At 46.0% G+C, this 72,089-nt stretch overlaps 2 protein-coding genes across 5 annotated transcripts in view; both read right to left on the minus strand.

The window, feature by feature from the left end:
* Positions 1 to 14,916: 14,916 nt before the first annotated feature.
* Gmppb (GDP-mannose pyrophosphorylase B) lies at positions 14,917 to 41,612 on the minus strand. Of its 4 annotated transcripts, none has more exons than XM_070540878.1 (8): positions 41,452 to 41,612; positions 40,664 to 40,811; positions 40,509 to 40,589; positions 35,948 to 36,139; positions 30,445 to 30,600; positions 22,354 to 22,563; positions 17,650 to 17,832; positions 14,917 to 15,139 (listed from the first exon to the last, which is right to left on the minus strand). In XM_070540878.1, the coding sequence occupies exons 2-8, from the start codon at positions 40,790 to 40,792 to the stop codon at positions 15,008 to 15,010; spliced, it is 1,083 nt and encodes a 360-aa protein (XP_070396979.1). In that variant the 5' UTR covers positions 40,793 to 40,811; positions 41,452 to 41,612; the 3' UTR covers positions 14,917 to 15,007. The 4 variants fall into 4 exon arrangements, with proteins under 4 accessions (XP_070396979.1, XP_070396980.1, XP_070396978.1 ...); XM_070540879.1 differs by lacking the exon at positions 41,452 to 41,612 and adding an exon at positions 41,171 to 41,427; XM_070540877.1 differs by lacking the exon at positions 41,452 to 41,612 and adding an exon at positions 41,167 to 41,427.
* Positions 41,613 to 53,369: 11,757 nt separating this feature from the next.
* LOC139061215 (minor histocompatibility antigen H13) overlaps positions 53,370 to 72,089 on the minus strand; it is a 20,793-nt gene continuing 2,073 nt past the window's right edge. The window contains exons 3-11 of the mRNA XM_070540881.1: positions 71,664 to 71,746; positions 69,694 to 69,803; positions 66,734 to 66,819; positions 63,924 to 64,049; positions 63,702 to 63,759; positions 61,824 to 61,944; positions 60,975 to 61,077; positions 59,968 to 60,053; positions 53,370 to 54,532 (exon numbers count right to left, since the gene is read on the minus strand). Coding sequence (XP_070396982.1) covers positions 54,394 to 54,532; positions 59,968 to 60,053; positions 60,975 to 61,077; positions 61,824 to 61,944; positions 63,702 to 63,759; positions 63,924 to 64,049; positions 66,734 to 66,819; positions 69,694 to 69,803; positions 71,664 to 71,746 — 912 coding nt within the window. The 3' untranslated portion in view covers positions 53,370 to 54,393. The remainder of the gene's footprint in view (positions 54,533 to 59,967; positions 60,054 to 60,974; positions 61,078 to 61,823; positions 61,945 to 63,701; positions 63,760 to 63,923; positions 64,050 to 66,733; positions 66,820 to 69,693; positions 69,804 to 71,663; positions 71,747 to 72,089) is intronic.

A 72,089-nucleotide genomic window follows, 5' to 3' on the forward strand; every position in this document is an offset into this window, starting at 1 on the left:
AATTCCCCTTTGCCGTCAATGATTGCCAAAGCGAACGTGCTAGAGTTGCCGTACTGAGCCGCGTCGACAAAGACAGTCGAATCCTGATTCTCACTGGCCTTCTGTAAAATCGCCCGTGCTCGGGCTTTTCGTCTCCCTACATTGTATTGCGGGTGCATATTCCGAGGGAATGGGCTGACCACAAAGGTTGACCGTGCCTCCCTGGATAAGGTGATTTTCCCTTCATTGAGTATTCTTGGAGCCATGCCGGCCTCGTCTAGGATGCGTCTCCCTGCCCTGGTTGACGAGAGCCTGACTACCTGAGCGGTGACCTGCGCTTCGATCACTTCATCAATGTCGTTGTGCATACCGAGTTTGTTTAACCTGTCCGAGGAAGTGCTTACAGGTAACCCCAGTACCTTTTTTATGCTCTTGCGCATGAGAATGTTCAGCTTATTCTTTTCGGTTTTGGTCCAGTTAAGGGCTGAGGCTACATAGGTGATGTGGCTCATTAGGAAAGCGTGATGGATCCTGAGGAGGTTGTCTTCACTTAGTCCCTTCTTTCGTCCGGATACTCTAGCAACTAGTCTCAGCATGCTCTCGGTTTTCGCCGTGATGCGCGTGAGCGTTCTGGCGTTACATCCACGCGCGTCAATCAGTAATCCTAGGATTCGGATATATTCGACTTGAGGAATGGGCTGCCCGTTTCTCGCAAAGAGGGATATGGGAAGTTGGTTTAGGGGGGTGAGCCCCCGAACACCTTGCCTGGCTGGCCTGTAAAGTAACAGTTCAGATTTGTTTGGTGATAATTGGAGGCCTGTGTCTTCCAGGTAGGACTCCATTGCGTCTAGGGCTGATTGTAGCGAGTGCTTTACCTCTGCAAGTGATCCTCTGGGGCACCAAATCGTGATGTCGTCTGCGTATAGCGAGTGGCTTATATTAGGAAGGGATTTGAGCCTTTCTGACAAGCCCTTCATGACTATGTTGAACAGTAAGGGGGAGATGACTGCTCCTTGGGGAGTGCCTCTGGCCCCTAGCGCGAACTCATCTGACTTGAGTTGTGCAATCCTGATGGTGGCTGTTCTGTTCATGAGGAATGATCTAACAAAAGCCTGAAACCTTGCTCCCAGACCTAGGCTGGCCGTGGCCTGCAGGACAAATCGATGAGATACAGTGTCAAAGGCCTTGGTCAGGTCAAGGGCTAAGATGCCCCTAACATCCCTAGTGCTGTTATCGAAAATTTGCTTCTTAAGGAGTAGCATTACATCCTGTGTGGAAAGGCCGGGCCTGAAGCCGACCATATTGTGCGGGAACAGTTCGTTGCGTTCTATGTAATCCGATATCCTGTGCAGGATCGCATGCTCCGCTACCTTGCCTACGCAAGAGGTTAGCGATATCGGCCTTAGGTTGTCAAGGTTTAGGGGCTTACCCGGTTTCGGCATAAGCACAACCGAGGCCGCTTTCCACTCGTCCGGGACGCACCCATTCTCCCAAGTTTTGTTGACCTCTTTCGTTAGCAGCTCAATTGATCTATCATCCAAGTTCCTTAGCAGTCTGTTTGAGATGCCGTCCGGACCTGAGGCCGACCTGCTATTTAAGTTGTGAAGTACTGCTCTGATTTCGGACTCCGTGAAAGGGTCATCGAGCTCCTTTACCGTGTCACATTCGATGTTGGGATATTCCTCTGAGTGTGCTGCGCCTAGCGGGAGATATCTATTGGCTACCTCGTCTAAGAGCGTTTGTTCGGTTCCTCCTTCTTGTTTGTACCTGTGAATGAGGCGGCACAATGTCTGTCTTTGATTGCTTTTGGTTTGCGTGTCATCTAGCATGTGCTTGAGGAGATTCCATTTTCCGCCTGTGCGCATGCGCCCATCGACTGCTGAACAGATTTCATCCCATTGTAGCCTAGCTAACTCGGTGCAGTACTGTTCAATCTCCCTGTTAAGTGCGGCAACCCTCTTTCGCAACCTCCGGTTAAGCCTTTGTGTTTTCCATCGCCTCAAAATAGAGGCTTTAGCTTCCAAGAGATGTGCGAGGTGCGGGTCCATCCTGGAAACCTCGAGCTCGGTTTGAATAGTTTTTGTAGCCTTTTCAACGTCTGCTCTGAGTTTCTCGACGAGTTCGCTGAAGCTGGCGTATTCGCCAGTGTCCTCCTTTCTGAGCTGACGGAAAGCATCCCAGTCCGTAACTTTAAATTCCCTGGCCTGTGGGGCTCTGACCTGAAGGGTAACACTAATGATGAAGTGATCGCTGCCCAGGTTTTCTTGCTTGTTATCCCATGTTGTTTGCTCTACATTTCTGATAAGGGCAAGATCGGGGGTTGTGTCTCTAGCCACCGACGTGCCCAGTCTCGTGGGGAAACGGGGATCGGTGATGACTGTTAGCGCTAGGTCATCGATGGCCCGCGCTAGATTTGTGCCCTTAGCTGTCTGCCTGATGTACCCCCATGCGTTGTGTGGGGCGTTGAAGTCTCCCGCGATTACTAACGGTGCCTCTCTAGCGAGCGAAGCCGCCTTCATAAACAGGGAGTGGAAAGACTGTCTCTGATCGGATGGTGGGCTGTAAACATTGAGGATGAACACGCTTTGTTTAAGCCAGCTGTTGGGGATAACCTCAACCAGAAGCGCCTCCATTCTGCCGCGACCTGGCTGAATATCATGTTCAACGTATGCGAGCTTTTTGCTCACTAGCGTAGCTACACCTCTCTTGGACTCCCCCCTTGCCGCCACCGATTTGTAGCCTGCGAGGCTGGGTGTAACACACAGTGTCTCCTGTAGCAAAATTACTTGCGGTCTTTTGGCCTCAGCTGTAATGTACTGTTGCAGCGAAGTCTTGCGCCTTTGAAAGCTAGCACAATTCCACTGCCAAATTACTAGATCCTTTTGAGTGCCCGCCATTTTGCTAGTTTAGATTTTGATGACCCTTCGGGGCTATCCCAGTGCCGTCATTAGCTGCAGCTTGCCTACGAACCTTTGAATTGGCCTTTATAGCCATCTTGTTTTCAACTGCTACTACTTTATTCTCTATAGCTCCTACTTTACTTTCAAGTGCTCCCATGCGCTGCGCGAGCTGGTTAATGCTTGCCTGATTTTCTTTGGAAATCCTAAGTAACTCTTGGAGCATTTTGTTCTGCGAGCTCTCCGCACCGGCCATCTCCGACTCGCTCATCTCCGAGTCGTCCTCAAGTGGAGGGGGGGCCTTACGTTTGGCTTTGCTGACCTCGACTTTGGGTTCCTGCGTGCTTTTCTGCACGGCATTATCCGCCGCTTTCGCACCCTCGACCCCGCTTTGGATGGCCTGCGCAACTTTCTGCTTGCATAGCTCTTCTTTGAGACTAGCAATCTCCTGACGTAGTAGTTGAATTTCCCGCTCTGCACTATGCTCTGGCGATACCGACCGCGTTACCTTTCTGGGCTTGGGGGTCTTCGCCACTCGATCCGCCCAGGTGAGCTCCTCCTGAAATCTCGTTCGAGACGCCGAGCGCCCTCTGGAACGGGAGCGGCTCCGCTTGGCGTCGCGCCACCGCGTAGATGGCGTCCTGGAGCGACCTCTTCCAAGGGTGCTGGCGACGCTGGGACATACGCTGGAGTCGCGTGACTGCATTCCTCGGGCCAGCTGCATCTTCTCGGCACGCCGGTGACGTTGGCGTCTTCTCCTTCTGACGATGTAGGGGACGTGAAACCTGTGTTTGCATACTCTGTCCGCCGTGGGATGTGGGCCTTCGCATAGCGAACACTTTGGAATGCACTCATGATCATCCGCTGGTGATTTCTGTCCGCACGTGCGGCACCACTTGCTGTTTGGGTTAGGGCAAACGTCGGCACGATGTCCTAAACCTCCGCAGCCGTAACAAACCTCCGTGTGTCTCCTGTATAACGTGCAGCGAAACATGCTGGCGCCGCAAGACACATAACTGGGCACCTTCATACCCTTGAACAATACTACCACAGCCGTGGTGTTCTTGATTCTTTTGGCCTCGATGGCTCCTGGGTTGCGGCGATTCACGATCCTTGCTCGGAGTTGAGCCTCGTTGACATCCACGTCGACACCCCGAATTACTCCTTTACACGTGTCGTCAGGGGGAGCCGGGTACACAGAGATCCGGTACGTGCTTTCGCCTAGTCGGACTTGCTGTGCCTTTACGTAGGCGCACGCATTTTTCTCGTAAGGAGTACACACCACATAGATGTTTTGGGTACCGTTGGGGCAAATGGTGTCCTCTTCAATTTCGGCCGGAGCCAGGGCCGCCGCCATGGCTAGGGCTTGCTCGAAACGTATTTGGCTAACCTTGGTCACGTTCAGGCCGTCCCTTGGCCTGACGATGATGCGATACGTGTCCCTTGGCAGTCGAGGGAGCCTTGAAGTGGCGACGATGCGCTGGTACGCGCTCCGTGGGGCGGCAGTGCGGCCTCCGTCCTTTCGCTCACCACGTCTTGGGTTGCCTTCGCGGGTAGTAGTCGCCACTCTCATCCCCTTGCCGTTCTTGCGGCCATATGCCGTCATCCAGCCAGGGCTGCTTGCTTCTTCTGGAGAGATGTCTTCTCCGTCCACGATCTCCATCCTGCGCTCCATCTTGGCCCGTGGTCACAGGGCTAGACCCCGGCCTACCCGCGCTGCCTCGCCGAGTTTAGGCCTAGCTACCGCGCTAGGGTTGGCTGTGCCGCGGCGCAGTCGGGACTTCACACACTCGTAAAACGTCGAAAACGTCACCCACCGTGAAACGTCCGGTACCGGTGAAGTCCTCACAACTTGCTGCGTCGATTAACGCATAATTTACTCGGTTTCGAGGAAGGAAACCAACCGAAATCATTGAAAAAACCAGAAGCCGAAATCATCGCATCCGCACTAGTCGGCTTCTTCGTCTTCTTCCTTTCGACATACCAGGGGCAACTTTTTAGTGGGCTATTGCCTTACCTTTTTTTTTCATTTTTTCACGCAAGCCAATCGATGCGTATCCGTTTCTACTTCGCGTCAGTGGGCATGAATACGCTCGAAGGAAGTTATCTATGCGACGTACTACCAATTTTGAAAAAATCTTTCGACATCCCAGGGGCAACATTTAGGTGAGATATAGGCTTACCTTTTTTTTTCATTTTTTCAGGCAAGCCAATCGATGCGTATCCCTTTCTACTTCGCGTACATGGGCGTGTGTACGCTCATAGAAATGCGTCGATGCCACGTACCATCCCTATTGATAAAAATGTTTGGACATCTCTGCGAGAAAATTTTGTGGCCCATAGCCTTACCTTTTTTTTAGTTTTAGGAACAGCGCCAACTAAGACGATCACGAGAGGGAGAACCACACAGTATAAGCGCCAACTTCATATATCTTTATTCACCGAAGAATAAGCAAATATAAAGAAAATCACGGACATGCGCACAATGACTATAATGCATCATCTGACAAACCGTTTTTTCCTCCCTCATTCAAGTATACACCATCTAGCCCGAATGAATGTTGTCCTACGCTTCTACCTTACCACTTACCGCGTGCTCACTTACAACGCTACCACTTTCTTCATTTTTTCGGACAAGCCAATCTGCGCGTATCCGTTTCTACTTCACGTAAATGTGTGTGAGCACGCTCATAGGAAGTGATTTATGTGCCAAAACATTTCTATTGAGAAAAATGTTTGAACCAAAATTTTAATGCCCTAAAGCTTTACCCTTTCATTTTCTGTCAAGCCAGTTGGCGCGTATCGGTTTCTACTTCGCGTAAATCTGCGTGATGACCCTAATGGGAAGTAATGTGTGTGCCGATCCATCGATGTTGAGAAAAATGTTTCGAGCTGTCTGCGGCAAAATTGTAATGGGCCTTACCTTCTTTTTTTCATTTTTTTCGGACAAGTCAATCAGCGTGTATTCCTTCCTACTTCGCGTAATTCCCTGTGAGGAGGCTCGTATGGTGTCATGTAAGCGTTGTGGCATCGATTTTGAGAAAAATGTTTGACCGTCTCGGTAAAAATTTTTGTGGGCTATAGCCTTGTATTTAGAAGAAGGTAGAAGAACGATGCAATCGATGCGTGTACATCATTTTCCTTTCTTTATTGTGCCCACGCTACTTCCTTCTTCTTCTTCTTTCATATGTGACATTCCTCGGCTGATAAAAAAGCCATCTCTTGCATAGCGCGTAGTGACTTAGTTTTAAGGGCGTTTTCTCAACTCGAACGCTCCTCCGGGGTGATGGGGCGGTCTGTTTTCATGCGGTGAAGAGGGCCCTGGACTTGATTCCCTGTTGTCCGCTTGTGTTATCTCTTGCCGTGATGTAGATGGACAGTCAGCAGGCTGCTCAGCCGGAGGCAAGGCGCTATCTTGAAGAGGCGGGTCGAGCAGAGGTAGAGCCCACTCTAAGAAACCAGGACGGTTCGTTGTGAACTTGACAGCTTCTGTGTGTAATTCTAGAAACCTGGAAGCGTTCCATGCTCGACCACGTTCCAAAAGAAAGAACGCTGGTCCTCGTTGCTGGATAGTCCTCTTGGGGTGCGAAGAAATCTTTCCCCGAACAGAAGGGTTTCTGATTGCTTTTTTAATGCGAGTGTTAATACCTCAGGGTATACACGGGTATGGGATCCGGGTGAATAAGGATGATTACATGAATGAAAAAAAAGATTTGCGGATCTAATGCAGTCCAGGAGGGATCGATAATGTGGTCGATGCGTCCAAGCAGTGTCATCATCATCATCAACATCATCCTGGTTACGCCCACTGCAGGGCAAAGGCCTCTCCTTTACGTCTCCAACTACCCCGGTCATGTACCAATTGTGGCCATGTTGTCCCCGCAAACTTCTTGATCTCATCCGCCCACCAAACTTTCTGCCGCCCCCTGCTACGCTTCCCTTCCCTTGGAATCCAGTCCGTAACCCTTAATGACCATCGGTTATCTTCCCTCCTCATTACATGTCCTGCCCATGCCCATTTCTTTTTCGTGATTTCAACTAAGATATCATTAACTCGCGTTTGTTCCCTCACCCAATCTGCTCTTTTCTTATCCCTTAACGTTACACCTATCATTCTTCTTTTCATAGCTCATTGCGTCGTCCTCAATTTAAGTAGAACCCTTTTCGTAAGCCTCCAGGTTTCTGCCCCGAACGTGAGTACTTGTAAGACACAGCTGTTATATACTTTTCTCTTGAGGAATAATGGCAACCTGCTGTTCATGATCTGAGAATGCCTGCCAAACGCACCCCAGCCCATTCTTATTCTTCTAATTATTTCAGTCTCATGATCTGGATCCGCAGTCACTACCTGTCCTAAGTAGATGTATTCCCCTACCACTTCCAGTGCCTCGCTACCTATCGTAAGCTGCTGTTCTCTTCCGAGACTGTTAAAACATTAGTTTTCTGCAGTATAATTTTTAGACCCAGCCTTCGGCTTTGCCTCTCCAGGTCAGTGGGCATGCATTGCAGTTGGTCCCCTGAGTTACTAAGCAAGGCAATATCATCAGCAGTGTCAATATCATCCAAGCAGTGTATAGTGGCTAGAATTATGCGGCGAAAGTCCCTTGCTCCGAGGTGCCGGAGCCTCGTCGGTTTCAACGCAGGGAGAAAAAAAAGCAGCTGGTGGATGTCAACTTCAGCACTGCTTGACTTGCAGAGTGGACACCCAGGGCGGGGATAAAACTGGCGAAAGTGCGGCCGCTTCCGAGTCGTGGCAGGAGTGAGGGCAACCCCGACCCGGATCCTCCGAAGCGCAACCTCATCTGCACGGGTAAGACCGCGGGGGAGGGTTAAGTACACGGAAGTATGATAGCACGTGTGCGGCGCCGGAGGTACTCATTCTTATTAAAAGGAGGTTAACATCATATAGGTGAAAGAGTTGGGGCAATGACGGTGTAGAGGTCGCTAGAGGAGTCGCCAAATCCGGACGGCTTTTGAAGCTCACAATGTCGCGTGGGATCCACTCGATAGACATTAACTGCGAGATGCGTGCTGCCAGAAGATGGATCTGCTGACAGATTTCAGGGCTGTGACTGACGCGTAGCAGAAGCCACGTCACCTGAAGGGCATCAGTACGCATGACGATGCGGGCCGTGGGGACCATGGGAACGGCGGCCAGAGAACACAGCGCTTCCCGAACAGCAAGGAGCTCAGCACAAAAGGAGGCTCTTGGATTTGAAACCGGCACGTCTGATTCAGGGCGGGTGCGCAAGGGCAATAATCCAGGACTGTGAAACGAGCACTGCACTTTATTGTGCAATGGTCGTTTCACAGTCCTGGATGCTTGCATCAAAGTAAATAACGATGGGGCCAAGCGGTAGGTAGGCGGCTTGAGATACAATTCGGTCACGTAGCAACGCCGCCGCCTGAGTTGATGTCGGGCGATGTGTATCTGTTGGTTTGTTATCGCTCAGCTGTACAAACCTCCAGGGAGGAAGAACTGACGATGGTGGTGGTAGAAGGGAGTACGAGAAAGCGTAAGCCCTGAGAGCACACGTTGCGGCTTAAGGCTGGCCTTAAGGCTGCGAGCACCATGTCGCTGCTGCACCAGCTCATCTAGTGTGTTCAGCTGTGCATTCTCTTGGAGAGCCACGATCACGGTGATGCGGGGAAGGCAAGTGATGACGCTCATTGCCTCGCGATTAACAGCTTCAAGGAGATACCATTGTGCCCTCCTCAAATGCTGCAATTGGGCTTGATAAACAAGGCGTGGTTGCACTACCGCCTTCACCAACTGTCGCGCAACATATGACCGGGCGCCGCCCGTTTTAGGGGCAATGCGTCTAATCAGACCCAAAGTGTGAATCGCCTGCTGTTTAGCGCTGGAGAGCAAAGCCGTTCCACTTCCCGACTCGTGGACCATCAAACCCAGAATTTTTATAGTTGACCATTGTTGAAGTCGGGTTCCGGATAGATGAAGACGAATGGGTGTCGCAGAGAGTTTACGCCGGCCCCAGCGGTTGGCGACTGACATGTGAGCAGGTTTGCTGACGGAAAGCTTAAGGTCGACCGAAGAAGCGTAAGTCGACGAGATACCTAAAGCCGATTGAAGTGCAGCAGCTCGAGTCTGCAGGTCACGATGAGTGCTCCAAACCATGATGTCATCAGCCTACAACAAGAACGTTATGTCAGGCACATCGTGTAAGCGCCATGCGAGCGGGATGAAATCGATATTGAATAATGTGGGTGACAATACCGATCCTTGGGGTACGCTGCGTAGAAGGACAAATGGGCCGATGGCGTCACCACTGAGGCGGTCTGCAAAGTATCGGTCTTCAAGGAAGGATTTCACAAAATTCCGTACTCTAGGGGGAAAATGCACCATGTCAATTGAAGCCAATATGGTAGCATGACGGATGTTATCGTACGTCTTTCGACGTCCACAGCGAGGACAGTGCGGAGAGTGTGGCTGTGAGTTGATAAAACTGAGGATGCCAAGTCAGTCAGTCAGCCCATCTTCAGTACCTATAGCTGGACGGAAGCCAATTTGAGCAGGGTGGTAGAAACCGTGGTGCTCTAGCCCCCACGACAGTCGTGCGGCTAGCATTTGCTGAGCAAGCTTGCACATTGTTGATGTTAGGAAAATGGGTCGGAAGTTGCCAAGGTCGGTCGGTGGCTTGCCCGGTTTCGGAATCGGGATCACCACTGCCGATTTCCAGCCCGGAGGGAGAATGACATCTAGCCCCACCTTGTTAATGGTGTCGAGGAGTTGAGGCAGTACAGCGCAACTCAGGTTCTTGTAAACCTCCTAAGTAATAGAGTCTGGACCGAGTGCTGTCTTGCAACTCGTACCATTTATCGCTGCAAGCAACTCAGGCATGGTGAAAGAGCTTGCAATCCCCTCGGCGTTCGCTGTAGATGGTAACTTCTAGACATGTGCTGGAATGCCGGCCTAGAAAGCAGCATTGGTTGTTTGAGGCAACACGTCGTACTGGGGGGAAAACTTCCGGGCTGCTTCTCTAGCGAAATCATCCCGCAATAAGCCGGCAGCGAACCAGGCTGTGGCCGCCGCGTCCAGATGGCGGAAACCATGTTCCATTGCACGGAACGTTCGCCAGAGTAACGCATTGGATGTCTTCGATGAAAACCGCTGGCACTACGTATGCCATTGCCGCCGTGAGAGGTCGCGTTCATATATGCGGGCCTTAGCAGTAAGGAAATTCAGTCTTGTACGTGCTTGTGCAGAAGTGGGGTCTCGGGATGCTGCCACCTCAGTTTGCCTAGGAACAGCCCACAAGTTGAGCATGCCGACACCCGTTGCCGGTAGATCGACGTCTACCCAGTTGATGGTTGTAGTTTCATTGAGCGCACTTTGTGTGCGGTCAACAAGTAGTGGTGACGAGTCCACAGAGATGTGTTGGACAATGGCGCGAAAGGTTTCCCAGTTAACCAAAGTTCACTTGCGGCGTAATCGGCGGGCCTGCGACGGATGAAGGCCGATGATGAAAGGGTGGTGGTCACTACCCCAGCAGTGAGGTTCCAGGTGCCAAGTGGGAGTGCTGGGACCCGACCACCACGTAAGATCCGGTGCGTATGCTGTACGTCGAGCTTGAGGCACAGCCCGCGTTGCGGAATCGGGGTGGTTCAGTAGAACAAACAACGCATCCGCGAAGGCGTCCCGCACGCGCCTACCTCGTGGGCTAGAAGTGGTGTACCCCTATTCTTGGTGAGGGCAGTGGCGTAGCAACAGGGGGGGCCGGGGAGCTGTGGGCCCCGGGTGCAAGGGGCCAGTGAGGGGGGGGGGGGGGTGTCATATACGTCTGAAGACACCCCTCTTTCCGCCGGCTACACCCGGAGAGGGGGGTGACAGAAGACATATGGGCCCCGGGTGCCAGACGACCTAGCTACGCCACTGGGTGAGGGGCATTGAAGTCAGCACCAACTAAAATAGCACACCCTGAGTATTGACGACGGACATTCAGCCCAGCCACCTGCTGGCCTTACGTAGTACAACACTACCACAACAGTTGCCTTGGGTAACTTCACAGATGGTGCCACTACGTCCTTATATGAGTTACACCAGTTTTCAAGAGAAAGGTGGACCTGAGGATAACGCGTATCCACACACACTGCCGCCTTTCCTGCGGGACTGCCTTGAGCACGCGACGGTCGCTCATCGAAGGATACACGTATCCGCTGAAGCCCGGAATGGCAGGCAAGGCGTTGGTCTCCTGCATTAACAACGTCAACACCTGCAGCTTGTTCATGCGAAGATGGGATTTAAGCTCCCCCACTTTCGTGGTAAGGCCTCTACAGTCCCCCGGCAGCACGCCGCAAATACATGTACCCGCCATTTCTATTACGAGCCCAGGCGTTTTATTTCACAGATGTCAGGTGGATAACTGGCTGACCATTAACCGCAGAAGGGATCTTGTGGAGTTATCCGGCAACGGAGCAGAAGACCTGATAGAATCAGTGAACGATACAGTGCCGCGCAACAGAGACGATGATGCAGCGGAATCTATATTTGTGGCGGCCGTGTGAGATACCACTGCTCGTCTGCGACGCGCAATTTGTTCACGGTGTTGTCGGAGCTTGGAAACCTCCGCTAAAAGGCGGGCAATTTGATTGTAAACTGCTGCCATGTCATCACACGGATGTTCCTGCGTGCTCTCCTACATAACCAGCTGGCGATGGCGGTGTTTGTGAACTTTGTCATTGTAAGTCTGTAAGGCTTTCTTATGCGGACGTAGTCGCCGACGGCAAATTACCGCGCTCGAGCTCCGCGACGTCCATCTTTGTAAAGCTTTGAAGAAGCTAGTTCATGTCTGGCATGCTGACGCAGCAGTTTCGTTGCCTCTGCTGGATTTTCATGAAAAGAGTCATTCGGCAGGCCAACGATGTTTAAGCGCGTTCGTAGTAGTCGTCCAATGCAATAAAACGGTGCGTGCAACTCCCTTTGTGGCCTTAGATGTGCAGCGGTAGTCCCCCAAGTAATCTGTGACGACGACGCGAATATCGCGCCGCTCATATGCTGTCATCTGCACAACAGACTTCAGAACTCTGTTGAAACTTTCGACAAGACCGTTTGCATGGGGGTGGTACACAGGCGAGAAACAATTGCGTATACCTCGTTCCTGAAGGAACTCTTCAAACTCAGCCGAGCCGAACTGCGGTCCACGGTCGAGAACTATCTCACTGGGATAGCCTTTACGAGCAAACGCTTGTACCAGAAAATTTCTTGACCGTCGCTGTAGAAACTTGTCCTGAAAAATTAAATTCCGCCCATTTGCTGTGATAATCAATGTCAATGCGTAAAGACAATCAACAGGAGCTTGTTCAAATGGTCGAATAATATGATTAGTACCAATCTTCTCGCAAGGTTTGTCCAGGAAAGCTACTGGCTGCATGGGCGCTGCAGCTGGCCTCTTGGACTTATCACAGGAATGACAAACAAGACAGGTTTTAGCTGTTCAACATGTTCATCCATTTGAGGCCACCAGTACAACTCCCGCAGCTTACTTTTCGTACGACTGACCCCCCGAATGGGATTCATGTGCAACTCCCATCAAACGACAAGTATGTTTGGAACCACTATCCTTTCACCACGGTAAAGCAAGTCGTGTACAATCCGCAGTTCTGCACGTCTATGAAAATATGGTATTAGCTCCGCTTCCAGATCTTTTTTATTAGGCCATGGAGGATGACAAAGTCCATAACTTTTGCAATAGTACTGTCAGTTGCACCCGCTGCTTGGAGTTCTCTGATCGTTAGCATTGGAGAAAGAACGCCAATTCATCTTCAACAGCAACTCCATCAGGTTATCCTTGCAAAGGAATCGAGAGAGCGCATCAGCCACTGTATTGTCACTTCCCTTGCGGTATTGTATGGTGTAGTTGTAACAAAGTAGGTGCGCTGACCAATGTGAAATACACATAGACCGATGTGCAGTACCTTTTGATGGCAACAAGGTGACAAGAGCACTATGGTCAGTTTGCAAGAGACGGCCCCAAGTATAGACGTGCCAATGTTCAGAGACCCAAAGGCATGCTAAGGCTTCACGTTCGCCTGCAGAATATCTTCGTTCTTGTGGGCTCAACGTGTGGGAGGCAAATAGTTCCCTTGTTATCTTGTTACAGCACCGCACCGAGTCTGTACTTAGAGGCATCGGTCGTAATGATGACAGGAAGGTTCGGATTAAAGAAATGTTGAATTTCGCAAGTTGTCAGTAGTGATTTCAAACATACGAAACTCTGTTCAGCAACTGGCGTCCAAACAAATAGTTCGTTGCCTCGAAGAAATGCCCGTTTAGGTTCCACAACATCTGAAAAATGCGGAACAAACCTCGAGTAAAATCCCCCCAGTCCTAGCAGAGAACGAAGTTCATTTACGCTTCAAGGCGTAGGAGCTTCTTTTTCACTTGAAAAGATGACACTAGTGGAAAAAGCCCTTTGCCGTTCACAACATGCCCCAAAAACACGAGTTCTGTGACGTCAAAAACTCGCTTCTAGGCGAGTTTGAGGCCTGCTTTAGAAAGCCGTTGCAAGACGGTGCGGAGATTCAAGAGATGATCTTCTCAGACAGCCATAGGTAATAATGTCGGCTATGTTGAAAAGTACACCATTGCATCCTCCAAGTATGAAATGCATTATCTTCTGAAATGCTGATGAAGCTGAAGCCAAGCCAAAGCACACTCTCTTAAAACAAAAGAGCCCATCATGCATAATAAAGGTTGTCAGATCACGGCTCTCAGGGTCGAGTTCCACTTGGTGGTAAGCAGACACTAAATCCTGCATCGAAAAGCGGTGGACGCCAGTTAAGCTATGCAGCAGTTCTTCTGTCTGTGGAAGTGAAAAACTATCAACAATTTTAGCTTGATTTGTCTCTTGCAGATAACACACATTCATATTGACCCATCCTTTTTCCTAACCACTACTATTGGAGAAACCCACTGAAAGGCATCAACGTGCTCAATAATGTATTGTGCTCCAAGTTTCTGTAATTCACCAGACACTTGCTCAAAAACAGTAAAGGGTAACCTTCGCAGCTTGCTGGCAATGGGTGAAACGGACTCCCGAACCTTAACTCTCTTTAAATCCATTGGCAAATCCAAACTATTTGTCAAACAGATGTTTGTACTATTAACGTAGCTCAGATGGCAATACAGGAGTAATAGAGGCCAATGCAAAACATTGAAACGATGTACATTCAATCTTCATTTGTAGTGCCGCAATGGCATCTAGGCCTGGAATAGTGGTGCTCTCAGACACAACATACAGAAAAATGCAAGCATTTCTGTCGTGGAACGCAGCTGATGCAATAAAGCATCCTTGAACTCCTATTTTTGACTTGGTGTAGTCGAAAAGCTGTACTGAGGTAGGCTTCAATAGGCAAGTATTTGCGAAATAATGGAGATAGAGTTCTGCTCGGATAGTGACAGACGATCCCGTATTAACCAGAAGCGAGATAGCCTCACATTCCACGCAGACGGATGCGTAAATGCCGTGTTTGTGTCACTTACAGGGACACTAAAGATTACCATGAAGTCAAGTTAAAGCAATGCTCTACAACGTCTAAGGCATCAGTATAATCGCGAACAGAGCTTCAATAACCGAGAAATTGAGGTAAATGCATAACACGATTTGAGACCCCCCCAGCGACATTCCGGTACTAGCCCGATGACGAAGACACTCATCATAATTTATGTCACTAGTACTAGACTACTCATATTAAAAAGATAATTTCATTAGGTTATAAGACGGAAGAAAATACTACTTGTCTACCTCTGTTTGATTCTAAGAAAAAATAACATTTTGACGTTACCCTTCAGTAGTATGGGTGGTCGAAAGGTTTCGTTTTCGCTCGACTCTGTGCGCTCGACTCTGCGCCGCGCACGCTTTGGAGTTTCAGTTGTTTCATTATCACGTTGTGCTGCGCTGGTTCTGCTGGCTCGTGAAACTTGCATTTGGAACAAGCAGCGAGAATGCCACGTCCATGTGATGATGTGGGATGCGCGAACAGTGCTGAACGAATGCTGAGCAACAAAGAATGCCACATGTGATACGTTCTTAGAACATTTAATGCAAAAAAGTTGCGGTAAGAAAGCTTACAGGTAAAAAAATATGGTATAAAAAATGAAAAACTCGTTGCAATCACATGATGATCTGCGGCTCTGTGACAGAGTCAGAGATGGCTTTGTGAGGCAGCACTTTGCCGCCGTTGATGTAGATCTCGTCTTTGACGAACACATCTTCCCCAAGAACGGAGGTGTTCTCCATTCGAACCTGTGGGCAGAAAATGAAAGCAATTACTGTGAGCACGCATTCCCACAGGAACTGTAGCACACGTGACATGTGGCTAGAGCTTAGCATCTACACTCTATTGCTGAACTGATGGCAACCTTATGTGCGAATAAAGGCTACGTAGAGAGCAATGTAAAAAACATACTGTAAGAGCATACTGACAAGTGTCACGTTAACCAGATTATGTGCGTTTTTTTTTCCTGCTATTTCACTTGGGTTATAAAATTCTATTACAGCTGTGAAAAGGAAAGAAAAGCGGCATGCTTTTATTTTTTTTTTGCAACACATCTTTAGAGACAGCTGACATGAGAATGTGTACGAGGAGCGAAATTTAACGCTTGACTTACAAGAATTTCCATTTGACTATAAATGCAGAGAATGCCGATTCCCAATTTTCACAGAACTATAAGTCTTGCCACTCATGTAGTACTAGTGATGAAAGGCGAAAACTTCTTGACAAACTGGCTGATGTAGGTCGGCAGGCTCACTTATGAGTCGACTCATTCAGACAAACTTCTGCTAATCTTCATCTTATCGCCTACCAGAGGCAATTAGATATCACGAGTCTCCCCGAAAAAAAAAAAAGAAAAGGAAACGCATGCACGGCGGCAACCTTCATATGCACACCCCTGTGAGCACTAAACGAGTGAGAAACAGGCGGCCGCCCTTTGAGCCAATAGTAACGAGATAGCCATCAGTTCTGCGAGCGCAAGAAGCCAAAACAGCCCGTGGAACGAAACCAAAACCGTCGCCTGCCCGGTTCACTTTGCACACGAGATCGAATGTACGGGAAGGCAACAAAGTTGCTCACGGTTGCCATCTTTGCAACACATCGTATGGCGGCCTCTTGTTCCTGACGCCATGCTTAGATGCACATCTTTTTGTAGCCTCGAGTCCCCCTCACAAGACTAGCTTTGGATTTAGGCGGCACATAAGTGTGACACGACTAAGGTGCACTGAACATTGGTCAACAAACATTTGCACGGATGACAGATGGACGAGAGGGAGAAGGAAGCTGCCGATTTCAGAATACTTGACATGTGGCTAATCACACTCTGAACACGACAATCAAACGGCACCTGCTCTTTACCGTCGGTGCCAACTACAGTCAACCTGCACAGCGCCAACAACGGTTACACGCGGAGCGGTGGTAGAGCCACATCATGTACAGTGCACGCTTTGGTCTGTTGCGTAGATTGACGTTACGAGATGACCCAGCTGACATAAAGTTGAAATAGCCCTTCTGTATCTTGAAGAAAAATGGAAAGCAAAATTTTCTATGCAATAGACCTTTATATACTAGAACTGAGCTGTAATCAGTTCTGGCATCCTAAGTACACTGTACTGTATACCTTCACTTCAATGTACCTAAATTACTGATCATTTACTACATTCATGTTGTGCAATGCTAGAAGATTCCTGAGCACCTGAAGTGCTTTCTTGGGCAATATCTGTAAGCATTAAATTTCTTGAAACGTTTTTTTATAGTAGATTCGATATGCAGCTTTTTTTTTTATTTAATTCGCAATCAAATTTGAAATCTATTGGGTATTCACTCGCCCCTCGTTAAAGCCAGCAATGTTAACGAGGGTTGCAATGTGGGCTTGTTGGTAATGCATCTTCAAGGGGAGTATGGTAGCGCAATTCAAAGACGGGACAAGAGAAGAAATTCAGTGTGTGTCCCTTTGTGTCTTCTCTTGTCCCGTCTTTGAATCGCGCTACCATACTCCCCTTGAAGAGCAATGTTAAAGCGGGTTCTACTGTGCTTCTTTCTGTCTAAAAATGTCAATGTTTGTCCCCTAGGCTTTATTTTTGTGCAACCCAGTTGTAACAATTATCGGTTAAAAAATGGGATCTTCTTGGCATTTGAATATTGTTATAAGTGGGTTCAACTGCAGCAACTCTTCCTCCAAGAACTTTTGTAGACTGGAACCACCTTCCCAGCACCGTTGCTGCCATTCCGGACACTTCTCTAACTACAAAGCTGCTGTAGATAATGTTCTTTACATTGTCTCTATATGGTTTAGTTTCTGTTGTTTCACCATTTTTCTTGTGCACACTGTCGCACCAATGTTCACCAATGCAATTATGTATAATGCTGCTTCAGTACATAATGTTGCACCATTGTCTACTTGATTATGTTTGTTGTTTCCTGCCTTTACAAGAGTGCCTTACTACTCCTTTTTGTAATGCCTGCAAGGGCCTTGAAAATATTTATAAATAACGAAATAAATAAAATTCTACTGCTTATAGAATTGTCCATTCGTATCACGGATGAGTTTGTTATAGTGAGGGTTTAAAGCATCATGTAATCCTGACCAACTACCTCGGCTTCCCATCATCTTATGTTCTCTGCCCTTAATTAAGGTACCACACTGCAGGATAGCCAGCCCATTGTTCATAGCTTTGAAGCACTTTCAACACATGGTGCAACTGACAACTGTGGTCGCATGGCACTAAGGCGGCGAGAGGAGGACAGAAGCATCACTGACCCATTGTCCAACAGTGCAACGCCAACCAATGATGCAGGAGTCAAGCCACGAGTGGGACTTGATCGTCGCCCCGTTGAGCAAAGTACACCGCTTGATGCATGCCCCGTCTTCAACCACCACGTTGGGTCCTATGGCAACGTTGGGACCAATGCGGCAGTTCTTGCCAATCTTGGCTGTTGGGTCCTGAAGCAGAAAATTGGAAGAGCAATGATATTTGGCTCCGAGCACTAGCTGGTCATGGCATGCAAACTATGCATACACAGGTGAACCTCGATACAACTAAAACAGATATAACAAATTACCAACAACAACGTAAATCCAAATGTTCTCACCAAGATTAGAATGTATGAATATCGGTTTATAACTAATATTGAATAAATTGAAGGTATTTTCATGATGGATGCGACTTTGTTGTAACAATGTGTGACTGTACAAATTCCTGATGAACTGCTCAACTTAAGAAATGTCTCACTCACATAAGGCTCAACACTACTCAAGAAGAGCCCTGCTGGAGTTTTACAGTGCAGTTCTTACATGCCCGTTTCTGCAGCAGGCGCCATTGGCATAACTGACTTAACGAGCACAGTGAAAGATGAAAGCGAATGCAAAGCGCAGCGGGGGATGAAAGATGCAAGGAGGAAGGTGGTGGGATGGTGCAGGGGAACCACAAGGCAGAAAGCAAAGGAGGGTATGGCAAAAACGTGAGAAGAAAAGCGCAATGCAGCAACGATGGTTACGAGATGGTGCCAGAGTAGTGCGTGTCATCTGAGAGGCCTGTCAGCGGCGGCAGCTGTAAATCGCACCAACATGTCACCCACACGCTGGCTCTCGGAATCTTCAGATTAGCAAGACAGTTGCGCCGCACTTCGCACCATTTGTAATGTGCCACACGAGACAGATTGTCCGCACCAGCCAATACAAAGTGAAATGAAGACACGTATAGAGCTGCGCTCAAGTTTCGCGGTCGAGAGTATCGTAATCATCAATCATTTGTCCAAGGGGGGACCCGGGTCTTTGGGACTGAAATAAAGGCCAAAATTCGAATCTTCAATTTTTATTTTCCGCGTTCCTGAAGCGAATCTGTGCCTATCTCCGAAATTTGGTTACAAAATACCACTTAGTTCATCCATTATCATGATCCAATGATGAGAATTTGGAAGCATTGCACTTTAAATTGGGGACAAATCACAGCCAATTTGCATTGCGCACAACTCAATAACTATGAGGTCTGCCAGCGCCGGTTTAGTATCATTCGAAAGCTCACGTTTCTGGTTTACTTTATTTATCAGTTGGCAACATTGCTGCCACTGCGGTCATGAAAAAAAAACAGAAAAAGAAATTTGCGACGCATGCTGTTATTGGCCAGTTTGAGCATGTGACCAAGATGGCGAGTTGTGATTGGCTCCAAGAACCATGAGCACTCAAACGTCGAAAACATCTGCCATTTTGTCTTAGTCTCGCGACTGCAACACTGAATATACTGCGTTACAGGCGGAAACGTACAAGACGCAATAAACTTCTAAAAGCAATTCCGTTGTCGCAGTCAGCACAGGATACCCGGCAGCTCGCCGCTAAATTCGCACTGCTGCCGAACGTTGATGCCTCAACTGTTTTTCCGGATCACACATATCCACATGCCAGTTACACTCGCGTAAGAATTGAACATGGCTGTCATAACTAAAGAGGAAGTGGATAGAAGCACATGAGAAGGCTACTCTCGACAAGATCGCATTTACGACGGCCGCAGAGCAAAAGATTCAGCGTTTTGTAGAGCCGACCGCCGATAGTGCAACAGCCTCAGTCGCGAAGCCTGCTACTCCACATGTTGTCATCTGCCTTGCAGCAGTAAACAATCTTCTTGGTGTTTTCTCGTGTAATACTTGCATTCATTCTGCGTAGCTGGTGCGGAGCGATCAGGATTACGGTCTCACTACTAAACTGACTGTTTTGCAAGATCTGCGGTGAAGTTGTCTTGGGATGGAGCTCAGAGGTGCCGAAAACGTGTAATTCTTTTGAAGTGAACGTACTCCAGCCATGAATTAGGCATAGTACCTACTGATGCCTTTGGTGCCATTTTTTCAAGCTTTCTTTCAATATATTAGTAGCGAAATGTTTTTTGTTGTTTTCTCAAAACCACAGTTTTGATGATGCCATATTGGAGGTGCATTATCTCTGCTTCTAATTGTGCTATCACTCTTTCATTTTTCACTTTATCATTTTTTTTTCCTGAAAGGCAAAGTAGTGTAGAGTGCAAATATACGAAATAACAATTTATTTTAAAAATTTTAACAATTTTTCTTTTTTTAGCAGTTAAATGGATTTCTCTCACTGAAGTTTGCAATGTTCTCATTTGATATAAAATTGGATTAGAACACCACACTTGCTTATTTGCACTCTTCCACATCATTTTCGTATGTCGATATTTATAATGCCATGCATAGTTTGGTAGATAGCTCACCTCCAAGCAAATTATGCACTAAAGCTGAATTTCTTCAATTTGTGGAAAGTTATTTACTCTGCGAGAAAACTGGATGTATATTTAGAACTAGCACTTTGAAATACACACACTCAACAAGTTTCATTAAATCAACAAAGAACTTAAAACAAAGTTTTCAGGTACAGGATCCCCCCCTTATTGGAGCAAATAAACCCTCCAAGTGGATAGATGCAGTGCAGTCCACTTATAACATCAAAAAGAATAAAAAAATTCATTAGTTATAATCGATGGTCACTATGTCTCGACTGCCATAAAAAAAAAAAGCTGTCAAACGTACCTACGTAGCTCCGAACCCAAATTTGCCACTTGCGCTAAACAATAGACTTACTAGAAAGTATGCTGTGAAAAATAAAATGTTTATTTATACCTGGAAACAGCGTGTCAAGCGTTGGACGCACTGAAATAGTCTGAAATCTGCATTCGCTTTTGCGGCATTTTCAGGTTTACAACCAGTGTGCATCGCATCCATCTGCTGCGTGAACACTGGAGGCAATCCTTTAGCATGCACGAAATCAATGAGCGACTCGATCGACAACAACGCACTTTGCGTGGACATCGGGTTCAGTGCCAAAGACTGGCTATTGTCAATCTCGTTACCACTGCCACTGCTGTCATCACCTCCACTGCTCAACGCCGCCGTCTGTTGCAACAATGATCACCTCGTCGAAGAATGAGGCAGCACTATCTGCATTCAAGGAACTCCACCATGAAGGCACCACCTCTTTCATCGAGAGTAGCAATGTGCTCCCAGAGCTTGGTTAATACCAGCGGCTTCCACCCTGTTAGTTTCACTATCATGGGGGGTTTCGCCTTGGCGCACAAAGCCCACCTTTTCCATTGATCAGCATGGCCATTGGTTCCAGCCGTCATGATCGTGATACTCCTGGTTTTCAGAATTGTCGAAATCGTTGACTGCAAGAGCTCATACTTTAGTCTTGCAAAATTTGCAGCTTCATCTCAAGCAACACAACTTTACACTTTGTCTGTGCCATCTTCTAAAACTGGGCTGTCTGCTGCTTTGGGACTGCTTCGACAGCGTATTTCCGCACCAGCTGAGAGAGAGAGAGATGGCAGAAAAAGCGTGCAGCCACTGCTCCCTTTTGCTTTTCACTTCTTGCTTTCTCTAGACGAACATGATCGTCTGGAGAAAGCATCAGAGAGCATCACATGTGGTGCGCTGCGCCAGCTTGCAATGCTCTCCCATGGGTTTCACAGTTGGCGCACAAGTAGGACACACTGCGCGGTAATAGTGGCTATGGGAACTCTCACAGAAAACCTTGTCATCCCATCTCAGAATCACTTGCTTCAGGGGAACTTAGCAACACAAATGTAATGCTCAGTCAGCATGGAAAACGCCATACAGAAGGCAAGATTTTGATAATTGTATCCGACATGCGGTCAGAACATATCGTTATATATGGTGTCTTTTTTTTTCTCGTAGCCCTACAAGTTCATGATATGTCAACTCATTGTTATAAAACATATCATCACTATATGTGGTTTCATTATAAGTGGACTGCACTTTAATGCTCTCAATTTGACAGCCTTGCAGTGTGGCAAGGTTGAGATGAATGAACTTGACTGCAAATTCCAAGTTTTAAAGGGACACCAACGAGAAACATACATACGAGTTTAGAGTAATAAAGTATTCATTCAAATTTCAAGTATACCTTAATTTTGTGGCAACATGTTAACTCTTAGAACAGAAAATGCAAGTCAAAGTTCTATTTCTTCAATTTCACGCCGACAAGAGCCGTTATGTTGGGGTGACATCACGGATTTCAAGGTGTTCTTCTGTATTTAGGTTGCTGTGAATCAGTAAAAGCTCTTGAAACTTGCTTAGTTCACTTTTTGGCTCCTTGCAAGTACAACCAAAAATTATCTAGGCCCTAGCAAATGCTGTCGAAATTCATGACATTGCAGTGAGCTGGGGCAGAAACTTCAAGACAGTGCTCACACTTGCCATTCATTTTTGAGTTTTTTCTCGCTTACCAGGACTTATCTCACAGTAAAAGTGACGTTTCTGTTATCTTGGGTGGACAACCTAAGACAGCTCAAATTATTGTTCTCTTTAGAGCCCCTCTAGAGCAGCTAAGATTCAGTGCTGTCCTCACCTCTAACATTGCCTGAAGTCTAGTCTGCGCGGTTTTATTTGTAATAGCTGCCAACTGTTCCAAGATGTGCGGCCCCTTCGGAGAGACACCCACCATCAGCACATTACCAACGATGCCTGGCCCCTGCGGCAGCAAACTTCCGGGGTTCTTGACCCGCAGCGACTGCAGGTACATGCACATCCCGGTGAGAAAGTCCTTGGGCTGTCCCACGTCCATCCAGAAGCCCTGCAGCTCCATGGCGTACAGCTGGCCCTCTGCCACCATAGCAGGGAACACCTCTTTCTCTATGGACGTTGGCTTCACCTGAGAGCAAAGTACAAGGTCACCAGACGTAAAAATGTGTCTGCGCGTTTCTATGGGGAAGCTGCGGCAGAAAAGCCTCCAAACATTTCTCAGCTCGTCGAAAACCTCCACAGCAAATTAAATAAGCTCTGCTGCCAGAAACTCGAGCTGAAAGCCATGGTATACTAAAAGGTCACGCAAAATCTCAGTAAACTAAATTTACATGCGATTTACCACACAAATGACCACATGGCTCAAGTGTGCAGCAGTTGTCTTAGTGCTGTACTCTGTGTACCAGGTGGTACAGTCAAGTTCCGTTAATTTGATCTTGACAGGATCGACGAAATTCCATCAATTATCCAGTGGGGTGAATATAACTATAGGTGAAAAAATGGCAAAATACACCCCCAATCCATTCGGAAGTATTTGTCCAATTCTAACACACCCTCGAGTGAAACAAGCAACTCCTTTTTATGTGTTCAAAGTTGAACACAAACATAGAAATAGCAATACAGCTCATAAACAAAGTATGGGTCTAATGCAAGAAAATGTGCTAGCATGCCTCCTATTCTGGCAACAAGAAAAACACAGTGTAGAAATTCATTTACACCAAATGTCAATCATCATTCTCAGACAGCACTTTACAGCTGTCTATGAACCACTACATGCCCTCTTCACAGTCCATTGCATGTTTGATATTCTACCCTTATCCAACGACTCCACAACAATCAGAAACGAAATAGTGATCCATGCTTAATTTAACCACTTCAATAGTCTGTCCTGCAATGCCTGCAATTGGTTGCTGTTGCTGCTGATGAAGACTATGTTGTTGTTAGGCTGTTTCAAACACCGCAAAGACAGTTTTGGTTTCGTATTCAATGGCACCACACAGGCAATTTCCCCGACCAATTCCTTTGGAAAGATTTCACCAACTATTACAATACTCCCTAATGCAAAATCTACGTGTTTTCATTTTGCATGTCAATATTTTGTATTGTCATTATATAGGTACATTGTTCATATCAGGAAGAGAACACTATGAGTAGCATAGCTGGCGCAGACAACCCGTCTCGTGTGGCACATAGCAAATGGAGCAAAGAATGGCCCAAGTGCCTCGCTAATTGCGAGATCGCAAGAGGCAGCACGTGGGTGACGCGCGGGCGCGATTCACAGCAGCTGCCGCAGACACAACCCATCTTGTGCAGCACTAAACTTCTCACGCTTTCATTCCACCAACGACGAGAGCGGCCCTTCGTTGTGGGGAAATCATGCCAGCAGTGTCAGAGACAACAACAACACCCAAGGGAGCATCACATCAAGACGCTCCACTCCACATCGCCACCTGCAGGAGCAGCGATCACTGTCACACATGCTCGTACTGCGGACTGATCTCAACAGCTGACGCCACGGACAAGTGTAGCCCTCCCCACCTCATGCAACCTCCCCTCCCCTCTTGGAAGCGCAGATGAGATCGCCCACATGGCTGCGGATCCCGTGGCTGCCGGCAACTCCTTGCATCCGCAGGCCATCTTCCCTCCGCTTTCTGCCTCATGGTTCTGCTGCGCCCTCTTCCTGCCCTATCGCCTTTCTTCCATCTCCTGCTGCGCTCCATGTTCACTTTCATCTTTCACTGCGCTCGTTCGCTCGGAGCGAGTTACAACGCCAAGGCACGCCGACACACAACACAGAAATGGGCGCCCAAGAGCTGCACTCTAAAAAAGGTGCACGCTAGGAATGGGGTAAATATTGCAGAAATTCATGGTGAGATACCATTTCCACTTTAAGATCTGCCTAGGGCCGGCCAAAGAAAAGTGTTTTCGGGAGGAGATGACGTGTGTTCAACGTATTTGCTGTCCCCCAAGCACAGCCAAGACAAACGCCGCCTCTATAGGTGTCGTTATTGGGTCACCAATTAGGTCACGATAGGAGAGTGGCGTGCACATTGGTGAGTCAAGTTCGAATTACACGGCCAAGGTCAATTTTAAATCAGGATAACAAAACCTTGGGCCTGTATGGCCCAACCTTTCCTCGCCTGTGTGTGGCCGCTGGCCTAGACCACCAGCCGGATTAACTGAGGCATCTAATTAACCAGAATAAAGTTCCAAACACTACTTTAGAGAGCTGTCCAGGTCTAATTCTTTACTTGAGATGGAGAAATATCCAAAAACAGCATAATTTTAGCAGTGAAAGAAAGTTGCAGTTTTGTCAGAAAGTCGAAGTATCCATTGCGATTGTGAATCATTAAACAACCACACGAAGTAAACATAGTAGCTTTATCAGCCATATCAACTTATAAACATTGGCTTACTAACTACATTAACAAGCATGGTGTTATGCATGCACAGGCAAACATGAACACCTCTCACTTAAAGACCGCTGACACTCGCTGTCAAAACTATGGTGTGAGCAAACACAGCAGCAGCAGCGAGTGAAATTACCTTCATGCTACCTTTCACTTCAAGGCGAGCTAAGAGGCGAGAACACAAGCACATGAAGCCCTCAGCGCACCTAGACTGTCCTCATCGCAGGTCACTTTTAAGAGAGGGCCCATGCCATAGGCAGCCACCGGCGGAGTAGGACTCCACTCCCTATCAGTGCCTTGCACGCAATAGAAGACTGAACACTGCCTTTCTTGTGAGCGCGAAATCAAGCCACCACCCTCAGCTCACCCTTGCACACTTTCACTCGCACACACAGCATACAGCATGCGGCCACGACGTTATTGCGCTTGGACTTTATACAAAACTTCACAGAGATGCTGACGATGGCTGTGTCCACATATTTGCTACCGCAATAAGGAAAGTACTAGTCATAACTGCAGTCACCCAACTTCGCACCATCATTTTTAAAACACAAAGAACCCAGACTTCAGCTTTGTCAACTGTGAAAAAGCATAGTAGTAAGTTTTCAGGGATGCTGGCACCATCTAGTTGCACACCATCCACACCAAAGTCGCAAAACTGCCACTTGTCTGCAGCATTCAGTAGATGAAATGAAATCACTATAAGAGTCAGACTCATCCTTGGCACTGAAGGGGTTAACGTCCTAAACCAACACTGGTGTTACCAGAGAGATGTTGTAGTAACAGGCTCTGGTTTATTTTTAACTACCCGTGGTTCTTCAAAATTTGCCTCTCGGCAAATGCAAAATCACACGAGCGTTTTGCGTTTTGCTCCGTCAAAATGCAGCCACTGCATCTGGGAATCAAACCCGCAACCTTGTGTTCAGCAGCAGAACACTACAGCCACTGAGCTACCGCAGCAGATAAACCCGCCGTGAGGTGAAAGAGTATTCAACAAAACTGTCAACTGTTCCCAGTCTATGATATGTGTGGCATGTAGCTGGTGAAAGTTGCGTAAATTTACCCAAAGTTCTTTTCTTTTTTTTGGTAAGCTGGGCATTTTTGATAAGTTAGCAGGCCTCTAAGGCTTCTTGACACTCATCTTAATTAGAAGCTTTAGCTCGTGGTCAACTCAGACTTCCCAATTCAAGTACTGCATGATATGCATAAATGTCATGAGAAAACCTATTGGCTGATCTGAATAAAATTTGTTACATTTGAGAAAGTAAAACTGTAGCAACTGTAGCAGTGGTGGTACTGGTCATGAGTATTGTGGAGCAGAGAGGAGAAAAATTATTTGTAGCAGCTGCCCTTAGTCTAATAGCAGGTTGTCAAAGGAGGAACACAGAGGACAAGATCCATGTTTATTGCATTTGTGACACATATAAGAAAAATATTGTCTAGAATGAATAAATGCTAGCTTGTCATTAGAGCTGTGCTGAAATAACAAAAAGAGCACACTAACTCTAGCGCACTGCTTTTTCTTCTTGACAAGCAGCAAACAGCCAGACACTGAAACAATACCACACAGAAGGCATCAAACAAACTGATTGGCAAACTCTACCACTCTGATGGGACTTCAGTCAGCAGCAGAGAAACAATATACAACACAGCATACAAGGCAATACAAAATTACAGCACCCACTACTTTGCTGTCATAAAAGAAGATGCATGTTTCATAAGCACAACATACGTAATGCTGTATAGCACATAAAAAGTTGCAGTTTCGCCAGAAAGGCAGAGAACTGAAAGCGATAGCAAAGCATTACACAACTATACAAAGGAAGGGTTCGTAGTTTTATCAGACGCATAAATTGCAGTACGCATTCACTTACATATTAAATTTTAAAAAAAAGGATGGTGTCATGCAAGCACACGTATACATGAATAGATCCCACTCTATGATTACGAACACTTGCTGCCACAACACTTCGGTGATGAAGACTGAACAGGTGGGAGCAAACACTTTTGCTGCCGCTCGCTTCAATGTGCCTGCAAAGCTTGAGATTGTGCAATCTCCAGCACCAGGGGCCCAGGAAGAGAGCACACATGCGGCCACCAGCCATCTCAGCGCACTCAACCTTGCACTCACCAGAGATTACCTCTGAGATAAGGCATGGATATCCATGCGTGGCCACGGCCGGGCTAGCAAAGTCGACACCTGTGCCCCTAGCGCGTGCTTGTTTGCAGTACCTTGGACTCACCTCGCCCCGAATTCCGCATCTCGCACACATTTCATCACGTGACCTCTAAGACTGAGCATGCATCAAACATGCATTGAGCTCAGCTCACCCTTGCACACTCCCTCGCACCGACAGCATGCAGCACGCAGGGTGCAATAGGATCCTATCGCCCCTTGGTCTTCATACAGAACCTCACAGCAACAGTCAAGACTCGCCTGGAGTGTAGTTATATAACTGCTGTCGCAATAAAGCACAGAAACTGACTCATATACCTATCACTTCTGTAGTACCAGGACTGCAAGAAGGGCAACAATGTGGCTTTTAGAAGCAGCAATAACCACGATATATAATAGAGTTGCACAATAAAATATGACTAACATGAATGCTACAACAATGCAAGGTGCACATTGCCGGTTAAAGGGAAGCTGAAAGGTTTTCCAGAAAAAATGAGTGAACATCTGTACATAATGGTTTTCAACCCTCCGAATTCGAATATTGTATCGAAATTGAGCGAAAGAAAGCGCAAATACATTTTATTTCGACGAAAAGCGCAGCAGCGGACACGCCCAGCTCGCGCGTCTCTTTTCCGCCTGTGATTGGTCGGGCGCCTCGTGACATCAACACTACTGTTCGTCCGAACCGACCACTGCCGCTGCACATGAAACGCGGTGCCAGGTAGTTTGGTGCTGTTTTTCTGAGACGGTAATGGAAAATTTAGAGAGACTGCGTTTTTCTGAGAAGTTCGGCGTTACTCCCTACATGTACGAGCCAATTGCGAAGAGCCGACCTCTCGAAGAAACAAACGATGCTGGTGCGAGCAGTGCTTTCAACGCAAACGAAAGCGAAGTCTTGGGATCTCCTCGGGTTGAAAATGCTCTTTGGTGAGTATGTTTTTTGCAAAGCGATCTCGTGATCTCGCCGATCTTTCGCTGATCTAGTGAGCTCGTTTCCGGTTGAACAACTGTAGTGTTGTGTTCCTGCATGCCTCCTCGTGGAACGTAAGCGGGGATGCGATCACCGGCATTTGTGCACTGTCCAAAGCTGTTGGCAATCTACAAAGACGGTTTAAACGCGTGAAAAGCTTCCCGGTTCATGCAGTACGTGTAGTGACCAACTGTGTGCCATCCGCAACACTACTCGAAACCGAAGTTGTAAAGGCGGCGAATTCCGTCGGCTACGTGAGACGGTCGGTTTCTCGCTGTGCGCGAGAGAAGGGGGGAGCGTAGCGTCCTGGCGTGCGCCGGCTTTCCAGCACATGCAAACTCTACATTTGCACTGCGTTATGGTAGCTGCATGCAGGCTGTTTTACAACACACGTGCAAATAGAAAATTCGCGGCGCTTTGTGACGAAACCTGCGTCAAGGGCGGGAGATAAACATGCACCTTCTGTTCAGCGTGCTAACACAAAGGAGCTCACAGTAAATCAAAATCCAGGTTTGGGTGAGTTCGTGTATTCATAAGGCCTTCCAACACCAGTTATCATCAGTCAGTCCGCACTTGTGCCGTCTTTGTTTTCGTTGCTCCGATCTTAGACGAGCCGACTTCACTGGCAAACCCAACGCACGTTTTAATGATAAATTCTGGTGATAATCGTCGTCACAGAAGTGGTTGGAGCACAGCACTGTTGTTCTTGAGGGCTTAAAATTCTTTCGCTTCACAGCAGTCTCCCACTTCGTTAAAAGCTTCTTGTCTTGTGGGAAGTAATGGAAGACAACATCATCGCGGCCGCTGGTGTTCGTGCAACCGTAGACTGCACAGAAAGCCAGCATGATCGGCCCACCACTTCAACTGATGCTGCGCACGTTGACTACCACTCTACATACACGCAGACGCACCAACAAAGGAATGCAGGGTCGATAGAAGCAGATTACGATGGCACGCACGCAGAAACAAGCACGGTCAGGCACGGTCGCGGAGGCTGCGAAGGAACGAAACACTAGTGTTGACGTCACAACACCGCAGTTTCCGGTCTCTGCTCGCATCGTCAGCGTCACAGCAGCAGCGCGCGGCATTCGACGGGGGGCGGAGTTACAGCGCAATTTTAACCGACAATTACGTCGCTCCTAATTGAAAAAAAAAACCCAAATTTTACCTACATGGTTTATAAGGTTCCCGCATCCGTATATGAGCGTCTTATTGAATTCGACAGACTCTTCAGCTTCCCTTTAAGGGACACCTCTCCCAACGCCACCAGTAAGAACTGCAAATGTGGGGCACACCGACAATGCAGAATGAGCCGTACATGCAATATTAGACACAACAGAACATGATCTATGCACAACCCACGAATATACTGTACCGTGAACATGCGTGAGCGTTCACTGGATTGGATTCAATTAATTAGCAAAGTCAACCTTTAGCACGCTTAGCTTAATGAATGACAGGTGATATGACAGCATTGGTGGCATAGGTTGATGGTGACCATCACCTAGCATTGTCAACTTCTCTTCACAGTATCCTCCACAACTGCGGGGTGTCGCTTGTCTTGGAGCAGCTTTAGAACAGTTTCTCTCATTTGTAGCATGGATGTAACAGACCCCAGCAATTGGAGCGGAACAATTTCAGAACATAAGGCCTATGGCCTCTAGGTGCAAATTGGAAATAAAAATGCGAGGGGACAAAGTGAACACTAACTTTTGGCTGAGTTACAGCTGGAAGTTAGCATTCACCTTGTCCCCTCCCCTTTTGATTTCCAGTGGCCACAGATCTTATGATCTGAAACTGTACTGAACGAACCGACTAGACAGCAATAGATAATACCAAATTGTAGCAGTATTCTGACCACCGCTATTAACACTTTCCTGTTCATGTCTATTCCCATTGATATCCTGCTATCAATGATTACAAATGTGTCTTTTGCCACTTTCCAAGAGTTTTCAAACAGCTAGCGCCATTTATTGGGCTATTTAGAAACTGTTTAGTCAATTTTTGTTTTCTTTTTCCGCCCCGCGCAGATCTTTAAAGCACCTCCGGAGGAGGGGTGTGGTCAGCGTGAAGGGCGCCCTTAGGTTCCAAGATGGCATAAACACCGTGCACCCTTCATGCATGGAAACATCGCATTCCCACCAATTTCAATGCATCTGCATGCGAGTTTTTGGAATTTTAAAGCAGCACTCACACGGAAGGCAACTTTGGTTCATAAGATTTCACGACAGAGTTCAGTTTTCTTCACCAAACTGTTTCAAAGCTGCCGTGCACTGATATAAAGATATCCTGCATGTGCCAAAGGTCACAGTTCTTATCTGAACCACCCCCCCCCCCCCTTACCACCCCGGCAATACTTCCTTGTAAAAGGTGCCTCCTGTGCTTTGAACCCGTTTGGCTCGCATTGATCCATTTTCGGCAGCTAAGCCCAAACAAGCATGCAGCTTTCCTTACCTCAATTCGTTTCAGTATGTCCGATGTGAAAATGTACAGGCCAGCATTGATCTTGTTGGACACAAACTCTTGCGGCTTCTCCACAAACCGCTCGATGCAGCCCATCTCATCGTACACAACCACACCATACTTGGAAGGCTCCTCGACTCGTGTGACCTACGCAAAGGGCAAGCCATCTGCCAATTGCACGCAAATGTCTTCTGTTGCCGAGAAAAACGAGAAAGAGGCATAGTGGAGATACAAACAGATGAATCGAGCAACAACTGACAAGAAGCTTGCTGTTGCACAGAAGACCCATGTATGTAGTATCACAGACATATATATGAAATGCAAGCAGGGCACTAACGTAAAGATGTGAGAATTACATTCAAAAGTTTTCTATACGGGTGGATTGTGGCTACTAAAAGAATATGGTGGTTGACAATGTTCAACTTCTAGCAAGACATGCTAATATATGTTCTTAAAGGGTCCCTGAAACGGTTTGGAGAAATTTTGTAGATGCCATAGGGTACAGCTACAATAAAACATTCACGCCACAATTTCTGTGAAGCGTCTCATAATAAAAGAGCTACGGACAATTACAAGTTACTCTCCTCCATAGCCATACTTTTTCTCCTCAACTCGTTCACAGAGTGCTTCATTAGCTCTGTCATGATGGAATGTCGTGTCACCTACTTCTTGCTGTCTTGGAGTAAGTGCACGAAGTCTCTCCAACCTCTCTGCCAGCTGTCTGACAGTCGATCCCAAGAGAGAGAGCTATCAAAGCAGCGTGCGCTGTGAGCATGCTGTCACAGCACTGAGCATGTCCGGCATTCCGGTAACCACAGGCAAATTGGGTGTTTTGACGCAAGGGTGGAGTCAAACTAAAGCCCCTCCATAGTGATATAATCTGTGATGAAGGAGCTTTAGCGCAGACGTACGTGAGTGGTCTCATCGGTCTGCACAGTCAAGCAACTTTGCGGCGCAGAGTTTAAAGGGACACTAAAGCAAAAGCGAAACAATAAATCAGTTTACACTAATGAAACATTGTTTGAGAACCCTGCAGGCAGTCATTTAAAAAAAATAGTTTGATTATTAGATGAGAAAATGAAGGTCCAAGAATCAGTATTTGAATTTCGCGCCAAAACCCCAGCGCCGGTACACTAGCAGGACGTCAGGGATTCCAAAGTATGTTTTTGCATTTGAGTTGCGTTGGCTGAATAAAGGTTCCCGAAACTTGCTATGTTTAATATTTTGTTCCTTTAGAACACAATGTAGTCAATCTGTACTGCTATATATAATTAGTAGGCCCTAGAAGATGCCATCAAAATATATGACGTCACAGCCCCCAGGTGGGGGAACTTAAGTAGGCGTCGCCACCCGTATTTCATTGCTGCGCTTTTTCTAGCTCACCAAATGTCTTATCGTTGTGCGTGTGGTGTTTTTGGTGTTGTAGAACGATAATTTACTGATGCAGAAGAAATTTTTCACTTTAGTGTCCCTTTAACCACCCAAACAGAGAGGTAATATTGCTGTAACCAGGCGTAAAACATTTTACAGATAGAAAAACAATGCGTTCCCCATTACGCTTCTGGCAAAAATTTACACCAGCAGCAAAGTAGAAAACGCTTCATTACTACTATATTAGTGCTGTGTTTGCTTGAGCTCTGTGCCAACAGGTGGCTGCACCGTGCAGGCCAACCTCCACTCATCCCGTAAAATGCCTAAGCCCAGTCCGCTTGTGCTTGCATTTACCCAAATACCGGACACGTGAAACACTACAGTGGTAGTAATATTTTGGCGTGAGGTATAGACGCATAGATGCCAGTGCCAATCAGATATCGACAACCAGCTGCGGCCACTCTGCTTACATGACTGCCTTGCAGAGGGACACGATGTCGCAGCTTGACCTGTCGCCGATCACTACGCTTGTGGTTCACAACGCAAGGGTGAACCATGGTGTCCACAAAAAGACAGATTGAGACCAACACAGACCGTGCAGCTTGCGTCAACACAGAGTACATTGTAACTCAAGCAGACAGCACTTGCTGTGTGCCAGAAGTGCTCGAGTGTAGTGAGAAATTGTCCTTGTGCATTCTCTTTGTGCGACATTCTTTTTTTTATAGAAACAAATTAACTAACATTTCAACTATTAAAAGTAACATTTGTTCCCCGTAAAGTTGAAAAATTATCGACAATGAACCCTGGACAGCCAATCAACTAGCTCAGCCTACTGACGTCATATGGTCATCACGCGTCACTTGGCCAGAGTTGGCTGAAAATTCGGGGTAGCGTTGCCACTGCAAATGGCAGCGATGGACATTTTTAAAACCTCATACTAAATTGCAAGTTTTATGCGGAGCACTTAAATGCATCACCTAATTATCAGAAGGGCCAACGCTAACAACTCAATGCATTTGTACAAAATTGTCGAAATCGTTTCAGGCTCCCTTTAATGTCAAAGCAAATTCAGGCTTTTTATGTTTCAATATAAATTTTGCTGTTTGGATTTAATTTGTCCAATGCAGCATAGGTACCCCACATGGGCTTTAATGACACAGAAGCACTGAAATTGCTAAATGCCTCTGCAGCCTAACTATGCAGACAAAAGCTTAAGGGTGCTCTCATGACGCTTAGTTGGCTGCTTGGTCAAACGATTTGATACAGGCAAGGTTCGACTGGCAGTCTCCATGGCAGAAATCCCATGCAATGAGCAAGACGAATAAGAGGATCCAAGGACCACATTACTTTTGTTAGCTATAACTATACGAAGTAACAGACAATGAAGTCAGAAGAAGCATAGAGGAAGTTAATTTATATATTTAATTGAAATGTAGAAATAATAAGGTAAAAAGATAACTTGCAGCTAGGGGTGTGCGAATATTGAAATTTTCGAATACGAATCGAATACGAATAAGGCGAAAAACTGTCTTCGAATATCGAATCGAATATCGAATATATGTGTACTATTAAAAAATTGCGAAACGAGGTAACAATAGCTTTATTACCCTTTTAAAAATAATATTGCATTTTTACGAGGCTGCTTCAGGTTAAAGAGGCCCTCATTCTAGGTAATGCACTCAGGTAATGTAAGGTAATGCTCTGTCAGGTAAGCGCTTGTTGCAGGTTATCGCGAAGGAAAATTGACTGCTCAACATGTTCAGAAAGTAAAGGCTCTCTATGCACTGTGACAACATTGGTCCAGGTAACATTTTCTAGGTGCATATTTTATTGCGCATACTTAGAAAGCCCGAAAGTACATCATATATTCTTATGAAAGAGCCCTGGAATAAAGCTTGGTAAAAAAAAGTCGAAACTGATCATGTCTCACGGGCCTGATGCAGATAGACTGGAACAGAGCGTACACATTCATAGTAAGGTTCGTTACAGCACTTAAGATCACAGTGCTGTAACGCTGTGTCGTCTTTTTGTACTTTCTTTTGTCCTTGTTTTGTGTTGCGCTGTAACGAACCTTACTATGAATCCCAACCAACTGGCCCAACTTGCCATCTTGATGCAGAGCATACAGATAATGAGCGGATCATGTGAAGCTCTCAGTGAATAAACATGTTCTTAGGAGAATGTGGAGCAAGCGTATAATTCGTTAATGGCTAAATTATTCACAGTCTGTCCGAATATATTCGCCATTTCGACCATTATTCGGCCATCCTCGAATATTCGGGAATTTACGAATATGCATTTCTCGAATCGAATACGCTTCGAATAAGGAAAATATTCGATTCGTATTCGAAATTTCGAATATTCGCACACCCCTACTTGCAGCAGGTGGGGACCCAATCCACATATTCCACATTATGCATACAGTGCTTTACCAACTACATTAGTGTGACGACCATGCTCACACCTACTTTCTTGGGGTACTTGTGTAAAAAAAAAAAAAAAACTTGAGAAAGATTTTGGAGTTTTACATGTGAAAACCATGATGTGATTATGAGGCACACCGTAGCAGGGACTCTGGATCAATTCTGACCACCTGGGGTTCTTTAACGTGCCACCAATGCACGATACACAGGCATTTTTGCATTTTGCGCTCATCGAAATGCAGCCACCGTGGCCAGGACTTGATCCCATGTGCTCAAGCTTAGCAGTGCAAAGTGTTTGTGTAAGTTTACAACATTAGCCCTGGAAGTGTTGGCCAGCACTGGCATATTCAGCATAATAATTACATTCCCGTGCACTTTCCCCAGCTTCATTATCGATAATTTTGCATGGTTATGACTAACAAAACATACCTTTGGATACCCTTATTCTTAGCACTCAATGCATAGCAAGGGCTTGAATTTGTCAATCTTGATGCACACAAGGGTTCATTGTCCAGTTGCTCCTTATCTCACGTATTATATGACACCTGCAGTTAAAAGCACGTTTCACGTCCATCACCTCAGCCTTCGAGTGGCGCTGGCCAAGGCATCTAGCGCTAGTATTGTACATGACATAAATTTCATATTCTGAAGGCAGTGAAAGTCACGTACTGTTAACATGCTGAGAGTGCACGCGCACGCACGCACACACACACACACACACACACACGCACACACACACACACGCACGCACAGTTTAACTGATGTTCTACACTTGCTGCCATAACTTCCAGCAGCACTGTACCGCACCCCCGGGGCTAGGTTATTAACCACTAAACACACCGGGGAAAGTCTATAGACACACAGTCATTTCCACAGCTCAACTGGAAAGACATCACATGGAGGTTGCAAGGCAAGCTCTCACCATTGGTAAAATCGTCTTTTCAAGAACTTTCATTTCTCGTTTCATTCGTTAATAAAAAGAAGTTTATTGCATGCTAAACATTCAACTATGTTTTGTTATATCATTCAATTTAAATAATTCGGGTTTGTAGAGGCTGAAACCAGTCACATCCCGAAATTAAATTTTTAAGATATTTTTGGGGCCTCATCTACACTTCCCCTTTTCACTTCCCTTTAGCTTATTTATTGCACAACATGCAAAACACTGTCATCAGCTATCCCTATGTCTCTGCAAATAATAAGTGAAAGGGTAACTCAACAAGCGATTGATTGATTAATGGGTTTTATTGGAGCAAGGGCAAGGTATGACCAAATAGTGCCAGGGACGTGGTAATGAGTTGTCAGCAGGCCATGCACATTTAATGCAATGTCACTGTAAAAGGGCCTAAAATGCAATGGCTGTAATGTGCACAAGATATATATGTTTTATGTATATGACCGTGCATGTGATGATGTGTGCAATGACCAAAAGACATTCTGCAAATTTATGGTAAATTGAAAAGCTAAAATTTGGTGCATTCTTAATTCTTTATTCTTTTTAGACATCAATACTGCCTCTTCAGAGTCACTGGACACAAGGACTATCATGGCGATGGCCTCTAAGGGGAGGCTATGCTATGAATAGCCTGAATGTATAACTTGTAATGTTATCGACTTCATTTAAACACTGCATGGAAGACTCGTCGTCAAAGAGTGCTTCTGAGGTGAGCAACAAAACAGGGTGAAGAAGGATGACTCACAACAACCGTGCCTTCCTTGCCATGGTGTTTGTGAAACTGCACCATCTCCTTGAGAGGAAAGTCGCAGATGACGTCGCTGTTCAGGACGAAGAAGGGCTCACTTTCATCCGCAAGGAGGTCCTTGGCAAGGGCCAGAGGGCCAGCCGTTCCCAAAGGCTCGTCCTCTTGGGAAAGTGTTATCCTCACCCCCAGCTACAAGAGAAAAACATGGAAAAGAAAATCTTCGAGAAAGGTCTCCCCAATCGAGGTCTGTGCGAATTGCAGACGGGGCTTCCAGGTCCCAAACAAAGAAGTCAACCCTGAACAGATTTATTTTGAAGATTTTTTTTCACACATGCAGAGGCCTCCATTAATGTGAACCCAGTGAAGCAAGATTTTTGGATATGTGGAACAATGCACGAGCAATCGGTTCTGCACAAACTCGACGAAAAAAAATTCTACTTAACATGAACCACGAATTTTGTTAAGCTCAACTCTGGCAGTTTCTAATGACGTCTGCTACTCAGCTAGGCAGAAGCCTAGATCAGAAGCCTTGGAGGAGGCAACTCTGCTAGATTCACAGGAACCAAATGATGTATTTATGGATATAAACAACTATTCCAGGGTTGACAATTACATGGGAACCTGTAAGCCTGACACCACAGAGACAATAAGAGAGGAAGTCTGAGGTTCTCCTTCAGGCTGATAATGATGGTGAGGTCACTGCCTAGGAGTCACCAAGAACCAGCAGTGTTCATACATGATGCAGCTAACAATTCCTTGAGTACTACACTAGTGTTTCGCACTTGAATGCAATGCCAAACTAACGACCCAGCTAAGTGAAATTTTTTAATTTGTGACAGCTCACAGGTTTTCAGAGTGGCAACACGCAAAATACTACTCAATAATTTAAACAAAAGTGCACGAAGTAACGCTTAGCCTCATGAAAATATAGTCAATGTATCTTTTTACATCTACCTCTTGGTTTTAATGCTGTTCCATTTATTGTTCTATTATGAATATTTGGGTCCACCAGGAAGACGAAATGTTTAGTTTTGCGGCTAGAGTATGTTAAGACAACTTTCCAATTGCACAGATTTTCACAATCCCTTTGAGTTTAACTGAATAGGAGTCTACTACAATGTCTTCATAAAGAATATTAATTGTACAGTTTATCTCTCATATTCAATAGAAACACTCAGACATCAGCGAAGAGTGCCTCTCAAAGTACACGAAAGTCTACAATAATATTCCCTACACCCATGAGAACAAAGCAAGTATAAACTACCAAATGATATGCAAGGAAACGACAGCCACTTGACCTTGTCTTATCTGTGTGATGCATGTTAGTCCCCATCCCTGCCTTACTCTGCCTCTGCAATATTTAGCTGTCAATACGCAGTTGGCCTATCTCCAGTTGCAATGTTTGGCTGCCATGCACTTGAACTATCTCCAGTCACCTCTACTTCTCATAGCTGTGAAGAATACAGATACAAGAGAGCACTTACTGATGCTGGCTCACCTACTCTGTCCTGTGATAAGCTCTAGGCAAAAATCTCCCTCAGGTGCCACACCTTCCGGGCCACAGTTTGTAGGCTGTACACATACGTATGAACACTGAAGAGGATCTAGCTAGAGAGATAGATTACAGCCACAAGAATCTCCAACAGCTTGTTCTGTGCCAATGGAAGATATAACCACTGGGAAAGCCCCATCAACAGTCAACAGATCTGTTTTTCTGTTGCTTGGGAAAACGGGCGGTAGTACATCACTCGTACATCAACGCCACCAGTCGTAGATGCCTTGCTGTAATTAGACAGTACCACCCTCACTACAGTCAGAAAGGGTCCCACACATGCATCCAATGAATGAATTTTTAAAGTATTGCTGGTGGAAGTATGCAAACCAGTAGAACAACCTTGGAAGGTAAAGGTATTGTAAAATCAGAGAGGGAGACAACGATAAGCCTTTCATAAATGCAGCAACAACATTTGTACTTGCAGCTCAGGTAATTATGACTTCAAAAATTTGCAAACAGATAGTTGCCATTTTGTATAGTCCAGCTTCTACCCACTTTCCCTTTAGTCTTGCGTGTAGGCAAGGCAGCTAGTACAATCTCCTCTTCAGTACCTGCGACCCCAAATGAGAGGGGATATTGGTTTAAGCGTGAATAATTAGTTCAAACAGGGTACCTTTTTTCAAATTTGAATAGGCCACAATTTTAAGTTCTATTTTGTGCACTGTGCACGAGTTCCTGCTTCCAGTCAAGCGACACCAGTTGCATTCATAGATGGCCTCCACCAGCCAAAGAGCGTGTCTTTGTCTTCAAGTTGAGTAACTAATTCTGTCTTAACAGCCTCCTTTGCAACATGGTTTTTATGTGACGCAAACTTTTTCAAAACTTCATAAATGAGACACGCAGAACTTGTATGAAGAAGTTAGGCTGCAATTCACAGCTCAGGAGACTAATCTGGAAGTCCCCAATTGGGGCCCATGGGTCTTAATTACTACTTTATGGCTTACAACGAAATATTTCACCAACGAAGAGATTCAGACGGTTTTGCAAGAAAGTGGTGCCAATCTGTCGGATCCGAAAAAATTTTCATACTTTTGTTGACGATGCCAAGGGCTGTGATGACGCAGAGAATGGGAATGAACACAGTGGTGATGACGTTGAAGTCAACACACATGACCCGCAACAGAAAGGGTGGAGTGGAGAAACAAATTACTTTGGAGGAGCTTGGCTGGTCAATGCCACGAAGTTGCAAATTCAACATTGGCTTCCTTTTCGTTCCTATCAGGTTTTCAAACATCACCGTTGATAATTATGATGAATTCCAATGCCGATTGACGCCATCAGATGTGACAGGGAAGGACACTTCCAAGACCACATGAAGCTTGAATCCCATAGAAAATGTAGAAATCCTGGCTGCGACTGCAAATCCTCGAGTGAAATGCCTCGTGTAGAGCGTCTTCAGAACTGCAACTGCTTTGTTGAGTTTCATACCTGCCGTGTCCTACAGGACCAAACTGGGGACAAGCAGGTTTCAACACTCTGTTCCATTGTTGGAACTTAGTTTTTATTTTGGTCTTTTTGTATGCTTAAGCGTCAAATAAGTTTAAAGTAAATCCTTCAAAAAGTTTTGGTTTGGAACTGAAGAGGATGTACACATGTGGACGGTTTCTTATGCCCAAATTACAGATTTCACCAGGTGCCAGACAATTAGAGGCTCATTAGAGCTGCAACTAACCCCTGTAGGCTACACACGTCAGCAACAGTACTCTACAAATTATGTGGTACTCTCCTATGAAGCTTTGTTTGTTTTTGCAAGGTCCATGTAAAACTGACGCTGTTTTATTTAAGCAAGCCACTCTCAATTTTACAATATCTCAAGTATCAACCAGAGTGACCTGATGAACATGGTTATAAAGCATTCTGAAAAAAAAAAAAAAGTAAGCTCAAATGTTGCGGCATGCCTTGCTCGAAAGTAGCCCAACACATTGTTCAAGGAATTTCTTTTTAAATGTGGCATGCCATTTCAAGTTAAAAAAAACATTTTTAAATAATACTCTCACTTTATGGAAAGCCACTGAAAGTGATAAAATGTTAAACGCAATCAAAAATGAGTTGTGAGCATTGATCACAAAGATATCTTTTCTTAACCAATTATGACAATGAGGTTTAGGTTGCACTCCTCCTTTGCAGCAAGGATAATGTGTGCAAGTGAGTGCTCTAGTCCAAACCAAACGGGAACATTGTTATGCCAAGTGACTAAAGTGCACGATTATGAACAAAACTGACATTTTATGAATTAAGACACTTCAAACGTCAACCAACCACCGAAAAGACCTGCAATAAGCCACTGGAGAATTTGGCAAGCGTCTCATTGACAGTGACAAGCCTAGTGGTTCAGGACACACAGAAGTGGTCACTACAGCACTGGCATTTCCATTGAATGTCGCAACAAAACGCAACAGAACACAAAAATTTCTTTTAGGTATTTGTTGTGTGTGCTTAGAAGCAAACTGAGAGTATAAATAAGAAAAATAAGCTTTGTGCCAACAAAGAATACAAGACTGTGATTCAAGAATATTCCAAGAATAGTAAGAAGCAGCACTGAACCTGGGATTCTTGCATAAGGCTACGCACATTATAAAAAAAAAAAGGAAATCTCATCTAAATTGCTTGTAGTGTAGATATACGGGATTGAGGCTGAGAAAAAAACGGAAGCAGGTGTGAAAAAAAATGAAAAACTTGAGTAATAACATTGGTGCGCAGCCTACTACTGTTTCAATACTGCAATTCTACACACATTCTGCCTCAGGCTTGCCTTCGGCCACACGAAGTACGGCACAAAACAAGTCTGAGGCAGCCAAAGTGTTCGTAAGACGTAGTCCTCTGCTTCTCAAGATGTTCGCATTGCCTTTAACGTTACATATACATTGCTTTACATAATTAAACAGCCCATCCACCCATCTTTAGGTCCTATCAGTGGATATGAATGCGCAACATTACGCCATGCTGGCGATTTCTTAAACCACTGTCATTGCTCAACATTTGACACAAAAAGAAACTTCATACCTTGTCCCCTTCTGCCTTGACTTCCTTCTCAAGCAGCTCGGCGCGGTAGCTGACGGCCAAAATGACATGGCTCACACCGGCCTGGAGCGGGTCAGGGAACGGCAAGCGGTTTGTAGAGGTTCGCCAGTCAGGCAACTCGCGAACAGAGAACTCACCTCGACGAGGGCCTCGATCTGGTGCATCATCATGGGTTTGTTGCAGAACTCGACCAGCGGCTTTGGCCTGCTCAACGTGAGCGGCCGTAGCCGCGTCCCATAGCCTCCGACTAATATGAGGGCCTTCATCTTTCACCTCTAGTGACCTCTGGAAAAGAGCAGGGCAGAAAACCATGCACACGCCATGGAAGCAAAAGAGAACCACCGGGCGCACGCAAATTGAGGGGCACGTGTTGCGACACCAACGAAGGGTCCGCAAGTTGCACGCGTGATGATCTGTCTGCACAGTGCCGCGCATCATCCCAATAATATGCACGCCTTATCTTTCTACTTCGCCAGAGATGGCTGAAGAGTAACCCTATGCAAACCATGCATAGAAAAGACAGTGTACACATCTTAACTAATAACTATATATGCATGTAAAGCTAAGGCGCTGCGCGTCTGCTCAGCTTTCTACGTAACTAATAGATAATAAAATAGGGCGATAAACACACTCAACAAACCTACAACAGAAGACAGGGCGCGCGGGTTACTTCGCCGACGGTGCTCGCGTGACAACTGTCACGTCAGCGAAGGCGCCTGTTTCGAGACACATCACCTGCGCACGTCAACGGCTTCCACGTTCACGTAGCCGGTGTGATGTGACGCAAAGATCAGACATTGTCGCGGGCGGGGAACTTTCAATATAGTCGAAACTGTCAGAGACCGAAAGTTGCATCACCGTCCGCGACGGGAGGCCGGCCTTACGGCACGATTGCAGCGACAATAACGTGGGATTCGGTACTCACCGGAAGCCGCGCTCAACTCAGCATTTTTCTCAGCGTGCCACGACGGCGATCCACGTGTGAACAAGAGTGGGCGAGGTCGAGCGCAATATCGCCGACAGTTTGCCGCCCTCCCAGCTGCGGGTGACGGATAAAAAACACCGACGATGACGCCATGTTCCTGATAACGATGCCTCCTTCGCTACGTCGCGGAGGGATTTGCTTTATTTTGTGCGATGCGCTCCTTTGTATCAGCTCAGCTCTTACAGAAAAATTAAGAAAGCTGAACAGGATGTCACGTAATGAGAAACTATTGCTCGAGAGAATTTAAGCTTGCACGGTCACAATGCACGACGAACTGTTGCCTGGTTAATGCGCGCTGTGCGCGCGCACTACTGGCACAAATTTAACTATTAACTAAATTATATGCTTGTAAATTCTCAGTTATTAATATTCTGGGGCAATGTCGGCGCCATACAGTGCCGTAAATCCCTGCCGCTGTGCAGAGTGCTACGCTGTGCAGAGTGCTATGTGACACGCATTGCAATACTTGAAATCTGCCACCGCAAAACAGCGACCAGAGAAAGTTCAGCCGCACGACCACGACACCTCCCCCCCCCCCCCCCAAGTGTTTCAACCAAGGTCTCGGTTTTAACTTTCAGTATGCACACGACAACATCACCAGCGCTGGCTGGTTTCAACGCGGCCGATTCTATTCCTGTACGACTTGAAGTTGTGCTGCTGCCATGACAGAGGTCGCGGCGCTCGTCCTTTAGCTCCTATGTTTGAAGCCGTACCATGACCGTACGGCTATAATTTTTGAATAACGTACAGTCGCGATCAATATGAGCTACATGGAGTCCATGAAAGAAGGGGCTAAAAGACTGCACGGCAGCGCTAACATACGAGAAATTGGACAACTAATAATCGTTCATATTCATAGCCTATTTATGTAAACTGCAAGGCGAAGAACTTTCAGCTGACCCCATCCTAAGAGTGCGAATTCCCAAGTTTGACCCCATCATATCTAATTTTCTGCCGTCATCGACCACACTTCCATCTCTTGACATGCATTCTGTAACTGTAGTAGCCCACCTGCAGATTAGCATTATGAAACATCGTGATACCTGATCATCGTGATCATGAAACACCTGCAGATATTTACCCTAAGCATTACAAGGGCCGCGCTGGCCGTACAGCTAGAATATTGAATACCCCTGTTTGCCCTCCAATCCACATTGCTGTTGCTGGGTGCTAAACATTCTCTCAAACGTTTTTGTTAACCTCCAAATAATTAGGTTCTGGCACACATATTATTACCGGTATGCCACCATAGTACCAGTAGAGTGCGATGATTGTGCACTTTTCTGTTTTTATTGTACAGCACTCAAAATAATGGTATTTAATTAAACCAGCTTATAATACGTTAGTGCCTTCGTGCAGTCTTGCAGCCCTTTCGACTCTGGGGCTTCGATTTGCGGAGTTCTGGCAACTCGCTGGTAGCCAGATGGCAGCCAGCTAGTTCCGGTTCTGATAGGAAGTCACATGGGCTGGGATCCCAAGATCCCAACCGAACCTGCCCGAAGTTTACAAAATCGAACGCTGGGACAGCTGGCCAGTGGCGTAGCCAGAAATTTCGTTCGGGGGGGGGCTGACTTTGCAGCTGGGCCTCCTCCTTAGAGAATTAGTCGCGGGGGATATATATATATATATATATATATATATATATATATATATATATATATATATATATATATATATATATATATAATATCTGTCATTCAACAACCGTGCTTACATTTTCGTACATATGCAAAGGCCAGGGGAAAATCTCAATGACACTGTCCTTTGTTAGAATGTATTCCGCAGGAGCAGCTGTCACCGCTTGCGCATTGCGAGTAATTGCTCCGAAATTATAGTCGCAACAGAGAGCACATATAAAAGCAGGAGTTCTGCAAAATATACGAGGGCGAGTCAAATGAAAGTGAGCCAATGCGAATATATGACAAACGGGGTACTTTATTTAAAAGTAGTCACCATGAGTATTTAGACACTTGTCCTACTAACGAGTCGCGTAATTCCCGTCTCATAAAACTCCTTGGGTTGCTGCCTCAAAAATCTGTAAATGAATACACGTCATCTTCCGACACGAATCTGGCCCCTTGAGCAGTTTTTTTTTTTCAAATTTTACCAAATGTGGAAGAAGCAAGGCAACAGGTCTGGGCTGCATGAGGGATGTTGCAGCGTTTCCCACTTGAACTTTGCCAGTTTTGTATTAACCACATCAGCGACGTGGGAACGGGCAATGTCGTGAAGCAAGATGTCCCCAATGCTAAATTTTCCACGTCGTTTGTTCTTGATTGCGACACGCAGCCGATCCGACCTTTCACAATATCTGAAACGATTTAGAATCTCTCCAGATTTAGAAAATTCGATCAATAATGGCCACTAACGATCTAAAAAGAAGTCAACACTTTTCCGGCAGAAATGACGGCCTTTGTTTTCCTAGTGGTGAATTCAAATGTTTCCACTGTAAGCTTTGCCGTAGTGTTTCAGGCTAGTAGTAGCGGCACCACGTGCGAGTCATCCCCGTTCACAATTGCAGACAAAAGGTCATGTTCTTGTGGGTGGGCAGCGCGACCCGGACGAAGGACAAAAGAAAGGACACAACACGAGCGCAGACTAACAACTGGTGTATTATTTCAAGCGACGGACTATTATATACAGAAAATGTAAACACGTGTGAAATGACGTTTACAAGGGTGTTATCCTATCTTGCCATTCAAAAAATCAGCTTCTTTATCCTGTAGAGTGATAGAAGGCTGGCTGACGCATGCGCCTGAGTTCACATGCATGAAGTAGGCCTCTACAATCTCGCGGTTAATTTGATGCATATTTTTATAAAGTATTTAATTCCGTTTGTTCAAACATGGGTTTGCATGAGCAAACTCTACAATGCGCGGCCAGATTCGAACCTGTTTCATTCCTGATCGCACCAATTGGTGCTCCCTAAGGCGGATGTTAAGGCAGCGTCCCGTCTGCCCAAAGTACATTTTGCCGCACGAAAGAGCCGGGATGACGTAAACCACTCCCACCGAACATGCCACAAGCTGCCCCGAGTGTTTGACGCGGCATGTAGCTTTGGACGGCTGTTTAGGCCTATTGACAAGATTGCAAATCTTTTTTAAGGAGTTCTTTGCTGAAAAGATTACTTGAACGCCATATTTCATGGCTGTCTTTTTTAACCCATGCCCCATCTGATGTACATAAGGGATGACTGCGTACTTTTTAACTTTTTCGATCTGTCTTTGGGGTGCGTCCCCTTTCTTTATTTTCTTCACTAGCCCTTCACATATTGATACAATAATGGATTTTGGAAAACCGGCCTTCTCTAGACGATTGAGTTGTTGCGAGAAGCTCAGATTGGCGAGGTGGTGGCACGACTTTCTAAGTGCGGAACCCAAACACGTCATAGCAATTCCTCTTTTCACAAGTTTTGAGTGTGCCGAGGCGTAGTTTAGAATTGGTTTGCTAGTCCTGGGGTTATAATGCCAACAAATGTGTTGCACTGTTAGTCTTAACTGCAAATCCAAAAATTGAATTTCATTATTACTGGGTAGTTCATGAGTAAATCTGAGACCCATTCCTTCTTTATCAAAAGCGGCGAGAATATCTCCAATAATTTTGGAACTGTTTTGGGAGGGGATAACTACCAGGTAGTCGTCAACGAACCTGAAGCACTTGATCAAAGTTCCTGCCAGGCTGGATTTCAGACAAAAGGTCGTCGCCCTCATCTGGGGTTCTTTGACGTGCACTTAAATCTAAGTACACGGGTGTTTTCGCATTTCGCCTTCATCGAAATGCAGCCGCCGTGACCGAGATTCGATCCCGCGACCTCTTGCTCAGCAGCCCAACACCATAGCCTCTGAGCAACCACGGCCTTTTCAATTGTGTTAGGGGTGATTCCACGGTGGCTTTGGCCCGGCCATGGATCGTCTTTGTAACTGTCATGTCCTTCTTTGAACAGTTTGCTACACCGTTTCACAGTGGCCAATGAAACGCAATGTTCAATGCATACGGCAGCCATACGGCGAATAATTTCTTTTTGGGAAACATCTTCATTTGTCAAAAACCTCACGACACCAAGCTGTTCAACTTTTGAAGTGTCCATTATGTCACGCAACCATGTTCAACCCAGTCTATGAGAGCATTAAAGAACATTTAACCTCACCTCTGCATGTCACTTGTAAATGAGATGCGTATTTGCTACGCGCATGCCTCGAAAATAATGAACCGAACCATTAGTGCGCGGTGCGGGTTGTCTCACTTTCATTTGACTCGCCTTCGTACATTAGAAATGCGAAGATACCATGGAATATACAAATGTGAAGATACAGCTTGATACAGGGCAAAAAATTGTCACTGGAAACAAAGTTCACTGCGCATATACACAAAACCTCGCAACAAGATGTTTAAAAATACGTATAAGTCTCCAATAAATCTACGTACCTAAGAAAAAGTCACTATATATAATGCATCAAACAAGGCAAATAAACAGGTTGCGCAACCACAGATTCACAGATCACAGCACCCACCCCCCTCCCTCCACTCCCAAAATGTATCGCGTGCGACGGAAGGCGGCGCGCTTCCTCCCCGCTTTTCTCCCTTGCGCACACAAGACTGAGCCCGCGGGTTGCGAGAACAAAAAAAGAAAAAAAAGAACGAAAAATGAGAAACAGGCTCAATGTATCCTCGCAAATAAAAGTCTAGGTAGAAAAATAAATAATAACTTAGTTAAATGGTGGCTTTATAGGGTCTTGACATGGATGCTTTGGCGCAGGTGAAAAAAAAATGTTCATATTTTTTTTCTCTGACCTGACGGCACAAGTTAACCACCACAACGCTTTGTCTCATCAGACCTCGCTGCGTGCTTTGTCAACTTGTCTGATAGTATGTTGATTTGGCTTGTCTCGTTGTATGGCCCGATGTACGACTTTAGAAAAGTCGATGCAGCTTTGGCGTCAAATGTTTGCAACAGCATTAAACCCACAAAGTTCTGGAATTGAAAATCTAAAGCACGACTTTGGAAATGTCAATGCACGTTTCGCATCAAAATGTTATGAGAATACTTCATACCCACAAAGTTTCAGAATTGAAATCCAAGCGCTCCGTAGATTCCGCGTCCTCCGCGAGATGCCGAGACGAGCCCGCTCGCCATCAAAACGCCCTTGAAATTTTGTGCTCGGTGGGGCTCCTTGCGTTACGATATGCGACTCCCGATGCATGGGCGTTTCCGCGAAATCCAGCCTGATTTCGCAATGTTTGCGCTAAAATGTCTTTTTGAGCGTGAATAAAGGATATTCTAGACGAAATCGAGCATGATTTCCGGCGCCGGGTGTTGTTTTGGTCGGCGGCGCATGACAGCACGAAAAAATTTCGGGGGGGGGCTGAAGCCCCATAAGCCCCCCCCCCCCCTGGCTACGCCCCTGCAGCTGGCCTAATGTAAACAAGCTGCCAGCATTACAGCGCCCGGCGCGCGATCGGCGTAGTCGGCCCATTTATGCGTTGCCAGCTTGAAAATATATGGTTGCATTCAGGAATACGATCACTTTCGTGCGATTTCGCGCGACTCGGCGCAGGACGCACACTAGGCCAACCTCACTACTACCTTGCGCGCAGCGCAACAGATGGCCTTCGACGCGGCGGATGACAAGACGCGAAATCGCGCGTAAGTGATTGTATACTCGAAAGCGATAGCTCGGGGATCCCTGCTCGCAGCGATCACGTCGCCCACCGGCGACATTGACGAGTAGGCGTTGTGTCATCACAAGACATGAAAAAGCAGGTTATCGGGTACGTCTCATACGCATAAAATTTCATGCCGACCTGCTTGGGCTTCGATTTCAGAGTTTGTTGTGGCTGATTCTGCTTCTCATTTTAAGAAGCTGGGGACGCGGCTGGCGCATGAAAATGCACGCCGCCTATGACAGCGAAACGATTCACACATTGGTCGCGATCATGAGAGCAATAAGCCAATGTACGTGTGTCTAATGTATCGAGTGCAATCGGTGCATTCTTAGATCAACTGCCTGCATGCGAACACATACGGTTTCGAGCTGCCACCTAAGCATACGACGGAGAGAACACGGGCTAGCTGTAAAGCTTTCGCAAACTGCAGAAGAAGGTGATATACACATACGCGAGATATGTAAAAAGGAAAGTCACCAGAGAAAGACGAACCCAAAATGTACCGCAATGTGTGAATGAGCGTCTACAACTTGCGTGGAACACGATGCAGATAACATGCACGGATGAGAGCGCGGCGCGCTGATCGTCGCGAAAAAGCCTTCAGTACACACACACACACAAAAGCTTCAAACGGTTCACCACTGCTCGTAACACACGTCTGCGCAATGCGGAACGGAGCGTTAGCACCTAAAAAGATAATGTTAGAAGTAAGGAAATCCGAAGATGACCATAGATAGTTGGCTGGGCAGCAGCAGCAAACGACTTTATTTGGGTCCTGAGGAGCTAAGTGGGGGCCTGCAGGTCCCTACCCAGCCGTTGGCTAGTCCCACGTCGGAACAGAGAGGCCATGCCTCTCCGCTCGTTCACGGGCCCTTTGGACAGCCAGGACCTGGACGTATTGTTTTGGGTCTGTGATGGCCTTCGTCCGGTCTTCTTCTCGGTTAAAATCCTGTAACATAGGGCACTGGGCACTGCCAGAGCATGTGGTTTAATCAGCTAAATTCAGTGCCACAATCTGGGCAAAGTGGATCAATGTCCAGGTGGAGCATGTTCAGAAAGGCCCTAAAGGGGTAGGTCCCCGTCTGGAGCATGCGGAGCATGCTAGCTTGTGGCCTGTTGAGCTTATGATGGGGGAAAGGAAAACTCTGCCTATTCCCTCTCTAATGAGAGGTGATTTCATGAAGAGTAACTAGTGGATCACTGTGGACGAGCTCTCCCGAACTCACCCCAGACACCATCCCATCGCGGCATACGAAACCTCGCGCACGGTCGTGGGCTATCTCATTGGGGTTCAGGTGACCCGGTAATACATCTGGTCCCATGTGAGCTGGGAACCAGACTATGTGGTGAACAATGTCAGAGGGGTGTTTGCCATTTAGAATCCTGCCTGCTTCTTTGGCTATCAATCCTGATGCGGACGCTCCAATGGCTGCTCGGCAGTCCGTGTTGGCTGGGCGAGGTAAATTTAAGTCCTCGAGCCCCCGCGTTGCAATCTGTGAAGTCCCCGCAAAGGTGGCGGCAAGCGCCCATCGCCTCTTTTAGTCATCTGCTTGCCAGAGAACTTCCGGAGAGCAGCCAGACCAAAATCGTCCTGGCAGGTTTTGGCAGCCCGTGGGTAGCCAGAACTGCCCAGCCCGAGCAACACGAACGCCCCGCGGATGGGCGTAGTGCGGTGGGCGGAGCAACAGGAGAAAAACGAAGACACTCTTGGCTCTGGCAGCCCACAAGTAGCCAGAAGTGGAAAATTGAAGAAGCCCCATGTTTGAACGTGACTGTAATAGTCTGGATGCCTTAATTTGTTGTGTCTCACTGCCAGGCAATGAAGGTGCTCATGTGGCTGTGTGCGAACTCATGCTCCAAGCTCCCTCATGCGATGAGGCGACTACACCAGACAGGGACACTTCACCAATGACACACTGACACATTACACAACACTATACCACAAACTGGACCCTATAATCATTACCCCCACCATCTTTCACAAGATCGAGGCCAAACACCTTTGAAAACACCAGACCTCCTACGCCCAACACAGTACACGGACACCTGCTCAATGTGCGGAGCCTCGCCAACAACGTTTCACTTCCCGGTGGAGTGTTTCACCTCCATCTTCTCTTCCTACTCACCCATACCCACCCTCACCATGGAGCAGTGGGAGATGACCCTTCGTGGTGGGACTCCTGCGGCACGGTGGGCAATTATACACCAGGGCAAGGCCATTGCCAAAGACATCGTAGGGGCGCTGGACTAAGGGCTCTTCCCCCATACCACGTTCTCCAATGTTAAAGTTTTTATCATCACGCTCCCCCATTCTCTGGCAGTTTAAACAGAGTGGTCGTACGGCTAGTTCCACTATGTCAATGCGGCTGCGAATGGTTTCGCTAAGGCAGTCCTTAGCAGACTAAATGGCGACTGTGGTTGAAAGCATTTTATTTTCTTGTTCCAATGACAACTTCATCTTCAACTGAGTCATGTCTTGCAATGAGCAAGCAATATGAAGTTTTCAATAGCACTGTCTATCCCTTACTATGACATTAATTGTGGTGGCATTTATAGCATGAGAAATACAGTTCTAATCCACAATTAGCAATGTCCTCGGTGAAAATCCGTCAGTCTGTGCTCTTGGGAAAGGAAGACATTGCAAGGGCTAAGACCACGTGTGGGGCAGGAGGCGACAGAAAAGCTCAGTAGAACCCTTCCACAGAGGCAAGCTGTTACACCTGCCGTTCTAAAGGAAGTACTACAAGAAATGCCATAGCTGTGGTTTGCACCCATACTGTGGCGGAACGAGACGCTTGTAGAATAAGTGGTCGCAAAACATGGCACGCGTGTTGCTTTCTTTAATGCATTACATTTTGTAATCTTGCTTTTCCTCCCCGCACATCTTAAAAATAGTCACACTCTTTCAAAGGCAGTGGTTCCTTTCTCCAAGCTGACATTGGCATTTGCCCCACCCAGGCAACACTCTCTGGGAATTGGACTCCTTATGTCACATGTCTGCAAAGGAAGCATCCTCCAGGAAGGCCAAAAAAGGTCGCACAACCCATCTAACAAAGGTTAATAAGTCAAGACTCTGGATTTTGACAGAATAACCTCGCCCACATGTGACATGCATGTCTTTCTCCCTCCATTCTCCTCCCTTCCCTCGCATTGTGCAAACTGAAATCAATAAAGTGGTGCCGAGTACAAGGTAGTATGCTTGATTTCCAACATTGGGGCGGCCATGTTCCAATGGGAGCCGATTGCAAAAACGCTAGCGTATTGTGCTCCAAGTAGGCATTCAAAACACCACTTTATCAAACTCAGTCCGAAATCCTGCAAGAATGCAGCCACCGTGGGCAGGAATCAAACCTGCAACCTTGGGCTGCAATTCAATGGCCACAGAGCCATCATGGCAGGTTTGTCAGTTTGGTCAGTCCATAGGATGGTGGTTGTTGGAATCTCATCTGTAGTAGCCCTTGTTCCCAAGCAGAGGCACAGCAGATGAATGTATGCTGCAGATGCTGGGGCATAACACTTCACACACCTCACAGTCTCTCGAAGTGTTGACCTCAGGCTCACGCGACAGAAGGTGTATGGGACAGCCCGGGCTGCAGTCCTGGGAGAGACTTACTACACCCGAGTGATATTGCAGGGAAGCAAGGAAACACACGGAGTGATTGAGGCGTGTGTTTCCACATTGAAAAACGATTTGTCAGCTAAAATCTGTTACGTACCTACTACACATAAACTTGCGACCCTAGAAGAGTGACGGGCAAATTACTTATTCCCCAGACATAACAAGAGCACTGCTCATCATCATCATAAAAACTTTATTTTCGCACTGCTCAGAGACTTTTGGCTTGGCAGCCGCCCTTTTCTCCACTGACCTGGACTGAGGTTTCACGTTTGGTAAGGTTCTCTCTGGTGAGCCTGGGGTCTGAAGGTAGGGAAGTCGATATTTCTGGTGTGGAGATAAAAGTGAGTACAGTAGAAACTTAATACATTCCCGTTACAATGACTCAATAGAGCGATGCTCATTCTTTACCAGTTCATACGTTCCCGAGAAACACGATTTTCCGGCACCAACGTTCAGTACGCCGCCAAAGTGTGATTGTATGATACGTTTTCCAGCTGCTAGATACCATGTTAACAAGAAAATGCACGAGGCATGCAAAATTGAGAACAGTATTGCGATGACGCTGCCCGCCACAGCATCTACACCGCAATACTCGCCTGCCCGTCTCGCATGAAAACGCTGGTGTGCATTCAGTTTCTCATTTCGTTACCTGCTAATCTTCTCCGGGGTCGTCGCATGCGGCATTTACAGCTATCCTTGCCAATCCTATTGTGACAAGCATCTTCGCCTATCTGTTTCACAGCGCCCGATGCCGTTGGAAGCGTAGCGCACGTTTTTAGTGGGCGATAATTGAAATGCGCCGCCCTTGATCGTATACATTTTCCGGCAGCTAGATCCCATGTGAACAAGAATAGGTGCAAGGCATGTGCGATCGAGAATGGCTCACGTGAGAACAATGGCGCGCGCAGTTTCTTATTCCGGTACCAGCAAATTTCTGCCCGGGTCGTCACACGCTGCATTCACAGCTATTGCTGCTGAACCTATTTCCATCAGAATCTTCACCTATCTGTTTTATAGTGCGTGGTGCCATTGGTAGCGTACTGCAAGCTTTCAGTAGGTAATAATCCAAGTGTACCGCTGTACCCTGCTGCAGGTGGCGTGATGTGGGCATCATGTTTCGCTTCGGCTGCATCCAGCGTCGCGCACCAGCTCGACTGCGCTTCGGTTTCTTGTCTACCTCTTAAAACAACACGCAATAGGCAAACAAAACGCGTCTTGGGCCACCAGAGCACCACCAGCTTGACGCGCGTCGGCGTCCCGTGCGAGGCTTCACATTACGTAGATGTCAAGAATAGTTGAGCCTGTCCAATTCTTTAGTTATTTCGAATTGTACATTTTCCCGTTTAGTACGTTTCTCACGATTTTTCAAAACGTATGAACGAGATGCTACTGCACTTCTGTCAGCTGGATCACTGCACTGATTCTGACCATGTACACAGCGTACACTGATGATGAATGGGAAAGCCCCATTGCTGCTTTGCGATGTGAAACTCTACAAACCAATCAGCAAATCTCCCAAAATCTTGTAGCTGACACCATGTGGTGAAACGGTAATGGCCAGTCTTGTCCAGTGATTGGGGCATTTTAGCTTGTCCATTTACGTCACCCTTCACAGAGTACTGAGATCCCGGAGATGTGGACGGGGAGTAACCGTGCTGGTAGCTACATCTCGCGATACTTTCTTGCAATGCGTTAGAAACATTAAGCTACAAAAGTGCTGCTGATGAACTTGATGTGGCTGATACTTTACAGCAGCAGCTAAGAAAGTGGCCAGTCAATGCAATCGCTTCAGCACTATGCCGTCTCCATTTACCACTCGACACCATAAGATGGCACCATCAACATGGCTTCTCACAGTATACCCCCAGCAATATGGCATTCCACGAAGAACACCATATACAGTGGAATCTCGCCAAATTGAAACCCCCTTATTTCAAATTTTCAGCTTACTAGAACTGACGCGTGATCTTGTCCAAATAATGTGTACATCAATGTGCAAGAATGCCTGGCGGTTCAAACATACTGTGCTGCCAACCGGGCTCTCAGCAACTCTCATGGCGGCACTTCCGACACAGCAGTGCAAAGGACTTCAGGCAGTGCGGCAATGCCGGCTGCTGCTTCCGTCCCCTGTTGCAAGTACCGCATCTTGGCACGTATAACCCGCAACAATATTTTAAAAAATAAAACGGCAATGCTGAAGCGAGAGTTACTATATGCAAATTTTGCCTTGGAGGTGCCACTTCACAGCAGCGAATATACTGTCTATAACTGCGACTTTACGGCAGCATGCACAACCTTCTCGTGAAGCCACACTTCCAGAACTTGTCACTCTGGTGTTTTCTTATTGTACATGCGCCGCCTAATGCAGCATTGCACTCTGGTCCTCCATTCAATAAGCTTCATTTAATTCGAACTCCATTTAATCCAAATAAATTTATGGGTCCCTTCTAGTTCAAACTAGCGAGATTCAATTGTATAAGGACAAGCTCCTCTTATAAGTGTAAAACTCTTCCTGGTGCATTTCACATGTTCTTTTTCCAAGTCAGAAACAAATGCCTCAGTGACATGCAAAGTCTCCAACAGGTGTGAAAGATCTTTTATTCTCTTTGGCCGGAAAGCACACAACCAAAAAAAGACAAGCGGTACCATCACCCTCTTTTTCTTACAAAATCAAGTAATAAGACAACAATGTTCATCAATTATTCCAACCTCTGGTTTCATTTGGACTCTGGACTGAGGTATAAAAATATTCTGTTCCACAACGAAATCGTATTTTATTTCTGAACGGTAAACACGATGCACCAAAAACACAAATTCGACCTCGTGATGACGGACTTGTCGAAATACGCACGTTTCGATGGAACACATTGTTCATGAAATGAATGCTTTCACAGACATGCAAACAAGCCAAATTCATTATGGAATTTATTTTCACTGAGCCTGAATGTCGTAATAAATTATCTTATGAGCCAAATGCATTTTCAGCAGTGTTCAGATTTTGCGACCTGCCTCCTCAGCTTCAGATATGGCTCGGCTTATAACAGCTCATCAGCTGCTAGGTCAACAGAATTGTGTAAAACAGAACACATAAACAGCTGTCGAGACCGGGCCTTACAAAGTGTAGAAATTTTCCAGAATGCAAAAAAAAAAGAATGCAAATAAGGATACAACTAAGGCAAAGATTGCCACACGTTTCCAAATTATTTAACCAAATGCCAGGACCTTTCAGCTACAACGAACCCCCCTTAAGGGCAATTTCAGCTTCACAAGTTGGTTCCACAACCAACGATTTCACAAAACTGCCATGCACAGGGACACTTGCTGCACGTGGCATCCTGTCTGCATCGTAGCACATGCTCCCCATGTCGATGGAAAAAAACCTGGTTATACGAACTGAACCTCCAAAATATTCCTACTGCAACTTCTCAACAAACTTTAGCCTCGATTCCCTTTCCTCTGTGATTTGAAATGTGTCAGCACGACAACTTGCGGTGGCTGCACTTCCTGCACCGCCGAAACTTTGAAAAGAGTGTCCTCAATTAAATACAGCTTCCAAAGCATTTTCCATGGCCCTGTTTTTCCTAGTTCGATGATCCACTTTACTTGTCTTTCCTAGTATTTTTTTTTCCAGACACTGGCGAAGCCTTGGGTGTATTCTGGTCGCTGTCACTTTCAGTTTCGCGCTCCCGCCGCTCATCAGTGCCCGAAGCTTTTTCCTCGGCAGGGTGGTCTTCATACCTGCAAAAAAAAAAAGAAAAAGGAAAGAAAAAGAAAAAGTCAAATTTCAGGGCATTTAGGATTAAAGATAGTAGCCAGCTGGCAGTAGCACAATTAGGCCTAAGTGTAAGAGGCTGTGCAAATCGAAATATTGGTGCCAATGCTACAAAGAAAATTAAAAAGGAAAGCTGTCAGAGAAAAACAAGGAACATAATTTTCAGACTGACAGCACAGCAGTTACGGCTGTGTAGGTAAACCAGGGGTCATGTAACTTCACCGGGCGGCAGGTCACATACCTGAGTGAAACCTGACTACTATACCAAAGCCAGTTAAATAGAATTATCTCCTGTGTCAAACAACTTTTGAACAGTTTGCGAAGCTGCAGCAAAAATACACATTGAAACTCTTGGCTACATCGAATGAAAAAAGTAGGGGTGTGTGAATACAGAACAGTAGATTTTGAATCAAATATAGAAACGAATCAACAAAAAAAAAAGCCAAATATCAGATTGAATATCAGTAAACTCGACACAAACTTTAATGCTTCCAAATTTTGTTCAAGAAGACTGCCCCGGTTGGTTGGAGGGAGATTTGAATTTCCAAAACGGTATTCGGACCCTTCAGATGCTATTTACTCGTAAACTAAGTCGTTTCTTGGCATGAAACAAGCTTTGAGCAGTTTCTGGAATGGTATTTAAACATTCCGTGTCGACTTAGTATTTGCCTTTGGTGTCCCTTTAATTGTGACGAGACAGGCCTATTCTTCAAAATGCTGCCGTTCACTTTCCTTTTCTAATGAGGCCTTACCGCTGAATACAAAAAGCGTGCTCCAGCTGATGGACCAAAGGGTCATTAAAATCCTCAAGGTGCACCACTGGGCCTGTTTACTTGGCCGCGCACTCACGTGCTTTCATGACGCGAAGACGTACTCCGTTAACCCGTTCTCAGCACTCTGCATGCTAGCGAATGCCTGGAAGGCTGGTCAGCCTTCAACGCTTGGAAATTGCTTTAGGCATGCTGGATTTTACAACTCTGAAGAGACCGCGACCGAAGAGGCAAACGGCACCGCTGAAGGCATCGACACTGGTGAGCCGCTGATTGCCGACTTGCGCAGCAGGGGGATAGACCTTCCCGCTGCTGTTACTTTTCACGAGTTTGCCGCGATTGACAACAACAGAGTTGTGCACGAAGCTTACGGACGATGAGATTGTGTGCCAGGTGACCACACCGCCGCGAAGCGACTCGGACTTCGACGACGATGCCCGCAACCATCAACGCAAGACATTGTCAATGCTCTAATGTTGATGTCTAGTGCATATGACGAGAAGATGACGCTTGCACAGATGCAAGCAGATGTCGTTACAAAAAGCAGGAATTTAAAACAAGAGACCATCCGCGACTTTTTCCAGTCCAGTTTAGCTGGAATAAAGTTCGGTTTTGCGACTCACGGATTTTTCGAACTGTTCTTTTATACGGACTATTTTTCGGTCCCCTCCAGGTCCGGAAAATCAGTCGGCTGCTGTACAACGATCCCAAATATAACAATTTACGATTTATAACAACCGCATTTCAGTGCATTTATGATTTTCCGACTCTCCCCATGGAAACTGCTACCAGATTTAATTGTTTTTTTTAAATCGCCGTATTGCTACAACGAATGCTTCAAACCTGGTCACAGTAAAAAGAGCACACGCAAAGTGCCAAAGCAAGAACACTGCACGACGCGCTACCTCCACGCAATGTTGCAAAGGGTCAGCGGTTATTACGTAATTATCAGGAGACTGCGGCTCAGTGGCACTTCGTTTACGCGTTTGCCGATTACTGATAAAGGTTCGTGGTGACGTTTTACCTTTCAAACATCGAATTTTTTTTTTCTCGCCAGAAGCGACATATATAGGGCAATTTCATGGCGCTTGTTCGGTTGACGCATAGTCGTAATGTCGAGACCATGTCAAAGACCTTCACAGAATGGCTGCATGCTGCAGTAGTTTCCGAAGTTTATGCTTCAAGCCAACTAGAATGCTTCGCTCTCATGTGCCAGTCATGCTCTGCTGGTAGTAAAATATATCGCAAGCTCTGAAAAAAATGGCAGCTGCCCTTGCAGTTTTGAAACGACAGGTGATCGGAATCGGGCGCTGTCCTAAAAGAGCTACACGATGCCGCATTTCATTCTTTAGATGGTCGTTTCTAATGGACGTTTGCAGCCAGGTGCCGGAATGCACTGGAAACAAATATGACACTGAAAATTTGATTTTCAGACCAAAGTGCTGGTGAAGTGCAGCTACTGACATCAGCTTCAGTGTGGTTAACTTTCGAGCACCTTGAAGGGCAAGTCGATAGAGGACGAACTACTGATATAATGTCCAGTTTTCACGGAACAATAGAGTTCGTTATAAATGGGTTCGACTGTATAACGAATGCTTGCAGCCGGCTCAGTCATGCATGTTTTACCTTACATCGAGTGAATCAGCATTTTCCTGCATGCGCATTAAGAGTGATGTACACTAATCCCCAAGATTATTCAAGATTAGCGTGATATACCCTTCAATTAGAGTGATAATATGAATAGAAACTTCATTGTAATGAAGCTTTACTGTACAGTAGCATTTTTCATAGTCACTGTACTGAGAGACATGAAGTCTTACGTATTCATCTTACCCGAAGTCATGGACAAAGCTGCAGAAAAGAGCACTCCAAATTATGTCTTCCTCTAGGTATACGAAACTCACAGGACCTCTATTTAAAAAAAAATTAAACATTACTGCCTCTATCTGTCATTGCCAGGGGCTTCAAAAGAGCGTGTTCAGTTCATGATATAGCATTGGACACTAACACCCTTGGCAAGTACCATTATCATGACGCCACTTGCACCCATGAGGACACAGTCGGACAATAATGTTAGCATTCCACCTCTTAACATACTGTACTGTAGACGCAGGCAGCCTACATCGGAACAAAGATATGGAATAACTTTCCAAAGATGAGAAAAGAGAGCCTAAATTTTCACATGTTCTCAAAGCGGTATTAACATGACGGACTTCTTTTTAAGGACAATGGGCAGGGTTGTTCATAACATTTTTTCCGGCGAGCTGCATCTCCCTCCCCTGCGAACACCAAGGCTGGACGCATCCCCCCAGCCCCCCCTCCCCCCCCCCCCCCCCCCCTGCCCCTCCTATGTGGGGATGGGGGAGCATTTGTAGGGCTCAAACAAACGCTCCCCTGCCGTCGAGGGGAGCTTCGAGGGCCGCACTGCGCTGTGGAGGCATGATGCAGTGCTCACATGGCGAGCTCTCCTTAAAGTGGCGAGGCGGATTTCTCTCTCGTGTGAATACCGCAAGCTACAATTCACAAGAAACATGCTTCAATGGTGTAACACTTGTGCTTTTGCCATTTGCTGGTTTCTTCCCTTTGTGGAACAACAACTTTGTGCCAATCGAATCTGTGCTTTCAACTCATACTGCCTTTCAACCTGAGTTGCATCATGTTTTGTATTAATTGCATAGGCCTAGAACAAACAGTACTGCTGAAGGCCCAGGCAGTTTTGCAGCAATGCTTTTGTAAACATATTAAAATAAACTGAACTGATTTGAATTAGACATGGGACTAAAACCTTTCCGCAGCAGTTGCTCTATCATCTGATCTAACCAGGGGGCCAACAGATTGCAAAGCGAGGCCGAACTATTCAAGAGCTCTGAATGCAGGGATGCTGAAATATGGCGAATAAGTTCTGCGGTAATCCACAAGGTGAAGAAGTTTCATGAAATCATAATAAAATAAGATTACGGTGCTTATTATGCCCCAAAGCAACAAGTAGACTATGAGCAACGCCATAATGGAGGGAGGGGGTTCTGTAACAATTGTGATCACCTGGGGGTTCTTTAATGTGCATCTAAAAGCACGCCAGCATTTCTGTATTCTGTCCAAATCTGCTCCAAATTTGGCCGTGACGGTACGAAGTTTAACCCGTGACTACATGCTCAGAGCAGAAGGCCACAGACATAGCCACTTGGCTACCGTGGAAGGTAAAAGGAAAGACAGTCAGCTCCTCAAGCGTAGTATTAGGCTACGTCCTTTCTCCACCTTGCGTATTCCCGCAGTGCTGGTTTATCGTATTGGTACGAAAGTACCGTTTCAACTACAGTGGACTTCCGTTAATTCGACTCCAGTTACTTCTATTTTTCAGTTGATACGATCCTGACCAAAGGCCCCCTAGTGCCCATGCATTTCTATGGCCTAAACATTCACTATTTTGTTCCTAAAATTGACATTAGCCGGATAATTTGAACTTAACCGGTAGGCACACGTGCTTAACACCATATGGTGACTGCAATAACAACCCATTAAGTGGCACAGTCTTTCTCGATGGAGCTTATAGGACAGTGAATGTGTTGAACAAACATCTATCAAAAACACCTATTTTTGGGCCGCCCTACGAAGATTTTCAAGCAATAACAGTAGCTCACAATTATCCAGTTAAGGTATTTACCCAATTCCAACAGGCAGCCTTCGTTCTCCAAAGGAAATGGGCCGATAACTGCCTGCGCTATGCAATCGGACACGAAACCAAAACCACCTTCGCAGCTTTTGTATGCTTTACTGCTTTGCGTGGCTGTATAATGGCAAAGGCACATTATAAGCCGTGCAGTGAAGCAGACTTTAGAAAACCGGTTATCATACTAAAAAAAATCTAGTGCGAGATTTCTTTTTTTTTATTCATGTACCCTAAAGGCCCTTTTACAGGCATTACATAGGGGGTTACATAACGTTACATGACTTATCACAGTGAATAAATAATGAAAATATAGAAGCAAAATGAGCACCATTTGATGAGAACATAACTTGATGAAACATACTGACAAATACACTATAAACATTGATAACATACTGGAAAAAGTAGAACTACAAGGTAGTGACAACAATAAAGAATAATACAATTCTAAGCAGTCTGCATGCAATAAGCACTTCAGTTTGCCACTTTGCTTTAAGCTATTTCTACATTACTTTTCTAAGTTAAGTTATGGGGTTTAACGTGCCAAAACCACTTTCAGATTATGAGGCACGCCGTAGTGGAGGACTCCTGAAATTTCGACCACCTGGGGTTCTTTAACGTGCACCTAAATCTAAGTACACGGGTGTTTTCCCATTTCACCCCCATCGAAATGTGGCCACCGTGGCCGGGATTCGAGCCCGCGACCTCGTGCTACATTACTTTTCTACTTTGGACACACAGAAATTTGGCGCGCATTTGATTCAGAAGTGTGTTAAGCACGAGAAAATACAGCAAAATGAATCACTGGTGTATTCTGGTGTTTTTTCTGCACTTTCTTTGATTTGACCAGCCGAATAATTTGATCAATTTCGACAGTGCGGTCAGGGTCGAAGTAATGGAAGTCGACTGTATAAAAATATACCAGCTGAGTGTGGTTGTCATCGACGAGTCGCCTCAAAATACTCACTTGAACATGGCCGTGATGTCACCCATGACGAGTGCAACGCTCAGTGGCACGCCTATGCACGCTGGTACCAGGTACAGGAGCGCTGGCTGTAAGCAACATGCAACCAGGTAAGTCCTCACCCCACACTGTAGCACCATACCTTCAACCACGTGGGGGTCGAATTAGACGAGGTTACAAAATCGTTGCGGGCACAACGGCGCAACAAAAGCAGTCTTTGGAGTTAAATCGAGGGGAACACTGCTCAAGCTGGGGTGGCATTCTCGGACAATTACTTTCAAGAAATATGTTTGATTTCATGCGGCTTGCACCAGACATGTTGGCGCCAATGTGCAACAGCTTTCCCGGCACTGTGATAAGACGGTCTCTGCTCGGCACTATGCCAAGAATAGTGTCGCTTGTAGGCGCTAATGCATCTTGTACCAGTCACGCAAAAATACGGTGCGACACTATCCCTGAAAGTTATTATCAGAGAATATGACCTCCGTATTAATACGATGAAGCGAATTGCTGATTCACCGCATGGACAAGCATGACGTGGCTCAGTGCCACCGAGTTCTGTGCAAGAAAGCAGCGGAGGCTAGCCACTTGCAGTGCAGTTTGCTGCCGTTCAGCCGTGCCAGGTTTCACTGTACGTCATTTGCGCTTTTTAAGTGACAGTTCCACAACAATGTACTTAGCCCCCTAAACTGGCAGAGCGCATTCCATGCAATAATGAAAGCACACTGACACTGATGATGTACAGAAGCCAAACAGAAAAAAAAACAACCTTGTAATAATTATGTGGTAATTACGTCTACATGGTAAGCAAGATGCAGTGGTTTCAGAAATGGTCTTAAATTCTGAGCAAGCTCTTTACCTCTATTGCTGCAACTGTACCACCTCTGACATAGAAAAAGCGTTCTCAAAGAGTTTGGTACCTTACACAAGTGAGAATGGTTGCTTGAGCTGGCTTGCACAATAAAAATAACAAGTACACTGGTGTTTTCGTGAACCATAGTAACCCTCACCTGTGCATGGTTGAAATAGATCATGATGAAGATGGTCAACGCCAGACCCAGCACGTAGGCGACAAAGCTGCTCACAAAGTAAAGATTCCTTTGCCTTTTGAGGCTGCAAAAGAAAGAAGAGATTGAGGCAACCAAATCTCCAGAGCGTAGAGATGACAGAGCAAAGCTGGCACTACATTACCGAAAGGAAAGTTGTCACCCAACTTCAAGTAGCACAAACATACAATGTATAAACATGTTCTGAATTCACTCGGAAAGACTTGGAGTCAAAATAGAATTCATCCTCAAGGCATTTAATAAGGAAATGGGCTCTGCAGAAATCGACAATATAGAGGACAATTCTTGAAAGAAGTACAAAGCTACAAAGGAAAGCCAGGTTATAAGTTTAACCTTATAACCTGGCTATAACCTGCCAGTGTGGCAATTTGTATTGACAATCAAACTGCTTTCCAGACGATAATGCAAGCAAGTGACCCATATGAACTCACTCTCTGGGCTCATAAATTTCCATCTGAATTGCATGAGAATGGTTTCACAGACGAGTGTTGACAAAGAAATCGGGCAGTGAAGATTAGCCTGATGAGCTGCACCACGGCGTCCATCATGGCCCACTCTGCGGCAGCTCTGGGGCCCAAAACCTAACCAATTAGCAAGGCTTTACAGGGAATTCGCAGCCACGAGCACCCAACACTCGACTGTGCAAACAACACTGTCATTTTGCAATGCACATCTCGGCTGAAGGAGAAAAACAGAAAGGCAAACAGGGGTCACACTGGAAGCGGATAGTACAGGAGTAAGAAACTCCACGCGAACACAGAAAACTTCACTGAAACCCTGCCTCAAGCACACCTGTAGTCAAACCGCAACAGCAGGGCAATGAAGATGCCAGGAATGACGATGTCGCCCAGGCCGAGCATGGCAAAGTGTCTGCCTGCAAACCCGCTCTCCAGGAAATCTTGGGGGAACACCACTAGAAGTGAACAGATACAAAAACGTCGCTTATTTTCACTTAAAGGACACACCTGCACAAGAATTGCGCCCCCTTTTCCACAATGAACCTTGTACCAGTAAGCAAACCCTATAGCAGCTGCCACTTCACGTAAATTTGACAGGAAACATGTATGATCCTGCCCCTACCCACCTTTCCACCGTAGTAGTGTCTGACCAAGCAGTCTCTCACGACATCACTGCATTTGCTAATCTTGTGTCAGTTGGGTTGTTGAACTAGCTTCTCACCGTAGCTGCTCTAGCGCACGCATATTTTCTCATGTGTAGCAATAACACGTTTGCCACGTACCGACGCGAAGGCAGCATGCCAAATGCAACGTTTGAGTCATTCTTCTCCAGTGACATAGCCAGGGAGTGGCACACTGGGCCTTCCTCCTACCTGAAATTTCAGTGCTGACATGCAGCTTTCCCAGACTCCTCCCTCTCTTTGTCCCCCGTTAAGTGGGTGGAACTTTCTTCAGGATAAGCTTGTCTCTCTTTTGGAGTGGCTCAATGCACCCAAATGTGGCAAGTGCTTGCCCTCAGTGAGCAGCAGGTGCTACAAGCAGCTCACCATGCTGAACAAACAACCTGCACAAGTTGTGCTTGCACCACTGCACAGCACGGTAAGTGGCGTCTTTCTCTCAAGATGTAACATACGGTATGGTATGTGGGGGATGAAGGGGAACGGGCGCAGCACATTTTTCAGGCGCGTAAAGCATCATTTGCCTGCCTAATAAAGCTCCGTATGATGCGACACCGTGTGTGTCACTGTGGTTTCGCACAATGCCTTCCATTCGGCTTATGTTGTGACCTTACTCTTTTTTGTTTGGCCGAAAGTGACCGTGCAATAAGTGACCGTCCGCCACTTCCACTGTGCACGTGGTAACAAGTTTGTTAGCCCATGGTATGAACCCTGCAATATACATATGGGTAGATCAAAATAAAACTGATACCCAAGGCTGCCATCTTGCTGGGTGACTGGGATGCCGTTGCTACAAACGTGCCCTAACAGTCTCACTTTTGCAGGCAATCGAAATTCACACTATGGAGAACAAAAAGATTTGCTTAATTTTTTATTCCTGCTGTCAGTCAATTTATTGAAGCCACGCAACACTAGCAAATGGAGGAGGTTCCTGTTAAGCTCTCATCTCACAGACAGAAACAGCACTTCTTCCACGCACTGCTTTTCAATTTTAACACCGAGGGAGCATTTAGGGCCCCTTTAGAGCCAGACAACAGTGAAACGAAGGCTAACGTGAAATTGAACACATGCACAGTACGTGGGTCTCCTAGCCATTTCTACTCAGCGTACCTACGTGTAGGCGACTTTCACATCATTAAGTGGACATATTGTGAAGGACACTCCACACTGCATGTAGACACTCTAGAACAGCTTTCCTGTCAAACCGTGTAGGTATGAGAAGCTAATGCAGAGCTGGTGACGCCACAACGATTTCACTGGTTCCGAGTTTTGGGGGTGAGATTAGAAAAAAGTAATGCACACCTTTCACTTTCTCAGCTGATAAATGCCACTTCCTGGCATGAAAATACGGAGTTTTGAAAAAATATTCTACCGCTATTGAGTGATTTATTTGTCTTTCTGCTTTAGCACATGTTTAAGAGATGACAACGTTGTAACAACAATGATGTTCTATCTTTCTGCAAGCACCATAACCTCGCTCAACACTGTGATCATGCCGTCATTCTCTCTAATACTGGAGCCAAAAGATAACTCACGTTTGATGGGTGCTTCGAAAGACTTGGCAACGGTTACCATGACGTCAGTGCCAAAGACCTGCGCATGAAAAGAAGCCCACGAAAAAAAAAGAAAGAAAGAAAAAAGTTTTAGCAAGCGCACGTGGCAGCCAAATGAGCACAAATGAGGACACAGGGAGGAGTCAACCCCGACCTTCACAGAGGCAAGGTCTTTCCCGGTCTCCCGGCCCAGAGCCCGCTCACCCAGAAGATGTCGTAGACAAAGAGGCCACCCAGCAATGTGCAGCCAGTGGACACTGTGTTGATGTGCAGCAGCTCTACACCGTTGATGGCAAAGGCCAGGCCAAAGAGGTTGTTGGCCACCCAGTGCTGCAAGGTTGAGTGGATGGACAACAAGGAAAATGTTGCTGAGCAAAGCTTGCAAAGTGGCAGTGCGTCTTTCTCGCCAGCCCATAGTGCCCATAATGACAAACATATGATCAAAAAGTAGTAACTGAAGGCCTGGCATATGTATGATGAGATGGGAATCTCCCTTGGATTTGCCCCATAAACACTATGTGTACTATAGAAGCTGCCAGGTTCATTTTCAAACTCGACCTGAATGCAGAAGACAGTGCAAGAAAGACATGGATAAGGGAGCAGACGACTCAAATGCCTGTGTCATTTGCCGATTTGTCTGCGTCTTCTGAGCCGTTTCCAGCATGAAACGCATCGAACTAGCCAGAGTCAGTGCATTGAAGCTCGTTTTCCTTTATTAGTTGCCAGCAGCTCCTCGAGATTGAAAGTCCATTATGTACCGTGCATCCCTCAGTGCCCTTGTTCACTCCTGTGATGTTTTCTTAGGCATAAGTTTTTCAATTTTCTTTTAATTTTCGTTGCAGTTTCATTCCTTATGACAAAGCCATCAGGTGGGGTTTCATATGACCAGTGTCTGGATGACTATAAAAGCATTTAAGCCCTCACATGCTCTCCAACTTGGTAGGATTTCTTCTTGAAACAGGCTGCATAAGCAAAGCGGTGAATGCAAAGCCGGAGTGCTCCTTGAGCATGTCCATGTAAGAGCATGCTAACATCATAAATGCTTGACATCAGAAGCATGCACTGGTATCCGTGACAATGCTTTCAACCTCTGCCCTAGTTGTTAATAAGGTTGCACGGTGGGAGTAAAACACTGGTTCTATTTCAGGGTGTCTACCAAGTTGACCTTTCATAATTCCCCCCGAGTTTTCCAGGCTTTCCGCGAGTGCCTTTGTAATACTCCCTGGGCGACACAGAACTTTGTTTAATATCAAGACGGGCTCCCTACATCATGTCACCCAATGGTGTCACTCTCTAGCAGGCATGTTAAAAAATAAAAGAACTTAATTCAGTTTGAATAGTAAGGGGTAGTGTTTATTTTATTCAAGAAGAAAACAGAACGGAGGGGTTATGAAAAATGCACAGCAAATAAAATATATTCGAAAGAAATAGTAAAACCCATTGCAAATCGAGTCGAACACTTTCGAATACGGATAAGAAAGAGATGGATATAGAATATTGTCGAATATGAGCTATTCCTATCAACTGATAGCAAGCTAATTGGTTTGAAGCCCGAACTTTATCACAAGTGAGATTCTCCCGCAACAGCTGGTAAGTTAACTTCAACTGTCCTGACATTCAGCCCCATACACAATGCCTCAGTGTTGCGTTTCACTGTTTTAAAGAGTTTTTTTTTGCTTGGATGGGGGACACCTGCATCTCGACGTCAGTCAACACTTTGCGTTTAGAGTGCAAGCTCCTTCAAAAAAGCGGTGGCATGCTTCGTGTCCCATTCATTTCTCAATGTGTACGTCTTTTGTCTTCTTGTTCTCCTTCGGCTGTGCATTCGCCATACGGACTATTTGAAGCATCCTCTTGGACAGTTGTACAGCCAGCGTTCGATTTTTCGGACACCCTATGGGCCGCAAAAGCGTCCAAAAATATGAATGCATGTCTTTTACATCCCTTAAGGGCTCAAATCGCCACAGGCACGTCCGAAAAGCCTCTGAAGGCCTGCCAGTACACTTATTAGGCATATTGGTACTCGTACTGTGACGGGAGATGGCGGGTGCACGCGTGCATAATTAAGGAATACAAACTGTGTCCCGTGACAGTTGCCCCTTCCCACACTTGTTATGCTTCACAGCGTAACATTGTTGTAATGAGGCAAAGCTGACTTTCGGGAACCGGCATTATGCAACATTTAGTGCTTTCCGAACTTCGGAGCCAATCGCGATGACCACAAAGGTGGTGTCCGTGCCATTGCTGACAGTGGCGAATTCTTTCAATAAAAAACACGGCACAGAACGGCAAGAAACTTAATACCGAACCTCAAAGCAGCTAGGCCTAGCATTGCCGCGGTAGTGGCTATGGCTGCCAGCGGATCTGTGTGCGAGTGTGCCGGTTCTAGGCGGCGAGGTTATCAAAATGGCAGAGGTTGTCGCTTTTATTAATGCCGTTTCAGACCTGCGGTCATGGTAAAAAGTCCGGAAAATCAGACGGAGAACGGTTTTTACAGCCAAAATTTCAGACATTCTCATACGTTGATTTTTAAGGCAGAAAACTGGGCTAGTTGGCAGACTAGCGTTCGGTGTGTTTTTTTTTTTCATGTTCCTGTCCGTGTTCTTTTTACGCGCAAGAGCAGTGTCCCCTTATACATTGACCCTATAGGGTACATAGTGGTGCCGAGAAGTCGTCCGTCTGGAAAGTCGCTCGTCTGTACTCTGGCAACTCCTCCAGCCAACGACGCAGCGTCAAAGACCATTCGTTATGATTTCTCTCTGTTACTCGAGCCAGCATTACCTTAACTTTCATTCCCTTTCAATAAAATTACAGCAAATTTTCCCTGATAGAAGCATAAATTCCCTCAGTTTTCCCCGAGCGTTTCCCATACTACTCATAATCCCTGAGAATTCCCAGTTTTCCCAGTTGGTAGACACCCCGTATTTGCAACATTGCTTGCCTAGACCTCAATCCTCTCTAAGTAAGCACCACCTCCAGCTGAAAGTATCTCTCCCAGAGTGGTGAATGCCTACCTTTTTCCAGAGATACCAGACTCCAAATAAGCAGCAGAAGATCCAACAGGCTATGTCGTCGTAGCTGAAGCGGTAGTCAAAGTACTCTGCACAACGTCAACAGAGATGGCACCAGCTAACACTTAGTAATTGAAATTGATTTATTCATTATAGATTACAGGTTATACAAAAGAATAATATACCGAAGGAAAACAACACAATGTTAAAAGCAACTGCCAATGCTAACATTTTCCTGCAAGTTCATAGTAGATTATGACGATTGGCTTTAACTCAACTATAGTCAACTGCTGATTACCAAACAGAATAAGCAAAAGAAAAACAACATAGCAAAGAAAAAAATGGCAAATGAGCCTTATGAACGTTTAATGCAATAAGAAGCCTGAAATCAGAGAGGAGACTGATGCAAAATTGAGATATTACATAATGACATCTTTGGTGCCTCAGGCCAGGGTGTAAGAAAAATTTTTATGGAGGGAAGTTTTTTGCTTCAACTATTATTTCTTTTATTGGTAAAATTGTACTATATAACACCAACACAGGATGACATATGGAAAGCATGCTTCACAATACTACCGTATTTACTCGCATAATAGGCACATCCCCAGTTTGGCCGTGAAAAATCCAATTTCTTTATTTCCGCGGATAATAGGCACACCCTGAACTTGGCACTGTGATCAGTACCGCATTTACATGATTGCAAGCCAATGCCCTCCTCCCCCTCTACCTCGGGTATAAAAAAAAAAATGCAGGCACATTCCACAACCCAAGCTTATTAACATATTTGCTGGACTACTAGTTCTCATTGTGTTGCTGCTGTCACAGCTGCTGAGGACCCACATCACATAGAACATCGCGAAAACCAGTTCTTCTGTTAACCAGCAATAACTACCGACACGCCCCTCTCCGAACCACCGCGAAGCCAGCGAGCACGACGACCTAACGCGGCCATAGAAAAAAAAAAAATGCATCAATGAGCGAAAAATAGTTCTTCCATCAACTATCGATAACACCCCTCTCTCCTCCAAACCACCGATGTGCAAGCTTTTCGCTACCTTCGCTGAGACAGCTCGGAAAGCTGGGCGACTCTCGGAGGCCGGGCCACTCGACACAAGCGACAGTGCCATCGCCATCAATGCTCCACACAGGCTCACACAGGCAAAGAAAAGAAAAAAACGCCACATCTCGCCATTTTGCAAGTGGCGTGCAGTTCGTGTGGTCGCGTGTTCCGCAATGGGCAAGTACGACAGCTACACGGCTGCATTCAAACTGAAAGCTGTGCATTATGCACTCGAGCATGGGAACCGTGCTGCAAGCAGACATTTCAGTGTCGGAGAAACAAGCATTCGCTACTGGCGAGGTCAGCAAGAAAGACTTCAGGCCACAAAGAAGTCACGACGGGCCTTCTGTGGTGCAAAGTCCGGAAAGTATCCTCAAGTGGAAGAGCAACTCGTTAAACACATGCGGGGCCTTCGACAGGACGGTTGTGCAGTGTCTCTCAACGTAGTGCAGACTGAGGCACGCAGAATTGCCCGAGTGCAGGGCATCGAAGCAAAAGATTTCAAAGCAAGCTCCGGATGGACAACGCACTTCATGCGACGCCATGGACTTACCCTGAGAAGGCGCACAACGTTGTGCCAGCGCTTGCCCTCAGCCTATGAGGACAAGGTACTGGAGTTTCACCATTTTGTTATACGGCTCCGGCAGCAAAAAAACTTCACGTTGTCCCAATGCACATAAGACCCCTCTCTGTTTCGACATGCCGAGAAATACAACCGTAGAGGAGAAAGAAGCACGAAGTGTGCTTATTCGAACATCTGGTGCAGAAAAACAAAGGTGTACTGTCATGTTGGCAGTGACTGCGAATGGGCGCAAATTACCGCCTTATGTTATCTTTAAGAGAAAGACGCTCCCAAAGGGAAATTTCCCTCGAGATATCTACGTCAGGGTCCAGGAGAAAGGTTGGATGTCCGCGGAGTTGATGGTGGACTGGGTAAAGACCGTCTGGGGCCGGCAGCCGGGCAGCCTGTTGTATCCGGCCATGCTCGTTTTGGACAGTTTTCGCGGGCACCTTGTAGAACGTGTACGAGAGAAGTTGTTAGAGCTGCGTACAGATATTGCCGCGATTCCGGGAGGCCTCCCATCCGTGCTGCAACCGTTGGACGTGTCCTTAAATAAGCCTTTTAAGGACAACGTTCGAAGGCTGTACACTAACCTTTTATACTAGATTTATAGGTAAATTATGTGAGAGTAGCCATATTCCTGACATATGTTCAAATTTAAAGCGCGAGAATGTGAGCTGAAAAAATTTCGTAAATTTTACCCCGCATAATAGGCGCACCCCAAACTTTAAGCCGAATTTTCTGAAAGTGCGCCTGTCATGCAAGTAAATACGGTAGCCTGCCTTTTTTTGTGCAACAGAGGAATTTTATTTGTTAATGATGCTTCTGCAATAGCAAAGCAGCCATGCTTAATGTGAGGAGAGGTTTCCCAAGCTAGAAAAAAAAAAATGCGAGAAGGAAGGGCTAGTGGCTACATCACTCCGAAGCTCATGCTCCAGTACCTCTCAATGTCGTGCATTTAAGACATCTGGTCGGGTCTAGTTAATTGTTTATCGTCAGTGTACTACTTTTCATTCTAAAGGAATAATAGAGTCAGCTTTTTAGAACCTTAAGTGCACCAAAGAAGCCAAAATACTAAAAAAAATACTTGTAGGCATGTGACATCACACCTAGAACCGATGATGAGGCTTATGTGCAATGTTCACCAAAGTTCGGTCTTCGTTTTCTTCCGTAATAGTGAATGCAAACCTAACATGAATGAAAGGAGTTCTGAAAGATTGATTCGCCAATGTAAACTGATGTAGTACAACTCTTTAGCATCAATTTGACCTGCTACTTCTTCAGTCGGAATAAAAGGTAAAACCCTTCTGCACTTTCTCACAGCCCCCAATCACGTCTCACCTTCGCACTCATCAGTCTGCGTCGTCGACCACCGCTGGAATGAGATCCTGTACTCCCAGCGATAAAAGTCACTGGGCAGCAGACTTCGCAGGACGCGGCTGAACGCCGGGCTGCACAAGCAAGAAGTCCAAGGTTAACAAGAACGCACGGAAAGTACGCGAACACCAGCTGACACCGCCTACAGAAAAACTGCTTCGGTGCTACAAGCGCACCTCCTGAAATCTCTGTACCCACATCAACTCAGGACTTTGAGCCAGATTCTAGCTTCTTTAAGTTGCCTCGAGTGTACAGATCCAAAACAATTGATCCATATTCAGGGCAAACTGAAGTTTTATATGCTATTAAACAACAATTTCATTGTGGGGCAAAACAAAGCCAGATCAAATGACTAAGCCAGACCACCACTTTATTGCTTTGCTTGCTGGTTCACACCACGGCTGCTGCGGCTCAATTTGTGAGCCCTGGCCGCTAGAAGCGCCTAATGGAAAGTAAGTTTCAGCCACTTCGCTTTAACACGAGTACCTTTGGCTGAAGTCTGACACTTCTAACCAAGGGGGCACATCAGCTGGCCTTTGGTGAGCTGTCTCAAACCCGTTCACGTTTCTTGTACAGGTTAGTAAAACCTACTTCAACCTTTAAATCTAGCAATCCCTACTTGTTCCAGCTGACGTGCCCTAAGTGTATGTGTACATTGTGTACCATTGTTTCCAGCTTTGTTTCTTCGTTACTCGTGCTTTACAGCGATGTCAAGCCTAACACAGGCCGATCACCTGAGCAGCTACTAGGCGAACTGCTACAGGGGCAGAAAGAGATAAAAACTAGGCTAGATGAAATTGAATCGTGGTTTAAAATGTTTGAAGACACGGCTTCAGCTATAACTGGAGCGTGTTCTATAGCTCGCAGCTTGGAGAAGAACGTGCAGAACTTATAACTTAAACTTGCCGATTTAGAGGACTGCAGCCGGCGTAATAACCTTCCTGTGTTTGGTGTTGAGGAGAAAGCAAATGGGACGCATAAAGATTTCAAAGAATCTGACCTCAAAGGTATTTTGACAGAAATGCTGGATGCACATGCCAGCTCGGCTGAATGGATACGAAGAATTAGATGGAAACAAACTGACAAAGTGTGACCAGTAGTCGTAAAATATGATCACAAAGAAAATTAATATTCTATAAAACTACTCCAAGATAAAAACAAAAACATATCTATTTCTGAGGATTTTCCATAAGCACAAGAAAGAGAAGGAAACAACTGTGGGACAGTGCCGCTTCTAACAAAAAGAATGGCCAAAAAGTCAACATAAGATAGACAATGACATGTTCAATAGGATGAGGAATGAAACATCCGGGTTCCGCTTCACCGGCAAGATAAAAGCTGTCCGTGAATTACACCCCCCGAGAATAAGCCGTTCGTGTGCATTCAGTTGAATGTGCCAAACATCGTTAAAATAGCTGGCCTGGAACTACTTTGCTCACACACAAGCCACATATCATTTGCTTAAACAAGCCTGTCGTTTGTGGCTGTGGACATGCCACATTGCACTTGTTAGGAACAAGAAAATATCTAGAATTGTTTGCTTACAGACAGTGCTCGTGGCATAGCCATTATGCGGAGTTTGTTACTTTGAATGTTGAAAAGTCACCCCCAACCTGTTTTCATGGATTTCAAGGAGCACATGTATTTTAAAGGAGCGTTAAAGGACCTTGAATCTCCTTTTCCAAATTCAAGGGTTTTCAAGGCTTTCAAGGAGGTGTACGAACCCTGCGACATCCCCAACAATGTTGATGACGCCAGGTCTGGCAGATCAAGACCAACTTCAAATAAAATTATCTTATGTTGCTAATTTTCGTACTAGCACAGTGCCATCTATTTACATGCAAGATGAGTTTAGTAGCGTTTCTATAACTTCAAGAAGGTGCTTCAGTACTCCTTTAAAGAAAATGAACTTAGACAATATGACTGACACTCACCTCAATATGTGAGCGAGAGCTAATACTCCAAGTAAAAAGAAGTATCCCGTGAGCAGGAGGTTGATGTATTCTTTTGAGAAGAGCTGCACACAAAAAGATCCACAAAAATACTGCTTGTTACGTGAACACCCCACATATTGCCTTACAGAAGAGAAGATAAAAGCACTGCTTAAAAGACAAATGGAAACATTCTCACAGAAGTTTTAACTAGTCATACTCACTCAGCAGCTGCATGTCCTTCACAGCCAAATGCAGAGCGCTGCAATGCATTTAGCAGTGCATGCACCATAGTTATGTAAACTTGTGCATCGAGCCTCAATGCCAGCAGGCACATTAGCCAACCAAGAGCATACCACCAATGGCTCTTTTTTTCTTTTTTTTGCGTTCTGCTACCAGGTGTCCCAGTTTACACAGAGCAAGTTTTAA

Source organism: Dermacentor albipictus, chromosome 6, assembly GCF_038994185.2.
Source record: "Dermacentor albipictus isolate Rhodes 1998 colony chromosome 6, USDA_Dalb.pri_finalv2, whole genome shotgun sequence".
Taxonomy (NCBI): Eukaryota; Metazoa; Arthropoda; class Arachnida; order Ixodida; family Ixodidae; genus Dermacentor; species Dermacentor albipictus.

Bases quoted from the DNA above. Each gene is read 5' to 3' on its own strand.
- Gmppb (XM_070540878.1), bottom strand. From the start codon at position 40,792: ATGAAGGCCCTCATATTAGTCGGAGGCTATGGGACGCGGCTACGGCCG. The intron at 36,140-40,508 runs GTATGAAGTTTC...TTTCTCTTGTAG, and splicing joins TCAAGGCAGAAGGGGACAAG to CTGGGGGTGAGGATAACACT. The intron at 22,564-30,444 runs GTAAGGAAAGCT...CTTTGCTCTCAG, and splicing joins ACATACTGAAACGAATTGAG to GTGAAGCCAACGTCCATAGA.